This window comes from Vigna radiata, unplaced genomic scaffold (assembly GCF_000741045.1).
Source record: "Vigna radiata var. radiata cultivar VC1973A unplaced genomic scaffold, Vradiata_ver6 scaffold_154, whole genome shotgun sequence".
In the NCBI taxonomy this organism is placed as follows: domain Eukaryota; kingdom Viridiplantae; phylum Streptophyta; class Magnoliopsida; order Fabales; family Fabaceae; genus Vigna; species Vigna radiata.
The window spans coordinates 430,247-492,416 of NW_014542916.1; the positions used below are offsets into that span (position 1 = coordinate 430,247).

A 62,170-nucleotide genomic window follows, 5' to 3' on the forward strand; every position below is an offset into this window, starting at 1 on the left:
TCATATTTCCAAGAGACTCGTGTTGTTAAAAAACAATATGATTATTTACTAATTAAGGCTAAGAACTTTTAAATATTGAAAAATATTGATTTTTATGAAATAATTCTAAATTCTAGAAAGAAATTAAACTTACGAAATTAACTATATGTTAGAGACTTCATTGAAGTTAGTTTTCATGTATCAATTCAATGTGAAAACACTAAACAATTGACAAACCCTAAGTCACCTTAGGTTCATAAAAATAATGGTTTCCCCCTTCTATGTAGTATAAGGACAACCATGAACCAATAAAAAAACAAAGCAAGTGATTAAGTGGCTTAAGTATATGTGTTATAAATTGAGTGGGAAAACATTATTAATTTTAAGGTTAATTAAATATGCTTTTGGTCCCTTAACTTTCGGTGAAAATTAGAATTAATTTTTCTTCGAAACTTTGGTCCAATTTAGTTCCCTAACTTTAAAAATGTGTAGATTTAGTTCCTTTAACCAAATTTTGTTAAGTTTATTTAATGTTTCAAACATGTTTTTCAATTAACATTGAAGCCAAAATGTGTCAAATACTGTAAACAACTCAAATGCTATTATGAAATACATTTAAATCAAATAAATTTAACAAAATTTGATTAAAAAGACTGCATTGACACATTTCTATAAAGTTTGGAGACTAAACTGGACCAAGTTTCAAAAATAAACTAATTTCAATTTTCAATCAAAGTTAATTAAGGAAATAAAAACATATTTAACCTTAATTTCAATCTAAAAAATCTCTAAATGGTGCTATATTTTTTGAACTAAAAATTAATTTGGTCTAAAATTTATTAAACTACTATATGCTAATATACACAACAAAACACGTAAAAATCCAAATTACAAATTTAGTAGTGGTGGTCAACGAAAAATAGATTCAACGCAAACCAATCTTCAATCAAATTCAAATTAAATCTGATTCTTGCTTGTTCAAGAACAACTATGTCTATCTTGAACAAAAGTGTAGTAGCTATATATGTGCTCATTGAAACTTATTAATGACTATTTATTTACTAAGTTCTAGTATTTCATGAAAAAGTTGATCAATTCAAGAGTGCAAGAATGATAGACTTTACATTAACACAAAGGAAGTAACCTAACAACATGTTGAAACACAATGAAGTGACATTAATAAGTGAAAATGAACAAGAATACATCAACAATGGTTCATATCTCAAAAATTACAAAAAAGAAGGTTGAATCACACTTTTGAGACTAATTATGTAGTTCCAAACCATGAATCAACGAACTAAGTAAAGAAAATGTAAACCTGAAATAGAAACACATTTTAGCCAGCTATGTAGACTAGAATTTGCTCCAAGTTGAGTGAAGAAGATGAAATATGTGAAAATGTGATACCCTAGGTCTTCAAGCTCTATTCCAAAGAAAATCTATTGAACTCCAAATCAGCCTTTCACAAGTGTATTTGAGTGTCTGTATCTGTTAAATAAAAATAGTAAAAGTGAGTGATTCCACAAAGTAAAAAAGAGTTGAGTGGAAAAAAACAAATATGCCACGTAGACAATTAAAGAAGTACAGAAATGCAGTATGGTTGGGTAGTCATCCACGCTCTCCCACCCTCTCACCCTCTCTGCTACATGCACAAACACATTTCAAACACGCGTTTACATGTGCTTCCATAAACTATAATCTCCCAACATTATTAATGTGTTTGGTTTTATTTTTAAACATCTTAGCTCCTACTTCATCAATTAACTTACATTTAACTAATCCAAGTGACCAGGACAAAATAACAATATTTTAATTATCTTCAATTATATTAAAATGCACCATTACGTAAAGGATAATGACTGCTGCATATATATTCACAAGTCCAGATCATGATTTCATTGTCTCAGAAACTTGTTAACTGCTCCCAACAAATCATCATCATTCACCATGGTCGCATTGTTCTCTCCTATCTTCTCACCCAAAGCCTGGCTCTTAGAAGAGGAGCCATTCGGCTATAATAATACCCATAACCTCTTATACAAAGATGATGCGTCTTCTGAGTACTCCTTTCCCTATCAATTTTATTCACCACAGACACAGATTGAGCTTCAACCATCCTCTGACCCTGCCATGGTCAAGAAACTTAGCCACAATGCTAGCGAACGTGATCGTCGCAAGAAGGTCAACAACTTGGTTTCTTCACTTCGCTCACTTCTTCCAATGGCAGATCAAACGGTACTTTTTATACATATATATCTCTCACTTTACCACAATAATATAAACTCGCTACTGTTTGCTTTCAATCAAATTTAATTTGAACTTTCACTTTTGCTACTGCACCATAACATTTGAGTTTCTTTATATGGAATATGAGAGCAAAGTTTCAGTTCTGAGTAAATCGAAACCAAAATATCCATGCTACTGTATCTGTCTGTCCTCTGATCTTCTAATTAGCAGACATATGCTAATCTTGTAGGAAGTAATTTCATGAAATTAATATTACTGTTATCTTATCCATATATAGCTTTCATGAGGGTTCCTGAGATTTATTTGTCAACTGGGATGTGTTCCCTTAGATTCCCTTTATTTTATGGTTCACAGCATGTATTTTCTATCCATTTAGGCTTATTTTTTTATCATATTCAAATTAACTTTGCAGATAATTTTTTTTTTGAGTGATTTGTTCAGAGGAAAGATAATTAGGGGTTAGTTTATGTAAAGTCTCTTTTATTTGTTAATTTTCATCAAATAGGAACTTTTATGCAGTAAAACAAACGCAATAAAATGCAGAAATATTGCACAGTATGAAACTATGTGATTCCTATCAACATCTGCAAAAATTGATCGAATGGATGATGTAATAATTTCTAATAAAACAACTACTTCTAACAATGACGTGCTAGGCCTTACTCGGTTCACATTTAATTAATACAAATGCAAAAGTTTGAATTTTACCACGCAAGTCTATTCTTGATTGTTTGTGGAGAAAAACACGTAGTTAGAAAATACTAAGGTGGTCTTGTCTTATTTATCTTTTGATTTTATTTTAATTAATATGAATATAATGATAGTATAAAAATGTTACATTGATTGATATTACTTTATGATTTTACATATATTAACAAAAACAATCACCACTACACGTAAAAATACTAGAAACAAATATGTGAAACAAATTTGTAATAAATAGAGATCTCATGATTCCATATTAATGTATGGTTGCAGAAAAAAATGAGCATTCCTGCAACAGTTTCTAGAGTCTTGAAATACATACCTGAACTACAACAGCAAGTGAAAGCACTGACAAAAAGAAAAGAGGAGCTTCTGTGCAGAATTTCTCGGCAATTGGAAGGAGATGCAGTGAACAAAGAATCTCATAGGAAAATTTCCCACCACAACTCTTCTTTTGTTGTCTCAACAAGTAGGCTTAACGAATGTGAAGCTGTAGTTCACATTTCATGTCATGAGACCCACAAGGTTCCACTATCAGAGATCCTGCAGTGTTTAGAAAATGATGGTCTTTTTCTGCTAGATGCTTCTTCCTCAGAAACCTTTGGAGGAAGGTTCTTCTACAATTTGCATTTTCAGGTATCTTTCACAATATTCCAATTTATGATAACTTCATTGGTTCAAAGATAATATTAACTATCAGGTTTTTAATTATATCCTTTCTTTCATTCTTATCAAGAAACACAAAATGATGCATGAGTGAATATTAAAGTAGTAAGACAGAAAAAGGACATTTAACAAAACGACAATGCTAATGTTAGTGGTTAATGATTAAAAATGCACCAAATTAGGTTATAATACTCTATAATTTTGAGAACTGATTAATGAAGTAATGCTGGTGTTTCTGCAGGTGGAGAAAACTAATAGATTAGAGCCCGAGATATTAATTGAGAAGCTTTTACCAATATATGAGAAGCAAAGGATTTTCTAATGAAACAAAAGTTGGCTCCAGGATCATACAATTTTAAGTGCTCTGATGTTAAATTTGACACCTAAAATAGTCTGCACATATTTGGCATGTACTGGTTGCAAGTTCAGAAGGAAGAAATCATTTGTTGATTTTAGAATTTAATGAATATTGTATAAATATAAATGTTACAAAGCAAAGTGCTTTGTCTCTTTCCTTTTAGTACACAGTGTATATGGTCTTAGATTCAATTTTGAGGTTTTCATATTTAAGTTATATCATGGTAGTGGTAGATATATATATAGTCTTTAGTTATTATCTCATTTTCTCAATCGTGCGTATCATAAATGAAAATAATGGTTATGTATGGACACTTACTCTACATCTATTCCACATACTATTTACAAAATAGTCTTTTAACAACGATTAAATAAGACTTATCATGATGACTGTGTAATCGTCGTTAAGCTAGTCGTCGTAATAAATTAATGTTTTTAACAATGACGTTGACTATTCATGAGATGGTAGAATAATAACTGATTCTAGTAACTGCATGTATTAAATAAGTGTTCTATTTACCGGGATTTGTAAGGATAAACCAATATTTACGGTTGAATTGAATGTAAAAGTGGTGTTGATCATAAAAACAAAGTTGAACTAATATTTGAAAAATAAAATAATAAATGCTATGTTAAGGTTAAATTTTATGTGTTTTTCTTATATTGGACTACTACTTATCTTTTATATTTAACATGTTGGTTATTCAATGTACTCGGAGTAATCTAAAGTAGATCTAAGTCAATTCTTATAACATATAACATATAATCTAACAACTTTCAAATCAAGTGCGATTCCATCATTTGTAGATTAATTTTTTGTCTTAAGTGTAAGACTTTTTTCTAATCCACTTTATAGATCATGTGGAAGCTTCTAACAAGAATGAGATTATTTTATTAGAACATAGTTTGAGATCAGTCTTCTAACTTAATCCAAACTAGTGAAATAAGATGAATTGTCAATTCATCCAAATATTAAGTATAAACAAAATCACAAACTATTGAATAAATGAACATATATACATATTTAAAGAGGTAGTAGTACAAAGAATTAAATTCAATTACATCCAATCTCAATACAGGAGAGTTCAACTACTCATGTTTATAGAAAAGCTAAACTCTAGGAGTTGTTGTTCCTCTCCTATGCAACTCCTAATATAATATACTTTTAATATAGAGAGAGTGCTTAAAGAAGCTAAGAACTGGATGTCTAAAACTAGGAGCAAAACCTTATATTTATAGAAAATTGATAATGCTCAATAATAGAGGTTTACCCTCAAGGTGAGTTTTCTTCTCAGCTCAGCCCTTTGATATGATGATCAACACTCGAGTTTTCCTTCTTTGGAAGGTTTCTTCGACGGCTTAGCCCCTTTATTTAGTGCTTCATGTTTTTTCTTGCAAGGGATTTCCTTTTGTGAGGCTCAGCACCATTCGAGGTCGCTTAGTTTAAAATTATGATTTGATGCTCTATATTTTTTACTTCCAGGGTTCAACGCTAGCATTTGTCGCTCTGCTGCTTCTTTTCTATTTTCCTCCAAAATGGTTGCAAAACATCCAAATGTAATCATATTCATTAATTTATAATTCTCTAAATCTCATTATTTTACTTAAAACTAAAAAGGGTTGTTTCGCTTACAAATGTGGTCAATAAGTGTGTGATAAATGTCAAATAATGTGGAATTTCAGACATACAAACACTTATCAACTGTCATCATAGGGAAAGTAGAGGAAATGTTGTGCAAAGAGAAGGAAGAAAGTTGAAGTGCATGAAATACGATGACGACTCCCTTCCAACCCGTTGTTTCCTTTGATTTTTTTGGAGTTTTAACGACAATTTCTCGCTCAACAATTGTTGTTTCCTTTGATTCTTTGACCTTAGACAACGATTTCTTGTTCAACCATGTTTATTTCTTTTGATTTTTACTTTTAATGATGGTTCCATATCCAACAATCATTTCATTCAATCTTCTACTTTTAACGATGGTTCTTAGAAACTATCATATAAAGTTTTGCATAAATTTTCTTCTCATAGTTGATAAATTGGTGCGAATATGGATCATTTGCCATCATCAAAATAAAATACTGTAACTAAATACTTTTATAAATAAATAGCACCAAATTAAGTCATACATTTTAAAACTGTAAATAAACTCTTCTGGTTATAAAAATGATTTTATATTAATTAATTATTTACAAAAGGACCTTTTTCCAAATTATAGTGTTATGTTTTTCTCAAAATTGATAATTATTACCTATTTGGGTTCAATATTATTTATTTAAAAGAAAATAATACTTAATACCAAATTTTGAAAAGCTTTAACGATGATTATTATTATTATTATTATTATTATTATTATGATTATTATTATTATTATTATTAAAAATATTGTAATTTTGTAATTGTTTAATAACTATATTTTTGTATACATATTAATTTTATCTTTATCAATATATAAAAAAAATATTAATCATTATATTTTTTATATTTTATAACTGTTTTTTATAATTACTTTTAGAGTATATTATTTTATAAATTCAATAATTTTTTTATTTTAAAAATAGTTAAAACAATTCCTTAATATTTTTTCTATTAAGATAAAGCCGAAAACACGGGCGTTTTCATTAATTATAATAATAATAATAATAATTATTATTATTATTTAAATGTGTAAATGCAATTTTACTAGTTAATAAACTCGTACCAGATGGACCTTACCCAAAGACAATGGGTTGCTCCTCACTATTTTGTTTACATAAATTGGATTGGGCCTTACGACTGAATTGCAGGGCTTTCTATCTCCACTCGCATATTATCTTCATGCACCCAAATAAAAGTTGTAATTCCGAAATTACCTCTTATTAAAATTATAATAAAAATTTCTACACCTTTTTACTATTTATATTTTTTGGTTATTTCAAAATATATTTGAATTCAAAAAATTTCTTCCAAAATATTTAATTTAAAAAATATGAAAAAATATATTTCAAACTAAGTGTTTTGGAAAGGTTTAATCATTCATCAAGTCTCTATTTTCGCGTGGAATCTCAATTTAGTCCCTTGTTTTCTAAAAATCTCAATTGGATCCTAAATTTATCAAAATTGCAACAATTGGATCCTTTCTATTAAACCTTATGCTTCTGGTGTCAAGGCTGGTCAGGGAATTTCTTATTTTTTCTTTAACAATTAGAATTTCTATTTGGTTATCCATGATTTTTTGTTTTCTTGCAACTCAGAACAATTCCAATCCCTAATTCCATAAAATATGATTCCCAATAGGATTTTGTTTATAATTTTCATTTTCGTTTTATTTAATTTTGCTTTATAATTTATTAAAAAATTCAATTATCCATGTATGTTAATCTATCAAACCTCACTCAGCCACGTCAGTTGACAAACTGACTACAACGTGCCACGTAATATGACCATTAATGTCGTTACAGATAATTTAACAGAAAGGATCCAATTGTTGCAATTTTGATAAATTTGGGATACAATTGAGATTTTTAGAAAACAAGGGACTAAATTGAGATTCCACGCAAAAATAGAGACTCGGTGAATGATTAAACCTTTTAGAAAATATTTTTAGATCCAAAAATAATTAAACATTGAATCAGTAATATAAAATTATTTTTTGGATTATAGATTCTGAAAGGTTTTTCCAGAAATATTTTCCTTAATAATCAAACACCACCTGACGCCCCTAGGTATCTGGCCATTCCTACCACCATGCTTCTTCTTCTTCCCCCAACACGCAACAAAGTAAGATAAAGATAAGGATTATGAGCTCCATAGCGGCCATGTGCTAGGAAAATGGATGAAAGATGTGTAGAGAAAAGATGGATAAAAAATGAAGGAAGATGCTAAATTATTATAAATTTTATTCTTTCTTACAATTTATTTAGTGAATCTCTCTTCTTATTTTTAATAAATGATTTGTTACTAGAACTCCTCACAATCAGAAATGTTAAGAACAAAACACCCTCTTACTAAAATAAAAATTACTATACATGAAGAAGAGTGTATCTTTATTTTTTGTCTTGTTTAAAAAATGGTGACATGTATCTTAAAATCATAATCTTTACTGGTACTCTTTTTTATAAGTACTTTTTATAATAAGCTAAAATTCATCAAAATTCGCATTTTGTTGTTCATCACTTATTTATTTCCCCTCACGTTATTTTATATTTTACTGCATACATATTACTAACATTTTATAGGATTGAGCTTAAAAGTTACGTTAATAATAATAATAGTTTATGGTTGGTTAACGAGTTAAATTTTTATAGCAATATTGGTTAAAAACAATTTTGTAACTATTAAAAACTTTGCTATCAAGATTTAAAATAAAAGTACCATTTTGTTAAAAAAATTAATTAAAACCAGAAATATAAAGATTTAGAAAATAATTAAGAGTAATAATGGTATTAATAGTTGATATTAATTTTTTTTATTAATAAAAATCAAATCATAAATAGAATTTTCTATTAATCGAATTTTGTTTTACAAGAATTACTATCTTTATAAAACTTTATAAAATATTTTCTAAACTTTTTTATGCTTTCTCATTAGATCTCTGACTTTATTTGCTTGAAAATTAGAGTATATCATAAGATTTTTTATATTGAAGTCTACAATTCTATCTAATTAAAATCTTGAATAGAGTAGGCTCATCTTTTATCTTTCTTTTGGGTCTTTTAAGAAATATTATTGCATGGAGAGTATTTTGTGTTTGCACGTGAAATTTAAGGACTCAACATGAATCTTCATTAAGTTAGAAGTGTAAATGAGTATGTTGATAACGTTGATTAGAGTTATCTATGTGTAAGTTGAGCAACCTGTGTCAGGTAAATAAGGGAAGTTAATATTATTTTTATACAACTTAATTTATATTATCTAAATTAAATGTCTAATAATATATGATTGTATTTATTATTTTTGGTTGATGTGTGTTTTGATTTAGATAAATAATATGAGTTTGAATGGTCAAATTGATCTTTGAATTGTGAAATTTGTGTTGAATTTATGGAATAGTATCTTTAGTCCCTAATGAGTCCTTTTGACTAAATGGGTAGTGCCTCTGACTGGCATAGAGGAAGAAAACTCTCATTAGTGTTAAGGGTACCATCAGTTATGCATATTTATGTCTTGTTTATATATACTCACTGGTTTTGGCAAAGGGAGAGGAGGTTTGGTCGCTAAAAGAATCTACTCTCACTGGGTGTATTTATCTTTGTTTTTGTCCTAGTATTTAATTCGTTGAATGAGTCATTTAATCGGTAAGCGAATATGTTGAAATGTTATATTTAATATTAGTTTGAAATCTGGAAAATATGAGGAATTATTCTAGTATGGAATGATTATGGTTCAAGAGAATGAAAATAAACTAATATGATGAAATAATTTGGATGAAGATATTGTTTATATTGTATGATTATGGTGTTCTTGAATAGGAATGCCATAATAATTATTATAGTGTTATACATTAAATAAGAAATCTACATTTTGAATCTAATAGACTCATACAATCATATGAAGGCTGGAGTTTGAGTGGTGTGACTTGAGATATGTTCATATAGCAAATCTAAGCTCGGTGGCCATTTTTTTACTAGTGTTTGTATTCGTGGTGAACACTCTCTTACTTGTTATTGAAATATAACATATTATTAATATAAAATATAGTTGAAAGAGTTTATTATTTTTAAAAGTTAAAACAATATAAAAACAAAAATGTACTTATTTAATGTTATTGAAAACACAAGTGGAAACTATTTGAAAACTAGAGTAATTTTTTATTTGTAATTGAAATCCGTGAAAATTAAGTTTAGAGAAATGAAATTGGGTGGTAGTTGTTATTGACATTTGAGTGAAAATTGTACAATATTAATGATGAAAGTTATTTGTTCTACGTTCAGCTTCTGACCTTAGGCAGTGCCTAGAGTCAGATGTTCACGAAGATGCATTGCATGTTGCACACAAAATGTATACGTACATCATACCACTTGCTCTTTTTATACTATTCCCTTTTCCTTTTTCTTATAACTTTCTGTCCTTCCAACAGTCACCAAAACTTACACATTATTTTCTTTTTTTTTTCTACCATATATATGAATAGATCCAAAAATTAGTTAGACAGTATTTTATCACACGTCTTGGACTTTTGATAAAATGAATTGGTAGGATGGATTCATTGTTTCTTATTATTGACAGTGATTTTGGAAAATAAGAGCTAAAAATGTTTGGGACAAGAGAGAAGTGATAAAAGCTAAGAGAAGATTGATGTCGATGAGATTCATGTTAAAAGAAAGTGTGAGATTTTAAGGGTAAACAGAGTTTGTAAGAACAAATAAAAAATTAAATCCTTTTTGTTTTTCAGCATAAAAATATGCTATTGAAAAAATATGTATACTATTTATCCAATTTTTAATGATTTCTAAATTGTTAGACTTAATAATTAAGGAGGATAATTGGTATGATACTCTAATAGAAAAGTTCGAATCATGAATATCTATGTTATCAAAGGATATAAAGATAATATTGTTCTTTCTCTAGTTAGGGTGTTTAGGTACGGAAAAGATTTCCATAAAATATTGTCTAATATTCAATTTGAGTATGTTGGCTTGATATTGATGAATTTAACCATGAATGATTTAAAAATATTCTTAATATAGGAATCAAAGTAGATAGTAATTATAACATTGTTCAACAATGAAGGAAATAAAGTAAAACATAGGATTCACTCATATTTGCACAATAAGTAGAGTAAGCTTATTACCCGAAATATCTAAAGGGAGTAATTAATACAAAATCGAGTAGTATAATAATTAATAATACAATAAGTAAGGTTGAGCATGAAAATCAATCCCAATACAATGAGCTTTTGCACCTTCTAGTAGTGTTACATGTTGATTCAGATTTCATTCATGATGATGATGATGATAGGGGAGAAGAAATAGATAAACAATTACTAAATCAACCAAACATAGACGAAGAATGTGAGGTGGAATACAAAGTGAGGAGATAGTGATTTTGATGACACCAACACCTCTTTAGTAACTCATGTATTAAAATTGATTGTATTTCTTATGTTCACAACAATCACATTTTACTTCATTTTCAAAAAGAAATACAAGCAATATTGAGAAAAAGCCCAACACACATGTTTGAAGATTCAACTTCCCGAAACTCTCACATTGCCTCTATTGATGATAATGAAATATTGTTGGCGTTGAAAATATATGGACTTTGTGCATTGAGCAAAATGTTTATACCACTTTTATAGGTGCATATTATACTACTAATTAATCTTTAGTGATTCATCGTGTGAAAATATTTAGAAGTTAAATGCTAAACTTATGACAAAGGATACCAAGAAGAAAACACATAAAGAAAAGATAGAAAATTGATGAAAGATTATGAATAACAAAGTAAACTTATACACCGATAAGATGAGCAGAAGAAACTAACTATTTTATAGCATATCGTAACGAAGAATATTAATTGAGACCCTTTTGATCTCTTCATAATGAAGATGATATAATAGTATATCATACTACTTATGATATACTAGAGGATTACTAGTTGTATATTCAATTGTATGATGACTTTAAAGTTTGCATATTTATTTAGAACTATTTTTATTTTGGTTTTATGTTGGATCATGCAATATATATACTTTTAATTTTTATAATATATATATATATATATATATATATATATATATATATATATATATATATATATGAGTTGTCAATTATTTTTATAAGAGGTTAGAAAATTATTAAAAGCACGTAAAATATTTTAATTAGGTAGGTCAAAATTTTGAACATTAAATTAATCATCGATATTTTTATTATTAAAATATTCAAATTTTATATTTAGTATTTGAAATATATCAATCGTTAAAAGTTTTTATTTTTTTACCATCGATGTAGTCATTTTGAAACTATTTTTGTTAAATTGAAAACCTGTCAGCAATAAAAAAACTATGCATCACTAATTAGCAACCAAAATTGATGGAGATCCTTTTACAAAAAAATTGTTGATGAGACTCCTTAGTGGTGAGATGACATAGAGGAAGCATTGTGAAGAGATGTTGGATGGCTTGGTGTTTGCAAAATTGATGAGGAATCTTGAAGGAGGTTGGACCAACCTTAAGGAAAAGGAAGAAGAAGTCTAGAATAAGGGCTACACCAAGTGGGCTCCAACACAAAAATGAAAGTCCTCGATAACTCCTTAAATGACGCAAAAAGACAATGGGGACCTCTTCCACCTTACAACAGACCGTAGACAGAGGAGGAGGAAGCTACAATGAAGGTTTTGACGTTTGAGAAAGTGCAATGTGTTCCACTAGAGTCTTCGCAAAATGAAGGGCGTTTAGTGGTTATGGGGGGTGTGCAATGGGTTCAAATAAAGGAATGAAGGAGAAAATTACATAAATGAAATTGATGCCTTTGCAACTCTTAAAAAAATTAAATCTAGGCCGACCTTTAGACTTCAATTATTAGAAAAGTCAAAGCCTAAAAGTTAATATCCTTTGGTTATTTGTAAAACTGAAGTCTAAAGATTGTTACTAAAATAAAAAGTTATAAATTTAAGTAACAATTTTGAGATTTTCCTTAACATTTAGGCTTCGGTTTCTTAGAAAGTGAAGCTTATAAATATTATAGGTTTCAATTTTACTATAGCTAAAGCCTAAACTTCTTACTCAAAGAAAATAATTAAAAAAACAAGTGACAATTTTGAAACTTTTGTGAACTTTTAGGTTTCAGTTTCTTAAGAATCGAAGCATTATATACTTCAGTTACTGAGTAACAACACTTAAAAGTTTGCGAAAATTTCAAAATGTTAAGAAAAGATTGTCTAGGAATCCTTTATTTTTAAGTTTAACAAAAGCGTCTAACGAAGTAGTGTTTATCAAAATGATTGTCTAGGATAACGTGCTAAACGATACATATGTTCAAACAATATCCTAAATGCAAATGATAAAGACTACTCTAAACGATTTGATAAATAGACTAGCAATAAAAGCTATAGTACAAGGACTACTCTAAATGCTATTATAAACGTCTAACGTTTTAAATCCGAATGTACGGATAATACTTTTTTTTTTGTTATGTTGTTTCTCTAAATCTTTGCATATCCATAAAGAACAAAAAGCTTTATCAAAATGTTCTACGTTGATTCATAAGAACATTAAGAGGTGCAAAGACATTATAGAAATGTTTCTTCCATGCTTTAAGAACATTAAGAGGTGCAAAGACATTATAGAAATGTTTCTTCCATGCTTTATTTCTGCTCAATCTGTACAAGAAGAATAGTTGCCTCTGCAAAAGCAACAAAGCATTTGACCTAGTACAAAAGGCTACACACCTACATCAAAGTCAATGCTTTTGAGTAACAAATCTTTCTTAAAGTTGCCTATATAAAGAACAATAATTGCACATACTCTGTTACCAATATTTTTTTTCGTCGTCTTGCTCTTTTGAAAAAGAAAAAGTTTTCCATATATACTTTTGTATTGATCTAAATACTCTCCAAGAGAGTTTTTCAATTTGTACTTGTTACTTTGTTGTTTTTGGATGATTAAAAATAATTTAAAACACTTGATTGTTTAATCCAGAGGGATTTCAACGTTTTAGTCAGTTAGTCTTTCTCACACCAAGAATAGTTAAACTCGTTGTAAAATTAGGAGTGGTGAAATTCGTTGTAAGCTTTTAAAGTTAAAAAAAAAAACTTTTAAGAGTGCCGAAAGAAAAACTAAACACAACTCAATTGGAGAGAACCATTATAAAAATGAATTTTCTTCTTTGTTCTCTTTTGTTGTGTTTCTAAATACTTTTGAAAATCTTTTAAGTGTTTTAATCTTATTTGCAAACCATTTAACCCTAGCAAACAATGTTTAATAATAAATTAAAAAAGATTTTTAAACTCTATTCAACGTCTCTTTTCTAAAGTTTGCCCATTATTTATAAAACTGTTACTATATTTTTATATGTTTCGTTTTTTTTAAAACCAAGCAATTTTAAATGCAAAATTTAGTGATGAAATACTGTGCAATTTGAGAAAACTTAACGTTAAGAGACTTTTTCCAAAAATAAAATTAAATAAAATAACCGTTTAACAAGTTATTTCAATTGTGGCTTGCCAACAAACCTCAGATAAGCAAGTATATACATATATTTTGATAATAATTTTTTACAATATTTTAATATTATATTTTATGATAATTTATATTGATGTTTATAATTATTATTATTATCAATTATAAATTAATCATAAAATAACATGTAAATAATAGTAAAATATTGTTAAAAATTATTGTGAATACATCGTTATCCAGTTTATATATATTGTTGTTTCTGACATTTATTTACGTCGGGTTTTGTGAAATCTTCGCAATTCTATGTTTTGTTCAAACCTTAGACGAACATGCACGCATTGAACCCATCATCGTGAGGTTGGACGACATCATAACAAAATTTTAACCCCGACCTTTAGGTCAAAGATTACTTGTTTAGTTATAGAAGAAAAAAACTCCCTTTGTTTCTTTATATATATAATTATAGAAACATAATATTACTTTCTCCTTATTTAATAGTTTTAAATATTTATCTTAAAAAATAAAAATATAATTTTTCTATTTAATTGAAAAAAACATCAATCTTAATTATAAATTCCCACTAAATGTTCAACTTTAACTTGCAATACGAATTATTCTACACGGGTAAAGAAATATACTATTAAGTGGTGTATGACCTAGTGTACATCATACATACCCATGTTAAATTAAACCCTCTATTAATAAATTAGGTTTAAACTTTGATAAAAGATAGTTGAATAGTTGAGAAATGTTTTGGACCAAACAAAATGATGAATTTTCAGACGACCATGGTGGCTAAGCATCCTCGAAGCAACACTATCTTGTCACCTTCTTGGTCAACATCTTCGTCCTATTAAAAAGTGATTGTACATCTACTACTACCCTATTAAGTCACTGTAACCTAACACCACCCATCACACTCCATAACAACAAATTCAACCATTGGGTTCCTCTGCCCTAAACTATCATTACTCTTATCCTCCACAAAACTTCAATGCCCAATCTAAAACTGAAATCCATTCGCACCATACCATGTTTTTCACAGTCAATGGACTCCTAGGTCTCAAATTGGCATTGACTTTTACTCAATACAACGCGAACCAAGCTTAGTGACGAACTCCCAGGTCAATACAACGTGAACCACTGATTTACTTGAAGAAATTCTGCATTATCAAGTTTTGTGCGTATATGAGTAACATGATGGGATATAGTTGAATGTAAAATGTGTTTATGGGGAAGAATTATGGTCGGTGTATGTACCACCTTCTCTTGTTTTACTTTCTTTTTTCTTTTTCAAACATTTATATTTACATAAAATTCATAAGAGAAACAGCATTATGCATTTCTTTACCTTTCTTTTCACCTATACATTTCTAAGATTCCAAAAACAATTAGACTACTTATGATTTTCCATATTTTTATATTTTATTTCATATATTTTTTTTAAAAGAATAACCTTAACGTTAAGTGGTAATAGTATTTAATTAATCAAAATAAAATTCGTAACTTTAACGAAATTATGTAAGACTGTTTCTTTTTAAAATTAAAGAAACATCGTCCAATTTTAAATTTTGTTTAACCTAAACTCTTCAATTCTCTAAATAAAGAGGGACTTAACCACACACAGAGAAATGTTATGAGCTTTTTCTTTCTTTTTTTTTACAAATACTATCATTCTTGTACATAAATGAAAATTCTTATTAAGCCAGCTTTCAATTGATAATCATAAAACACGATTTAGGGTTTTGTTGTTAATTAAATTGGTTGATGAACATGAAGTAATGGAACTCAGCTCTTAAATTTTGGTTGCAGGGAACACTGGGAACCATAGCTAAAGCTTGACTTGTTGTAAAGTTGGAATTGAATACATTCATTTTTTTAACTTAAATCGTATTAATATAATGCTACTTGCATGTTGACATAGGGTTTATCCAGTTGAAGATACATTGAACAAGGAGAAAAATTTGAATGCTTTTTGATATTTTTCCCGTTTAACATCATCGATGCTTTTACTAGTTGTCAGGTAGCTATGATTCCGCAACCATTCGTCATATATCATGTTCTTATACAGGAGAAAAACTCACCAAAAGTTGTTGATACTCAGTGCTAAATTATATTCTTAATTTCTTCACTAAAGAAGCATAATTTTCCTTATATGGCTGCGCCCGCACAAACCTGTTCTTAGCTTATAGTTCATTTAAAAGAAAAATATGTAGAGTGGAACAATGACTGGTGTAGGAAAATGAAATGAAAGAAAATGTTTTTCTTCATCTGTAAGTTTTAATTTGATCTCAAGTATTTTGTTTTTCATCAGTGAGAAACTAAACTTTTAGAATATATTAGACAACCAATTATTATATCATAATCTTTTAAAAATATGATAAAACCTGATAATAAATTATTATATTATAAGATATTAAGTTTCTAAGAATATATATTTTATAATATCTTAGGATATGTATATACTATAGTAGTTTTCAAAAAGTATCAATCGCTTATCTCTCCCGGATATGGTTAGATATAAGTTTATTTCAAGTGATATTATTTTATTAATTTAAGTGCCTGAAATGCTTTTATAAAGTTACAATTTTATAAATAATAAATATTCTATTACATATTATGTATCAAAGTTAACCTATTAGATAAAATTGATATTTTAATTTAAGGATAAACGATTTAAAAACCATTTTGTCTAAAAGGTCAATTAATAAATATATGGATCTGTGTAATTACCCAATGACTTAACTCTAATTTATTTATGTATTATTTTAAAAGGATAATAATTTCCTTATATTTTCATGTTATTTTCTTCTCAAATATGTTTCTCTATGATTTACTTTCAACTTGAATATATTATACACATGAATTCTTAATTTTATTGCATTAATTATAAATAAATGTCTCATAAGCTTAGGAAAAAAATATAAGAAATATAAATAAAGAAAATAGCTTTTAGTTTGTGAAAAGAATCACAATCTGGCTCTCATGTGTTTTGTTATTATATTCTCTTATTTCATTTGGATTGGAAAGTATCACAAGAAAGGATGACAAGTTACACTTCCTCAATATTTTCTACTTTTCAAATAAAATAGAGCCAAGTTATTATGATGAGTTATATGATTTGTTACCATATTTCCTATTTGTTTATATAGGAATAATACCATTTTCATTTAACAAGAGTTCAATTGCTCTGTGATGGAGGTTATTAATTTAGCTATTTTTAGTGTGCTATCAGTAAAAATATAGAAATTGTGTGTCTAATAAAAAAGTATAGAAACTTATTTCTCATTTCTCAAATGGTCTTCAATCATATGGTATGTTTGTGTGCTTTTTGGAAAAGTGAATTTTACATATCCATATGGATTTGGTACCCTTAAGCTTTGTGCATGTTCTTACCTTCTTAGAACATAATTTTTCTGATGTGTGAAAGGGAAAATCTCTTATTATAAACACTATGAATATCTTGTGAATAACTCTCAAGTGTTGTTGAAGATCATATAGAGGTTCATTTTTATAACACTTTTAGATGTTTCAGTTAATAAAAGCTATATTTTGTGAAGAATATAATGAATAATCAATCTCTTATACAAGATTCATAATTTTATTTTACATTCACAATAATTAATCGATAGTTTATCATATCAATATAAAAGAAATACTAACAATTTGTCTTCTTGGACGTTCGATTTTATTTTCCGTCTTCTTCTTGTAAACTCTGTTCGGTCGAGTCCTCGATTTCTCCTCCGAAATACATTCAGCTGGGTACTTGTCAAAGATCCTCTGACGCTCAAGTCAGTGTACTGTTCACTCAGTAAATAGAGAACAACAGTAAATGTGCAGTGAATATGAACCAACTACCTTATACCTTTAACCTCTATTTATAGTTTTTTCCATGGGTCCGTGATTAGTAAAATCTTAATCACGACCCAGTACCATCGAACAATATAAAAGAACTTGAAGGTATGATTTGATTAACTTTTGTATTTGTTATAAATAAACCCAATCACATATGTTAACTTATATGTTCCATTACTTTTTCACTTTAGTCACTTAGATGCATGAATCCATATCCTCTTATAATTGTTTTTTCTATCCATTGAAACACATTCAAAACACCCTAATCGAAATGCCTCCAAACCTAACATTGCTTTCTTAAAAACAAGTTGTACCATTCATTAAATAACTGGACCCACTAATCGACATGTTAGTTTGATTATGAAATTCATTGTGTGAATCATGGAAGTTAGAATTCATAAATTTTAATTTGAAGACATAATCATCATTATTATTATCGTTATTAATTGATATTTTGATCCTAAGAAAAAGCCAATTACATAACATTCAAAGTTTGAATGGTTTGTCATGCTTTTATATGCTCCTAAATATATTATATGTTTGTTGATAGTTGCAGTGAAAAGTATATTTATCAAGAGAGGAAATTTTTTTTACTAAGATCATTTCAATAAAGAAACATATTGATTTTATTTTAAATTTTTGAAAACAATTAATTAAACTACAATTATTTTGAGCGGAAGTAATGTAGACTGAAAAGTTTAATCATGAATACGAAAGAATTAGATGCTATTGCCGATAAAAAATAAATAAATGTATCCTATACGGCATATTAAGTAATAATTCATGTAATTTTTTACTCAAAAATATGTCCCACAATATAAAAACCTTGTTACTAGGAGTTACATGATATGCATACAATGCATTTCATATACATAAGCCTTTATTTTTTGCAATTACTTCTTACATGTAACAAACGTAAAAAAATAAAAAATAAAATAACATTTATAATTTTGTTTTCGCTGCGAAATGTGATTTCACTATATTCCTTTTGCTCTGCATTCATCCTGTAAAACAAGTGAAGGGAGATAAGAGTTTCCCAATATAACCTCTAAAATATATATAAATATATAGATTTTATTTTATTGAAGAAGACAGTTCTTTAGCTTTTCAGTATTTTGAAATTAATTATTGGAATATTCAAAAGAAAAGACTCAATCATATTCTTTCACTTTTGTCAATTGATTCTAGGCGTAGGGACATGTATATGAATTATGCTGTCTGGAGCCAGTCAATAAGAAAAAAATTATGCTGTCTGTGGCTTCTTATTACATTGATCGATATTTACAGTATACAAATACAATCTTCTTACAAAATAGTTTTATAAGATTATATTGAATTTAAAATCTCTCTTTTCAAATAATATTATGATAATTAAAAATCTATCCTAATAACATTTATTATTATTTAAAGTTATCATGTCATCCACTGAGTCATTTTTTCTCATTATTTCTGGCTTTTGCCAGACATATTAATCTTGGATTGGAAAGGAGCAGCCGGCTACAAAATGATGAAAAGCAGAAGCACAATAAATTTGAAGTATGCATGAATCTTGGCAGACATGCATTTTCTTTTCACCAAATGTTTCAAACATATGCTTCTTTATCCACAATCAACTTAGATAACATCGTAACAAAATTCAAACCCAACTTACTTATCTACCCTTCCAATTTTGCTCCACTAAATTTTTTCTTCTTTTATTTATAAAATATCTTTGCTTTTAATATGAAAATGTAAAATAATAAACAACGCCTCACTTTTTTCTTTTTGGTTATTTACAGCATTTATAAAAATATAAAATAAATATAATATTGTCATCTAATTTAACCAAACATGCCCTTAACTTTCAGTCTAAAGGAAACGGCCTTTAACGTATAATGTGATTCAATCTACTGCATAAAATATAATATTCAAGTATATCCATTAGGATCACTCTAAGGTTTGAATAGTCTGCATATATAAATTCATGGATTCAAATATTATTCAATATTTAAGCATATATACACGATAATTTGATATCATTTCATTAAATATATATGATCTTCTTTAAAACAAAAGGAAAAACAGTTGTTTTTAAAATGTATATCTTCATTTGAATTTCTCCTCGTTATTCTTTGTTCAACGATAAAATAATATAAAATTCGTTGCTCAACGAAAGAGAAAAAGAGTTTATTTAATACTCTTATTTTAGGTATGACAAAACATATTAATGAACAATGTATAGGAATATCTTAACCCAATTACAACTATTGTTGCTACTAATATTATATACATAATCTTCACTACTAATCTCTCGCTTTCATTATTTAAATATTCTCATCTGCAAATCTAAACCCTTCTATTCATCCTTCCATGGCAAATATTAAATTTATAGTTCATAAATAATACACAAGCTATGATTTTGCTTTATGAAAAAAATTATTTTATTTTTCTCCGTAAGTTTAGATGGTGTGGAACCATATGTTGAGAGTAATTGTAAAGAATATTGAATTTGTGTATGAGTGAGCATATAAAACAAAAGTTAGGGTTTTGTAGGCGAATAAGCATACAGTGATATTAAATTGTGTGGTGAGGAGCAATATCTAAAGGGTAAGTAGTTGCATCTTGAAAAGATAGGAAGCCAATTACATATATGAATCATTAAACTAATGCTATAGTTGTTGACGTAAACTTTTTCCAGGTCACTGATACACTGAACAAGGCGAAAAATCTTGATGTTTTTGACACCCTTTTGCATTTAATAACGTTACAGTGTTTATAAATTGTCAACTATATATGATTCCACACGTATCGTCATATATATCGTTGAAGAGGAGAAAAATCCACAGAAATTGTGGGTGCTTGTTGCTGCCCTAAAACTAATTTCACTACCTTAATGGGTTGGCACACGGACACGATCGCCCTTTATTATAATTTGGATGTGGGAAACAAAGCAAGGGAGTTATCCAAATTTAAAAATTATATATATATATTTTTTTCATAATGTAATCCACTAAGGTTTGAATTCTTGCTATACTTAGAAAAGAGATATCTTTGGGAAACCATAAAATGTACGACAAAATTTTAGTTTTCAAAATATTCTCTTTTTTATGTTGTTTTTTTTCCTCCTATCCAAATGTATGGCAAATTGTTAAAAAGTCTTTGATCAAGATTTTTAGTGTCTAAAGGTTGTTAAAAAGTGTAATATGTGATTGTTATAATAGGTAGGTAGGAGTGATATCTATGTGAGCTATTAGGTGGACGTTTAATTGAGTCCGTGTGTATAAAATTTGGATGAAGAATAAGGAAAGGCGGAAAGTTAGTAATCCCAATACAAAATCTTGCATAGTTTTCACCATTTTAGGGAGTTAAAAATATTTTTATCTATGTACTAGATGCATTTTGATGTTGCAGAAGTAACTCTTCTTACAATCATAGCTTTGGAAAACTTGTGACATCATCCAAGACATTTTGAATCAGAAGAGTCTCACGTCAATTTCTACAATACAGAGAAATGGATCATCCTTACAAATCACATGGTTAAATTATTATACTCATTAGCGGGACTTTAGTATTGCTACGTTAGTTAACACTATGAACAAAATTCTTATTTCGAAAACATCGAGTATTTGAAGAAGGAATTTATTTTTAACAATTCTTTTTTGACAACCCATACATGGTAGTTTATGATTAGTTTGTTTCAAATATTTTTTTAAAAATAAATTCAAACAGACCAATAAAATAATGACATATATTCTGTTGTTAAAAAGTTGTTAAAGTATCGTGATCCTTTGAAAAACTTATGTAAAATGTTGTGTTTTTATTGGTTTTAGGTGTATGTATGTCTTAGGTCTAGCTCACATCGTTTCTCTTATAGTATAAAGGTTACATACTTTTTTTGTTTTGTATTTTTATTTTTATTTTTCTTTTTGTCTACATGTGTAAAAGGGATGAAACACCCTAAGTACTCTATAATTAATATATTTTATTACTAATAATAAAAATTGAAAGACATGTTAAATGACATGAATTTAAAAGTTTAAGGTTAAAGGTTATAATCTCAACAAATATGCTAATACTAAAATAAGAGGATTGTATATTAACAATTGGTTAGCATATACAACATGTGTATAAGAGGATTGATGATGAATTATATTTGAAACAGACTAGACACATATCGCATTCTTCCTTCAAGATGAAGAGGACCTCTTGTAATTATAAAATAAGAAATTGATTTTATATAATAAGAAATAATAATTGTAGAAATAACAAGTTGCTCATATATAATTAGGAATATTTATATTTTGAAGGCGTATTACTTAAAACTTTTTATTTCTTTCCATATCATAATTTTGTTATTAAAGGATATCACATCTTTATTTATTTTATTGATTATTTTTTCAATATGCATAAAGCACTTTAAATGTCTTATAACACAATTTCAAATTAATGTTTCTCTAGAGTTTAACAACCATTATTGGTTATGAACATCTTCAACATCTTGAAGTTAAGGCTAGTTTCGACTAGTTTGGTGTTAAACTTGGTCCAACCACTGATTTTGAGTTTCATTGAATCTAACACTGTTTGGTCATTCCAAAATCTTAGTTTAGTGGTTTGAATAATGTAATTTACTATGAATCATAGGTTTCTATGATTTTTCCCGAATTACACCTCAGTTTAGAATATAATTCTCAATTCTTCCGTTAAAATGAACTGTGGTACGAAAAGAGATACTCGAATACTTTCACTCGAGAGAGAGTGTACCAATGTAGAAGGAACTCACCCTTGAAGGGAAAAATTATTAAAATTTCAAGTATGAATCTAAGTTTCACATTTAGTAGAAATGAGAAAATAGAACATCATATAAGGTTGAAGATCCATTAATCCATTCCTTAAGATTTTGGGTAGATACTAGTATCAACAAGAATTATATAATTCTAAATTATTATGGAATTACATATAGCCATCTTAAATAATGTGAACATTGTTAATAATGTCCTCCTTTATTTATCATCCTATATTGATTTAAGAATTTCATATTTTCAATTAATATTACTTTCGAACAAGCTTTACTTCTAAGACTCAATTAAGTTCTTCTTACTTAAAGGACTAATATTTAATGTCATATCTTAATATTAGACTATAAAATATTTTCAGTTATAAATATTAAATTTCATGTTGATCACATGAGTTGATTGTGAAAAATGATAGAACAAACTCGTTGTAAAACCAACACAAATACAAAGTGATACATAAGCTATCAAAGGTAAAAAATAAAAATAAAAAACAAAAATGTAGACACAAAATAATCAAACATATATATATATATATATATATATATATATATATATATATATATATATATATTACATGATTCAATTAAAGTACTAGTATTCATATGACAAAACTCACTGTAAATTAGATATCAGTTGAAACAAATTATTAATTAAACTTAACAATTTATAATTATGTGAAATAAAATTGGTTGATGACGATTTAATAGATAAAGCCCCACATCTGAAGCTTTAGTAACTACATTACATAGCAATAATATTGAGGTGGTTGAAGAATAACTTTGAAAAAAAAAAAGAAAGAAAGAAGGTAACGAGAGAGGAAAGTTGTAATTGTTGGGTGGTTTGGCCTTGCTTATAAGAAATTGGCAAAAACGTAAAAGTTGCGGGATTCACAATGTTTCCTCACGTCATGAAAATGATACAAGGTGTTGACATCACTGTCACTAGCAAAATCATCAAGGCCCAAACACTTTGTTCCGATAAGTATTAACTGATTGATTCCATTGTAACGAGCAAAAAATGATCCAAAAGGCGAAATGGGTCCAAAATGCACAGATTTCTTAGTTTGTAAAGAAAGAAAAAAGGTGTGCAAGAAATTAATGACTCTGCACATTGAATCAACAAGAATTAGTAATTTTTTTATGCAACGTACATTTTAGTTGGTTGAACCGAGACATTGCTTGATCTTGGACAGTGACCCCTTTGGCATATACAATGACTACGACTTGACCCTCAATCCTTGTCCCTTTCTGTACCAATAAAACCCCTCTTTCATCTCCATCACTTCCTTCATTCTCTCTCTCTCTCTCTCTTTCTTTCTTTCTCTCGGATGCTATCTATAACTTGCATCATCTCCACTCTCTTCACCTCTCAATCAGCTTTCTTCAACAAGACATGATCAATAGGTGAAGATGATGATAGTGCATCCTCGTCATCAACGCAAGGATTTGGTGCCTGCAACTTCTTCTTCAAAAACAACAAACTGTGCATGCATGGTAAGTTACTCAGTGTTGATTCTCGGACTTCTCACTTTATCAATTTTGTTGCTGCCCTTGGTGTTGCCTCCTCTGCCACCACCGCCCTTATTGCTTCTCTTTGTTCCCGTTTTCATCCTCTTCGTTCTCTTTCTCTTAGCCTTCTCACCTTCCACTCTACCCAACATGCCTGTTCTTTCATCATGATCTGGGTTGTATTCTACCCTTGCAATCAAAACCTCTATTTGCCTTGTAAGTTCCAGAACAATAAGCAGCAGTGGAGTTAATATATATATCTTCTGTTTTTTCTATCAATCATGGATTATGTAATTTGTATCTAGTGTGTTATTGTTCATTTGCCTGGTTTCTGTGATGTATTGGCACCCAGAAAATGTTAATTTTTGAAGCAGAGTAATGATTAACTGACGGGAAGTTTGCAAAATCGGGTCTTGCAAATGGTTTTGATGATCTGTATTAATTGTTATATATATGCAGAAACATGGCTAGTTGCATACATATCACGCTGCAGAAATTAATGATGTCACGTGAAAGTACGGATGAACAAGAAAACTAATATATATAGATTTTTATTTTCTAGGAAGAAAAGTAATGTAGGATGTTATTAATGTTGTGTTTGGGGGGATGTATTTGACTATTTTGTTTCCTTTTAATAAGTCTTGTTAAATTGGTAGTTTTGTTGAGATAATATATAAAGCAATGTATATGAGAAGTTGATTGTGGAATTTTCTCGCCATTAGTCAATACCAACCATAATTAAGCCCAAATACCAGTCTTTTCCATGGCACTAACGTCATCTACGCTTTGAATTTATGAGAAAGAGTTGTTAAAGACTGCATTCAAAAAATGGAAGATAACATGTATATCAGTATCATCCACAAGGGATTTCAAAACCCCATTTTTGAAGGGGATTTCTCAGATCCATTTTTTTCTTACGTCTTGACTTGGTTCTTGCCGAAGAAGAAGACCTGTACACTTCTAAAACAAACTCAATTCTGAAAGTTAACCATGGACATTAACGTTTGACTTTTGTGAGTTATCTTTTTATTCCTTGAAAATGTACTTTCTTTTTACCACTCTTGTGACAATTCTCTTCATAAAATAATGCTTAAATGCTTCTTTCTCGGCCTGCAAATATGTTAATGTCTGCTTTTAGTTTCTCTAACATTTTTTATAATATCAATTTCTTCTTATTTTGTCTTTATCATAGGTTTCAATACATAAACACTCGTGTCATGCAACTCTGTATGATGATCAAAGAAATTATTTAATTTTAATATGACAAGGATCGCAATTTAGAGATGGATTCATAAAGTAAAATCAAACGTATTAGTGTGCTTACATAAGTTAATTTTAATTTTTGGTCCTAAGTTAAGTTATGATGTTCAGTTTAGTTCCCGCTTTTAAAAATGTTAATTTTTAATCCTTATGATATGAAAAATGTATCAAATCAGTCCTATTCGTTAACAAATCACAAGTTTTTCATTAAGTGATTTGTTGTTCATAACACCTTCGTTAACAAATCACAAAATATTAGATACATAGATATGAAAACTTGTGATTTATTGTTCATTAAGTGATATCATGAGGACTGATTTGATACATTTTTCATATCATAGGAACTAAAGATTGACATTTTTAAAAATGATGACTAAACTGAAAATCAGAACTTAACTTAGAGAAAAAAAAATGGTTTAAACCTAATTTTTATATAAAGTTTATAAATAAAAAAATAATTGACTAAAAAGAATAAAGCTCACTTATATTATTTTTAACAAACAATAATAATCAACAAAGCATAGAAACACATCACGCGCGCCACCAAAAATTTTTACAAGTAAAAAACAATATATTTAAACGTGAAACCTTAAGAATCCTCCATGGCGGTTCTTTGAATCAGTGGTTGAAATTGTTCCTAATTATTTAAAAAATAGTTTGGTATAATAAAGAGATATTTTATGAATAAAAAAAGATGATTTTAAAAATTGAAAGTGAAGCGTTGATGTGATGATAATCTGAATTGACGGTGTGTGCAGAAATAGGATGGAAGAAATGACAAAGTAAAGGATCCCTTGCAGGGTGCAGTTTAGGAAGAATAAAAAGGAAAACAATGATTGCATCTTCACCGGGTTCTCATTGTCTTGTCCTATATATCAAGTTAACTGAATTTGGCTAAAGAGATGAGAAAATACATTATATATATTTTTTGTAATTTATAATATGGTGCATTGCATGCATTTTCATAGTACCATGATGATTTCACAAAAAAACACCTCTTTAATCCATCAACCATGCGTTACATAAAGCAACCTTTATCATTCTTCAAACATCAGAATCATCTAAAACCTTAGGCTTTTATTCTTGGCTAACCAAAATCTTCGACCAATCCAATATGTTTCTAATATATATAATATATATTTATAAATCTCATATGTTCATTGAATCAAACTATTCATTTTTCACATGTAAAACCCTTTTTTAAGACTACCACCAGACAAGTCTAACAAATTACAATTAAATTGAGGTTTCTTTATCGTACACATGCAATTTTTTATTAAATTTATGGAAATTTATAAATTATAAGAAACTTATATAAATTGTTGTACATTCAAAATTCAATGTCTAATTATTTTATTACAAAATAATATATATAAATATAATAAGAAAATTAAATTGTGTGATGAAGAAAAAATATAGATCATGATTTCAAAGTATGATTTTGTTTTCATTAGATTAAATTCGTGTTTTGGAAATACAGCTTTTTTTTCATTTTAAAATAGTGATTTCAAAATGTGACCGGTAGTTTGTTAAAATTTACCTATATCAATCTACTTCAAAAGGCGTTAGCGTTATAAAAAACTTTCTATTTAAATATTTTTATTAGAATAAAGTTTTAATACTTATTTTGGTTCTTTTTTTTTTTTTGGTTCGTTCAGATTGGTTCTTTCTTTCTTAAAAAGTTCACTAAAGTTATATTTTTTGCAAAAATTAGGGAAGTTAGTTTTACAAAGGGTGTTAATTTTGCTCACAGCAGAGCTGCCCAACTCGTAAATATTTGATGACTTGTAACGTTCTTGTTGTGCTGGCATTGTGACTTCATTAGATGTGTAAAAAATAAATAAATAATTCTGACGTGGAACTTAGTGAAGTTAGGGTTGAAATAAAATCTGAATTTGGGGTAATTAATTTTGACTATCCCTTATTACTCCCAAATTGGGAATTTTCATTCTCAGAAAAGTTGGGGAGCAGAGACTCTGTGACGCATGCAGAGGTAGAGGCCTCTTTGTGGCGAGAGCGATGGTGTTGCGGAGACACTTCTTCCTTCCATTTTCGCGTGTTGGTTCGACCTGTAGGGAATCCTTCTTCTTTCTCTTGTTTATGTCGTTTTTTAATGCAAAGGGGATGTGAGACAGTGGCAACGAAGATGGCGATGGCATTAACACGGTGGTTGGCGAGGACAACGATTACTTCATGACTAGGATTTTGGAATTCTTTTTTTTTTTCCATTGTTTTTCGCAATTGTAGTTCTTGATGGTCACAAATTGGAAACTTAGGGGTTTGATTTTAGGGTTTTTGAAATTGGAAAATTTTCCATTGGGGTTTTTATTCTTGATTTTTCTGGTGTATCGATTGGAGGGGTTGGGATTTTCGTTTTTAGATTGGATTTTTGTGGTGGTTTCTACAGCAGCTGGTGGTGCCCATGAGGGTGGCGGCACAAGGAAGGAGAAATGTTTCTACATTTGATTTTTGAGAATGGAAATTTCTAATTTGAGAGTAATTAGGGATAGTCAGAATTAATTACCCCAAATTCAAATTTTATTTTAACTCTAACTTCACTAAATACCACGTCAGAATTTTATTTTTTTTTACACATCTAATGAAGTCACAGTGTCAAGCACAGCCAAAACGTTACAAGTCATCAAATATTTGCTAGCTAGACACTATTAGCAAAATTAGCAAAAAGGACTAACTTCTACAATTTTTACAAAAAGTAGGACTTTAATGAACTTTTTAAAAAAAAGAAAGAACACTTTGAATAAACCCCTCGAAAAAAGAGACCAAAATAGATATTAAATCTTTAATAAAAAAGATGAAAAAGGGTAATTTGTAGGTAGTGTGGGTGAAATACATTGGAATGAGACACGTTATGATTGATGGGGTGGATTTGTAAAACAGAAACAGAAGCACGCGGCCACCACACCCTTAACCACTAAACCTTTTCCCGGAACCATGCAGCATGAGGGACTCCAACCAACATCTTCATGCCTCCCATCCCTAACCCACATCACTCACTTTCCCTTTACTCAATAATTATAAACAGACACACACAAAGGATGCTCCTTTTTCATTCTTCTCCTATACACACTATTTCTTCAAATGTCCTATGATGCCTTTTCCACCTCACAAACATTTTTATTCTCTTACTCTCTCACAAATTATTTTTAATCAACCAGGTTGAGCTTCGTATATGCATAAATTAAGATTATAATTTATCTTATTGACTTTTCGGTTTCCAAGTATGGTGATGGAATTCAAATCACTCCTTTTTATATCAAATATTCAAATCACCTTCTGCAAGTGGTTTTGATTGACTATGTATATTATGCAAGAAAATTCCAACTCACAAATATTCCTCATTTAACAACATTGCCGCCTCTCACAAACAACAAGTGCTCATTATTTTCTTTTCTTTTTTCTCACACCTCCACCGCCAAAATTCTTCTTATTAGTCCTTAAGAAAAATAGAATACATAATATCATATATACAACAAATGCTATCAATTTAGATATAGAACAAATATTTTCTTTTATATATCACATTCACAATACAAAATCAAGAGATTCACTACTGATCAAGGCTGGTTTTACAGTGGAATAATTTTTTAAATGTAATTTAATCCTATCTCCTTTGCATGTAGTTACATTATTTATGGCAAAACCAATTAGAACAAGTAAAAAACAAAATGAAAAAAAAAATTAAAGTTACATTATTTGCAGGATAAATTAGTTTAGCCGACGAAATTGAACACTTACGCTATGCTTGAAATTTATGATTTAATTTATTTACCCCTTAAGTTTGAATCTCCATTCTGAATAAGAGTGTTCTTAGCTGGAATTTTAAATTAAAAATGATTGAGTGTTTTATAATTTATTACCACTATTATAGATTAATCATGTATCTTATGCAACATTTAATTTTATTGTTAATCCTATTTCTTTTAAGTATAAATTTCAATTTTTACTTAATTTAAAAAATATTATTTTTAATATTTATTCATATATACTATCAATTTTTCAACTGGTGTTATATCCTTTCTTATTTTTTACCTTTATTTTCCAAATCATTTTTCTATAATTAAAAATAGCTTGATCATGGCATAAATAGCGTGTTGTAAATAAAATAACTAGTGTCTAAAAACATTTATTTATTATGAACTTTCATTGTAATATATAATTTACATGTATATAGTTAATTACATTTATGCTCATATTTATTTTTAGAAAAATAAAGATTTATCCTATGCAAATGGAGTAAATATAAACTGAAAAAAAATATCATCAAATACTTTTGTCTCCCACTGTATAACAACTTTGTTTTATATAACATGTCACAGTCGCTTAAATAATATCTACTTTGCTTCTTTGGCCCGCAATTAATTGCTTTTAAATCTTGGTACTATTTGGTTTATAATTTTAACTTGTTAATGCAAACTTTTAATATGGAGGTTACAAGTGGCATAAGTATCTTCCATATGAATGAAGGTGCATGCATGTATTCCTTTACTGTTATACTATTAAGTACAATAATTATTCTGCAAGTGGTCCAATTTCATGTTTAAGTGCCATTTAAACAAGTTTCATTAGGATATCCAATCATCCAAAAGTTAAATAAAACTGTGTAAAATTAATTATTAGGGTTTATTTTTATGTCGTTTTCATCTTTCTCCAGCAGTGATCAACAGCTGCCTTGTGTTCTTAAATTTCTGACAGAGAAACAAGAAATAGTGTAAAAATCCCAAAATTCGAGACAAACATATGATAATGCTTATTAGGAGTAAACAAATTCACATTATAATTATTAATAATAGAAGTGAGTTCTGTTTGGAAAGTAAACTCTATGATATAGACTTTAACTATAACTCTTTCGAAATATATTTAAAATGAACTCATAACTATTTTAAAGTATAATTAAAGTCTTAATATAGTTTTCTAAAAAGATTAATTCAAGATCTAAGACATTCATGTACTAATTCTTTAATTTTCTGTTTTAGTTCAAGTGGCACTGTTGCTCTTAATTTCTATCTATGTTTAGTTCTATAAATATATTATCATCGAAAAAGATAGGAAAAAAACCATTTCCACAAAAATAAACTTCAATCTAAACATTATATATATATATATATATATATATATATATATATATATATATATATATATATATATATATTATAAAAGTTGCATAAATAAATTTTTAAAATATAAATATATTATAGAAGTGATAAAAAAATAATAAAATATATTATAACAGATTTATTTTGGAAAATCTATGACTATGTAAGATTATGCACTTTTCGTCCCATCCATTTTTTCATCCAGCTTTTTGGAACATGATATATTTCATATAGTACTAATATGGTTAAGTTTATTAGCTTTCTAAATATGATCATTTTTCATATCATATCGTGTGTGTCTCTTAACTCTTATCATCTACTTATCTTTCTTTATATGTTAGATACTAGTATAGTCAGGATTGTCCCACATCTCAAGTCTTCTTCAATACACTTAGACTAATTAACATTTTTTCTTAAAAATGACTTATTTAACAATCCTAAAATTAGAACTTCACATATACACATGCATTTTTATATATGTGATAAAAAAATTATAAAAAGTATTATACATGTAAAATCATTTAGCAAGATATAAATCATTCTTAGTTTGAAAATAAATATCACATAAGTATCATCCAACGTAAAGATCTATTTTTGAACACAAACAAATCAATTTTTCTAAAAATTAATGTTTTCTCATTATTTTATATTTTTCTCATTTTTATCTAGAATTTACAAGATTTGGACATAAAACATTCTATTAAACAACCAAATATATCACATTTATTAATATAACCTCAAGTTCGATTCTTCCTTTTATATTCTTTTAATCTCAAGAATTAACATCACAGTTATATTTTCCAATAACTTCTCATACTAACATACTTTCAAATAATATTTTTAACAAAATTCACACATTACACTAATACTAAGAAACTCTCAAATTTAATAGTAGTAAAACTCAATTAACTTTACATTTGTAATCCAATTTAATTAATTTTTTTACAATGTCTTAACTTTCCCGTATTTAAATCAACATGCAACTATACTATAGCATCTACACCATAACAATTTAAATTTAACAATATTAAATTAAAATGCAAAGAACAAATAATCTCTCTTACTCAATGAGGGTATTAAGTGGATTTTGTTTTTAGCACGGCTAATTTTTTCCAAAATTTGTCCTATATACATAATTAAACTTTAAAATAATCAATTTTGTGATTTTATGGCCAATATAACATCTTAAAGTCTATTTTATTATTATATAGCCTTATATGAGTGTTAAAATAATAACATCTTAAAGTCTATTTTATTATTATATAGCCTTATATGAGTGTTAAAATAGGAAAGAAAAAAGAAAAGAAAAATATATTTTATTATCATAAACTAACATATATAAGGATCGTTCTAACTCCATTAACTGTTTTGTTTATGCAATTGTGTTTAATTTTCAATGAAAGACTTATAAAGATTATAATAACCGTGTCATTGTCATATATACCTAAAATATAACTTTAATACTTTTTATAATTAAGAAAAAAATCATTTATTTATCGTAAAAGTAGTACTGGGAGTTGGTGTTTTTATTGTTTGGTTTTAGATTCATTGTAAAAAAACGACATCTTAGATGCAGTTTGGCAGTGTTTTCGAGTTCATCGTATGAAACTGCGTCTAATGAAAATCTTCCTTAGATCCAGACCATTTAAATTAATAAGGATTAACATCTGTAGAATATGTGTCGTTTAGTTTAGAGAATCTAACAGGTAATTCCTTTATAATTTATTATAATCTTAATCAAATGTAGATGATTCAAGTGTTTGACTATGCATAGATTCCCTCAACCTTTCCGTACTATATTAGTTCTAGTTGAAGTTTCAAATTTTTTATTATTTCTTTTTCATTCCAGTAGGTGACTCACACATATTTATACGCACTTTATTTTGTACTTACAACTTTAATTACAATAGTATATATAAGCTAAATGAACAAGATACACCTTTTTATACCTAATTATTATCTAATTTTTTTTTTCATTTTTGTATATTAATAAAAGAATAATTTGACAGCGAGACCCAGGCAAAGAAACACTCACTAATCGAAATAGTAGCAGCCAGCTAGTTGAAGTTAAAGAAAGAAAAACCAACAAGTTTCGCAATTTTTAATGTAGTGTCAGATTCACATGGTCTTGGTTTTCTTCTAACACCAGACTGCATGTGTCAGGTGGTGATTTCAAGTCCATTGTACGATGCCTATAAAAGGAAAAATGTACAGTTGGTACACCACAATTTTCAGATAAAGTGCTACGGAAAAACAAGAAAAAGTAAAATAAAAATTTAATGAAAAAGGTTGAAAATGTAATAATTTATTTTACAATCGAGTTTTGTGAGTCAGATATAAACTTTTTTTTAATATAATATAAAAGTCATGATTGAAATTTATTCTAACAAAATTTATATAAATATTTTATTTATCGAATTGTTCATTAATTTATAATATATAAATAAAATTAACAAGTTTTTCGAGAATGAATAGAAACACGAAAATGTAAAATATTGAAATTTTGAAACAAAAATAATAAAAAGTGAAGTTATTAATCTTTATTAAAAATGGCCAAAGAAAGGAACTGGTCCTTTAGCTTTACTTTGTTGACAATATAGAAGAAATAGCGACTTAAAGCGAGACAAGAAATTTCAAAGTAAAGAAATAAAGTTGGTTTGGGATTTTAAGGTAGGTTCATGAACTTAACAAATGAATCTGAGTGAGGTCAAATTACGCTTTTAATTAAAGAAATTATTTCAAATTTCAAAAAGTAAAGATTTATCACTTCGTTAGTTAAACATACATCCTTTAATATTATATTTAGAAATAATATATAAAATTTTAAGAAACTTGAAAGAAATTGTTTCCCATATTTCATTATTATGCGTGGTTTGTTTGGATCTATGCATGAGTTTTACTGGATAATACCATAATGAATTATCTATTTTCTCTTTCTTTATTAGAGATTAAAAAGTATATTAAACCTTTGCATGAAATAAATTTAATTTATATACTTTTTTTATAGAATTTTTTTATTTATCTTCTTTTTAAAAATTATGAAACTAAAGTTTATTTAATGACTTATAAAGTGACTTTTAGAAAGGATAATAAGAAAGATTGTGGGTTCTTTCACTAATATTTGAGATTCTTAAGTTATAAAGTTAATTCGATGGGTTTAAAAAAATGTGAGAAAAATTATGAGTTCAATTCTCTTTATTAATAAAATACTAATAACTAATATTTATCAATAAAAATATATATTAAATTTTATTGGGGCGTAAAAGAGTATTTTATACCATTTTTTTTTCTTTATAGTAAGTTAATTTACACTGCATACATAAATATTAATAGGTTTTCATATAATTTCTTCAATAATGACAGTAAATTATTGATTCCAACATTATTACAAACAATAATTTTGATACCTCTAGTTGTTAGCAATTATAATATGATGTTGGGAGAAAATGGAGACGAGCCAAATCTTGTGTTTTAAGACTCAAATTAATAAAAAAAAACAAAAAGAAGTCAAATGAGTTGGAATTTGTTTTATTGGTGTGAATCCAATAACAACCGAGTTTGATCTTCAGCTAAATATTTGAAAAACATAAAACCCAAAAAAATAAAAGAGACATAGAGGAAACTAAAAACTAAAAATAAAGAAAAAATATATATATCGTCTCAAAAGTTAGATCTAAAAGATAAATACACAAAATTACAGATTACGAATAATTAATTAGTTTTATGTAAAAAAAATGAATAGGCGAAATTTCACAGTCAAATGTTTTCAATTGATTGAAGCTGTTAATCCAACTAAGTCCATTTCTTTTGGTGAAGTTTAGTTTGGCCACCAAACAATTGGAGAAGGGAAAACAATGTGCCAAGACAAAGATTCAAGGTTGAATTTTTTTTTTATTTTTGGAGGATTATAGTTTTAATTATGTGAATTAGCTCAAACCATAAAGCAGATTATAGTTTTTGGAATCAATTTCATCTAAGATTTTTATCAATGTTATTAAAACTATTTTTCAGCCTATCTAAACCAAAGTTTTCAATAAAACTTTATAAAGATAATTTTTTAGTTGTTATGGTTTGGGTTACTTTTTTCATCCATATTGGATATGATTATTGTTTGTGGATCTTAATTGTGTCCCCAAAATTTGATTAAAGTTGACAAAAAGATAAAATTATATTTTTTATTTATTACATATTTTTATTTTATAATTATTGAAATACTTATCCACCTCAATTTTATAATCCATGGAAAATTTTCATTTTAAATTGTTTAAAATCATTTAAAGTTTCTCAATAATAAATGACATTACTATTCGATGTGAATTACTCTACACGTAAAACCCAATAAAATAATACCAAACTGTGAAACTGAGTTAACCTCTTTTACGAAAGCATATGTAAACAAGTGAAGAATAAAATATACAAAGGTTGAAATTGAAAGCAGAAAAGTGGGTAGCATAAAACATATTAAAATGCATAAAAATATATAGAAGTTGGCATGGAAGGAGTAGCAAAGTTTTCAAGTTGCAATAAAATCTAGCATGAAAGAAAACCAGCTTGATCCCATAACGGCGATTAATTAATGAACTCACTTAGTTTATGGATATAAGTGCACACATTGAGAGAAAGATGCAATGAATGTTGACAATAAAACACCAGTCGACGACTATAGCAGCATATCAAATCCATTGACATTTACGTGAGAAATTGTTAAAACGATACCAACCACAAGGACATTGTTGTTGTTGTTGTTTAAGAATACTGTGTTGTTTATTTTATATGTTGTTGGATTAGGGCATTTTAAAATCTAAAAGTGTATAACCAAAAGGGGAGATTCTGATTTGTGATTATGCGCAACTTGGCAATGCTTAATTCAACACAATGCTTTGCTTTAATGTATAGACAAAAGCCAGCATCTATAACGACAACATGTGTTGGAGAATGACTTATAGATCATGCGGCTTCCTATGCTATAAACAAGAACTGATGTTAATTATAGTATACTATTATAAATTATTAAAATAATTTAACTTTTAAAATTTATTCTAAACACTCTTTCAATCTTTTTAAAGAGAAAAAGTTCTGGAAATGAAACTAATGTAATCCCGATCGATATATAGGACCTCCATATCACATTTTCTGCTTCATTTTTACGTGTTATTTTGTGTTCCGTTGTTATGTTATGGATATAAAACTCATTTAGGTAAAAAAGAAAAATGCTTTTAATCTAGTAAGATATTTATTTTTTTAATTTAATGGGGGCACCAAAACCTTTATTTACACATTTGTGCGAACAGCATCACTACAAAAGTTTCTTCAAATTAAGATTTAGTACTATATATATCAAAAGTTTAATAACACACTATAGGTTGTTAATTATAGGCTATAGCCAGCTAGCTAACCTAATTTATATATAAGATATTTTAGTTTAGCCAGAAACATGTTTCCAAATGCTACCGTAAAAAAACCGCAAAGTTGTAATAAACAAAGGGTTTCTTCTTGACAGTTTTAACAAGTTGCTGAAAATAACGTTGCCACCCTATCAATAGGTTTCGGAATCAAAAACCTATGACACAATTTGTGTGATATTTTGCACTTTTTATGGCACAAAATTAATTCAAATTCACTAGCTGTAAAGGAGTTGGTTTATTTCATAAGTCTGCTGGTGAATAAGTGAATCCCTGGCATTAATAGCGATGAGTTATTGTATTATAGTGGGAAAAGAAGTTCAACTTTCAGACTATGTTAGATGCACTGCATTTATTAATCTTTGCCAATTTAAAATAACTTATTTAATAATTTATGTAAATTAAAGCGTGCCATTTTACAAAATTTTACATTTAATATCCAATAATCAATAAAATAAATTGTCATTTTATCAATTGAAATGATAACTCGTAAAATGTATTTTCATTTCACGATGATGTATTAGGTTGACTATAATCTATCTCTCATAATAAGTGAGATGATGATATAATTGTAAATATGATAAGATTTTCTATGTCGATTATCATTAGTTCTGACATAGAAAGTTAGTATGGTAATAGTTTCATAATAAAGTAGAAGACTTTCTATGGTGATTGTTACTAAAACAGACATAGAAAGTTCGTAAGGTGACAATTTCGTAATAAAGTAGAATATTTCTTTTTAAATTATACCTATAATCGACATATATGGAAAGTGAAGCGATAACAATTTTGTAATAAAATATAAAACTTTTTAAGTCAGTTATAATATCTTAAATCTTGTTCTTTTATTTTTCTCAATTTGCTCCTCCTTTTCACTTCTTCTCTCCTTTTCGCCACATTGTCGCTCTCCTCACTGAAGTCTCCTCATTGCATTGTCGAAGTCTCCCTCGTATTCGCTCCTCCCTCTCATGATCTTTAACCGTTTTCGTTCCTCATTGTCACAACTTTCATTCTCCTCACCACTACATTCGTTTGCACCATTCTTGCTCTCGTTGTTGCTCTCGCTTTGCAAGGTTCTCTCATTTTCACTTTGGTCAACCTTGAACCCTAATCTATTATTGTGTTTATTGGGTCAATTATTGGTGTTTATTTTGTTTATTGTGTTAGTCATGACAATGTTGGAGTCTCATGCCTTCTTGACAAAGAAGTACGCGACAAAAGTGGTATTAACTTGACCGAATTCAACCAAATTATGATTGTGACTGACTCAGTTGAATTTGACCAATTTCGATAAAGACAACATGGGTCAAATTTAGATGAATTTCAATCAAACTAATTTGGTCAAATTTGGACTAGGATGACTCAACCAAAATTTTACAAATTTTGATCGTGGTTGAATTCAGCCAAATTTCGACCCTGGCCTGACATAATTCATCTTAACCTCTGGACTAGTCTGAACCTTTGACTCATGTCAACCTATTACTACTTTTGACCTAGTGTGACCTAACTTAGCATTCAATCTCTGTACTTATGTACTACTATATGTTTCATCAACGAATTAATTTTAAGTTATTAAGTAGTAAACTAAATTATAACTTAAAAGGTTCAGTTTTTCAAAAATAACTATAAAATGATTCAGTTCAAGTTTTATTATAAACAATACAATACTTTTAGTATAATATGGTACAACTATTTGACAATTTAATTCAGTTTGATTAATTTTGATGACGAGTATGTTTAAGGATTATTTACAAATATTCTATGTAATATGTAAAATACGTTACATATGTAGATGTTAAATTCAACATTAAACAGAAATTAGTGAAAATTACGTATATAACCTATTGCAAATCAAACATCTTAGGACATGATTAATGTGATATCATTTATGGAGTTTCCTCGTAATTGATATGCCTATTAAGTTTGATTTTTACGCGTGTTCAGAACACAGTGAGCAATGATGTAATTTTGAGCTGATTGATTTTGGATAATGATCTCTCTAAGATCAAAAGAGATGGTTATCCGTTTTTTTTTATCTAATAAGTCAAAGATTGTAGCAAATACCAACTCATGAATTATAGATATGCACCACCTAGATTGAAGTCTTCTAGATAGATAGAAGAAAAGCATTTGAAAGCAAGCAATTCTTCCTTCTAAACATGTTTTTTACTTTGTCTTGTCTTGTATACAAAGTTGATTCATGAATGATAATAATAATATGATTCAACCCCTTCTGTCCAACTAGTTGTATCTTCTTGGACCAAACACCTTCACACACGAAATAGCGCCACTTTTTTCGTCCAAAAAACACACGGAACTAACTTTTTTTTTATTATTTCTTCATGGGTTCTATACCACTGAATAATGAATCAAATTTATAAATTTTAATAAATATATTTTAAATTTAACTTAATTTTATAAAATTAAATTATTATTATTATAAAACTAACGTAAACACAAACAAAAACTTGTATATATTGTTTTTAAAGATTTATTCATTGTGCAAAATATAGATTTTTTCCAAATTTTTAAAAATCTCATAATTAACAAAAAAAATTAACAGCGTAAATATAATAGAAAAAGATGAATAACTGATAGAGAATAAGGTGAGAATGAGAGTGAGAGATGTTTGAATTTGTGTCTTTTTTTGAGAGATGAAGTGAATCTATTAATAAGGGAGGAGGTGGATTCAGATATCCCAACCTCCCACGGCTAAAGTTTTCAGAAAAAACAGAAATAGGCCAACGTTCTTCGTGACTTACGGAAATGCCAAGACTTTGTGGGGGAAAAATAACAGCTTCGATGCATGGAGAAATGTTCCCAAATGCGTCTCCATGACTTGTGGCAACGCTTCAAAGGAGGAGTAACCACCATAGGCATGAGCCAACGGTTAGGATAAACCTAAATGTGATAGATTAAATTGAATATTTTATTTGTTTAAGAATTTGGTTAGCTTCATAGTATAATGGTCCGTAGATTAATATAGTGGTTATTAGACAACGATAAAGAATAAATAATGTCTTAATGGTAGAATTTACGGTTTTGTAAATGAAAAGACAACATGCAAGTATAAATTTTAAATGTCTAATTGACACATCGTGTGGAAAAACATCATAAGCATATTCAGAAATATCAAAGTGAGTGTCATTTTCTAGCAAATTGACATCAAAGTTGAGAGAGCCTGAATGTTCGATTGAGAAAGAGACAATGAGAAAGAGATGACTAACCTTGCAAACAGTGTGTCTCTGTCCTAATTGACAAAGAAAGTCAATTTTAACAATCGGGATGTACAAATGATAGCTCGTCTAGAATCCTAAGACATGTGGAATGTTGTTGTGAATGGCTACGAAGAGCCTGTGGAAGATGTAGAGTAATCAATGGCCAAAGTTTATGCATTAAGAGAATCAAGGGTGACAGGTCAATCAGTCATATACATATTGTACTGAGTTGTTATTCAATCTAGCTTTGAGAAGATAGTGAATGATAAATCTTCAAAAGAAGCATGACAAATTCTTGAGAAAGTCTACAAAGACGATAACCATGTAAAACAAATTAAACTTCAAACTCTTATGTGTGACTTTAAGAGTATGAGAATGGAGAATAGACGACGAGTGATCGAGTATATATCTACAGTGGAGGCGATACACTAGTGCAAAACGTTGTTTAACGTCGGTTAATTTGAGCTTTTAACGTCACTTTAACATCCGACGTCTAAACGGGTGACGTCTAAGGGATGTCGGAATTCCTCAGAACCGACGTCCATATAAACGTCGGTTAAAGATATCCACCGACGTCTCTATAGACGTCTGCTAAAACTCACATCGACGTCTAATTACTCTGTATAGACGTCCACCTATAATTAAACCGACGTCAACATGAATATATAAAGAGGTTTAAAATGACACTAACCGACGTCTATGTTGTTATAGACGTCGGACATGGCTTTAACCAACGTCTAACAACAATTTTGTGTTTTAGTGCAGTTTTGATCCAGCCTTTCGGTAGCATTGTGTAACATNCTNCTCTCGCTAGTTTCCTCACAAAAAAAGCTTGCGTCTTTTGAATCCTCTAGTCCTTTCAACCCAAAACCGAATCTGGGTCCATGGCTACTTCCCATTAATCAACCGCAACAAAAAAAAATTACGGTGTCAAGAAGTAAACAAGGACCCAGGTTCCATTTTGGGTCAGAAGAACTAGAGAACTCAAAAGATCGCCACTCTTCTTGTGAGGAAACCAGCAAAGGGAGAATGTTGCACTATGTTACCCAAAGACAGGATCAAAACTGCACTAAAACACAACACAAAGAAAGCAAATTTTCATCAGTTCAACGACAATATAATCGATAAAAAACTAAAGAAAGTTTAAACGGGAAGCATAAAAAAAAACCACGCACCTGGGATGCAAGAGAGAAAAAGGAGAGGAAGAAGACAATGACGTTATGAGAAACGACAATGCAATGCAGCAAGAGATAAAAAGTAGAGGTGCGCAAGCGAGTAAAAGAAGAGGAGAAGCAGAGAAAAAGGAGAAGAGATGAAGATGCGATCAGAAACTGAATGTTGAGAAGAGTCTGCGGTCTGTTTAAAATGAAATGGGGCGTCGGTTGCTCCAGAAACCGACGTCTAGGAAGCTGAAAAGATTGACGTTTTGGTTTCCTATCAGGGAAGTTCACGTCGATGCCCCTAGCAGTCGACGTCTACAACCCTCGAATTTGGTGAAAATACAGGAAAGTAGACGTCGGTGACCCTCAAAAACGACGTCTACATTGAAGAATTTTTGTCTTCCCGCCTTCCAGACAGGCCTTAGACGTCGTCGTTTGACTACGTGACGTCTAATTGCCTGGGGTATTAGGTGAACAACATTAATTGTAGCCCAATCGACGTTGCTTTTTCACGGGATTCGACGTCTATTCGACGTCTAAAGCTGAACCGGTTGACGTTTGATTTCCTGTCAGTGACGTAGACGTCGGTGCCCTTTCTAGCCGATGTCTAAGCTCCTGGGATTTGATGTTTAGCATTAATTGCAACCTAGTAGACGTCGGTCCCCCTGAAACACCGACGTCAATAGACTGTCTTATCACATACCTCAGGCAATTGGACGTCAGTTTGCGGCATGTGCAACGTCTATGATGTCATAGATGTTGCCTGACATCGAAATTGACGTCTAGTTTTCCAATTTATTTACAATAATGCCACCGTTTTGTAGTGGACGTCGGATTTTCACGAAATGGACGTCTAAGGGGTGACATTAAACATCGTTTTTGCACTAGTGATAGTAAATCAACTCGAAAGAAATGTAGAGGAGTTGAATGCCACCTGTATTGTGGAGAAGATCCTAAAGTCACTAACTAAGGACTGCGAGAATATTGTGTGTGCAATTAAGTAGTCCAATGACTTGACCATGATCTTGGTTGAAGAACTTGGTCGGTCTTTGAAGGCACACGACAATGGAGGAGAATGTTGTTTGAGCCACTTTACTTTGGGCAAAACTTGACCTAAAGGAACGTGCTCGAAACATTTGAGGCCAAGGTGGTCCTAAGCGAAGAGGTCGTGGATGAGGAGATCGTGGCCAAAATGATGACGAAAGTGATTATGAAGACGATCAGGAGCAAATTGGTCAATAGAACTAGTGTGACCATGGACAAAAGGGAGACCGAGGAGGTCAGTTAAGTAAGTCTGATATGTTGAATGCTATAAATGTGGCAAGCATGACCACTATGCAAATGATTATAGATCAATCAAATGTTAATATTGTAGTAAGACCAGTCATATAGCAAAATATTGTCGAGATGAGAGAAAGGAGGAGACAAATCTCCTTACTAAGGAAGCCAGTGAAGAAATTTGAATTGGCAAGAAGCTTAGATGCGGAGTTGCCAAGCACGAGCTGCAAGCCCTGGTTATCGAGCTAGAGTGCCAAGCTACCGAGCTGGATGTCGAGCTATCGAGTAAGAGCCTAAAAGTTAATGACAAAAGCACGAAAGAGCATCTACATAGCTCAGTGGAGAGCTTGGAGGAGTTGATGGAGAACCCAATCAACATCATGGAGATCTCAGATAGACATAACGTAAATGTTGGTTCAACAAATGAAGATGTAAATGGAGCAATGATAAGTATATCAATGAATAAAGATGAATGAATGATGAAACTAAGATCATAGATGGCGAAAAAAATGTTGTTGATGCTTTGTACAATTTTCCTCTTAGGAACCCTAACTTTCACCCAAACGAAGAAATTAAAGGAGGAATTGAAAGAAGTAACGAACTTTGATGCTGAGATTGATGAAAAATTTGTCATGACGTTAAGGGCATAACCAAAAGGCCAATAACCAGTATCTGCTTCCTTTTGTTATTATTGATGAGAATGGAACATTTTGGTCCAATAGTCAATGGTGATGCTGTTAGTACATTCAATTTCTAAACGAAATGTATGGTTATTATTGCAAAGTCTAAGGATGCAAATAAAGGAATTTGTTGAGAAATTGGAGAAACTAGCACAAGAGTTGCTAGATATGCTTTGTGAAAATATTGGATTAGAGAAGGGGTACATGAAGAGGGCATTTTATGGATCAAGAGAGGTCCTCAGTTTGGGACAAAGGTGGCAAATTACCCTACGTTTCCAAAGCTAGAATTTGTGAAGGGTTCTTGTACCCACAAAATTGCGAGTGGGATAATACTTCTCTTGCAAGATGATAAGGTGAATGACCTTCAACTTCTTAAAGATGGGCAATGTGTGGATGTGCCTCTTATGCGCCATTCCATTGTTGTTAACCTTGGTGACCAAATTGAGGGAATAAGCAATGGGAAATATAAGAGTATGGAACATCGTGTGATTGCTCATAGTGATGGAATGAGAATGTCGGTGGCCTCATTTTACAACCCTGTAGTGATTTGTTATCTACCTTACACCATCATTGTTGGAGAGAGAGGCATAAAGGAAGGGTTGTTATTCTGGATATAGTAAGCATAAGGATTTATAGTATTTTTCGTTGGAGAAAACATCTTTGTTATAAAGAAAGGTGTTTCAAAAGATGAAAATGAAGATGAGAGGAATCCAATCACCAAGAATGAATTGGTCAAAGCAATAAAGAAGTCAATCAAGGTGAAACCGAAGAAGTCGACATTTAATGGAAAGAGCAAGTTTAATATGGATTGATGCACTTCGAAAAGTCTAGATGAAAGACAAAATAAACATTTAAGTTTAAGGGAGAATTTTGTTAGAGTAAACTTAAATGTGATACATTTAATTGGGTTGTTTATTTGTTTAAGAATTTTGTTAGTTTTAGAGTGTAAGGATAAGTAGATTAATGTAGTGGTTATTAGATAATAATATAGAGAATAAATGGTGTCTTATTGGTAGAGTTTATGATTTTGTAGATAAAAAACAATATGTAAAACTATAAATTGTAGAGTTTAATAGTTTATGGTCTTAATGATTGACACATAATATGAAAAAATACTATAATCATATTTAAAAATATGAAAGTGAGTGTCATTCTTTAACACCAGAAATACCAAAGTGAGTATCATTTTCTAACACCAACAATCATGGGTTTTATTCACAATAGATGAAAAGTTACATTCAATCAAAACTAATATATTTTTTTTTTACATTTATAAAATAAGATTTACATTCATTTATATATAAATGTATTTTTTTTATTTTTAGTTAATATAAAACATTCAATACATCCTTTTCATGCAAGACAAATACATATGGATGTATGACTAAACATTAATAATAATTTAATAATGAATAATATAATAAATAATAAATATTAGTTATAAATTTCGAATAACTGTAATAATATATTAAGACACATTAAATATAATAATTAATAAATATTAAAATTGTTAGAATAAGTTTTGATTATCTGTAATACCGACATAATCTTTAAACTTAATTTCATATTATAAAACTGGAATATTTAAATTATTTATATATTATCTATGCAACTTAGCGTGAATGTTAAACCGTGTGCTATGCGTCAAACAAGATGTTGGGTGATGATGTTAGTGGACAAAATTGGACTCCAAGGTTCGTGAAAGAATAAATTAGTAGAAAGTAATAGCAACAGTATAAGATGCAAGAAAGTGACAGCATTTGGAGACTTTGATGGTTATGATTGACATCTGTGAGTGCAGGAAATTGTTAAAAAGATGTCTCCATGTCGGAATCTTAGAGGGTTCAGACGACAATAAGATATATAAAATCGACAACTCGGTTGAAAAGATTGTGCCAATTTTGTGATATAACAAAGTGCCAACAAGGCCACATTCTAATACTAAGACATCACAACCCAAACGTGTCAAAAATGTGTTTGACATTCTAATACTAAACCAGATTTTCTTCCTATCTAAGTGCTTCACAATTATCCAACCCCCAAAAAATACTTAATATCAATTATTTTATTTTATAATTTTTTAATACGTATGTTAAAAAGAAAAAACAAACAGGTAAACAAACTTGACATTGGATGATTTTATGCATACCAAAAACATGTTATTTTAGAATGCTTTTGGCAAAATCTAATCCAAATCTAATGTTTTTTCTTCTTCTACGTTAATTCAGGAAGCCGAAAGGCAATTTAGGAACATGTTAAGGGGAATGTAACAAAATTGGTCAGACCAAAGTTTTACGACAAGTATTCAAGTAGTGTACAATTCAAACTTCTAATCTTAGGGTTGGACATGTGTTCAAATTAGTAAAATATTTTTCGTTTCGAGCTAAATCTTTATAAATTTGTTTTTGGTATTACTTTAAAATGCTTTTTATTAATAAAAATATTTATATATATATAAATTTATATTTGTTTTTTTTATTTTAAGTGAAACTTTATTTGTACACCAACATTATATAGGTTTTGTTCAGTTTCAAAGTTCTTTGTTTCAACGGTTCTTGAATTCTTGAGGTAATTAAGAGAGAAATTTCGAAAACATTTCAGCTATATTCATCTGACTATCAACCATACATATAACAATTTAAAAGAAAAAAACAAAAACATGGCATATATGATTTTACACGTACTCTTTGATATATGTGCCTCATTTTTGTACGATATGTTATTGGATCGAAGTTGTGTAGTGTAGGCCTGGTAACTATGGCGAATTGGTGTTGGGCGGCTTCCTCCTGCACTCCAGTTTTTCTTCCTGCACCACATAAAAATGAAAAACCCCAAATTAACCCGCTTATAAAACAAAACTTGTCACAAACTATTTGTTGAGTATTGTTTCTTTGTACACCTCAAAAACTCCAACGACCACCTTTTTCTTCGTTAAGGGTGTGTTTAGTTGGGGGTAATTGGGGGAGAGTGATTGAGGGAGAGTGATGGAGTGGATTTGAGAGGATTTGAGGGTGATTTTTTTGTGTGTTTATTTGAGTGGATTTGGAGGTAATTGAGAGTGAATTTATGGGTGAAGTTTGTGAGAATTAGTGTAAGATTTGATTGATTTGACAGTTTAAAAAAAATTGTTTAATTGGTAGAAATTAAAGATTACCAAAATGTCCCTAGGTATTAAAATAATATAAAATGATATTTGTTAATGTTAGATGTAATTGTAAAAATGATTATTAAGAGTTAAAAAAAAAATGGAATAATAATTAAAAATAATTTAAATAATTTTATTAAATTATACTTTAGTGAATTGCACAGTGTGAAACTGAAACTATGCACTGCATGCTTCTTATATTTTATATCATTAATTAATGGCATGGCTTAATTTTACAAAATGAAAAGGGGCATTATGGACAATTCCTCCTTCATCCCTCCAGATCTTCGCATAATAGGGAGTGATGCTACAGTGCAAGAATCCCTCTATTACCTTCAATTGATCGCCTACAATCACTCTGAAGTGAACATATTTATTTTCTAATTACTCGCTCTTCATTGCTCGTGAACAGCTGATCTGAACACGGCCTTAGGGAAAGAGTTTTATTAAGCGTGCGGAGAAAACAATAGAAGAATAAAGTCCTCACAATTGACATAAGATGCATAACTTTTATTTCTGTTTAAAAAAGTCAGAAGTCCTACTTAATCCTTTAAAATTAGTTAACAAACATAAATTTGCACTTATTTCGAACATCTTCTGTGTAAAATATATTATTTATAAGATCTTATATCGTAGGTAATGAATCTTTTTTTTTAAATATCAAAATCTTCAAATTTTGATAAAAAATATTATATTTTCAAATTTATTCTATTAAAAGGAAATATTGTGGATCCTAGAAAAACATATTAATTTATGAAACTGGCATAACATGGAATGATATATAAAAAAAGTAGTGTAAGATTTTAAAATAAGAAATTATTAAAGATAATACACACTATAATTTTATACTCTATATAAAACAGAGAAAAAATTTTGAAAGAAAAAATTACAGCACACAATTAATTATTTCCTATTATATAATTTATTATATAATGTGTTTTTCAGTATAAATAATCTTATATAATGGATTATGTAACCATAAGTTCTGAGAAGTTTGAATGTTTAAATTTATATTTTAATAATATTAACAAATAAAATGATATTATTATAAAATTATGTCATGTTTATTTTTTACTTATTTTTCTTTTTCTTTTTTATATATTTCTTTCTCCGTTATCATGAAAGGAAGTGTAGGTTTTACATTTAGGTTTAGGTTTGAAAAGCCTAGACGCTACACTTATATTTCATAAAAAGCTTTTAAATATAAGAAATAGGTGTTGACTAATTTTTTTCTGCCTACAAATGGTCGGTTCCTTTATTAGGCACCATTATGTTTGCACCGCCTTTTTTCCTATCTTCATCCCTAAGTTTCTTTTTTTTTCGCTTTTTCTTCTGATTTAGTGAAAACTGATAAATATTTTATAGAAAAATAATAATTTTAATCTTTTCACGGTGTTAAGTATTATATTATTCAATAATTTAAATAATGAATTTTAAGCTTTTCACAAAATATCTAACAAAACGGGCCATAAGTTTGTCTTCTCAAATTTGGGCCTCATTATGGCACTCATTTATATTGGCCCATTTGCTAATCAAATTTGAAAAAAAAAAACATATATTAATTCTTCAGTCCAATAATAACTTCTATTTAACGTTGTTCAAATAAATTAAGAAATTAAGTACTTTGAGATTAATAGTATTTATTAGATAACAGTCTACTAAACTGTCATATTTTTGTCTCATGCCTTGTTCACTTGAGTAGATTTGAAGGAGAGTAATTGAGTGGATTTGAGAGGATTCAAAATTAATTTTTTTTTTATTTATTTGAGTAAATTTAGAAGTAATCGAGAATGAATTTGAAAATAAATTTTTTTAATCTGTCACATAAATTAAATCCTACACTAATTCTTACAAATTTTATTAGATAACATTATTTATTAGAAAATAATATGCCTGAATATATTTTTAAAAATTGAAAAAATTATGGAATAAACATTCTTCTACTCAGATTATATTATCTAATTATACTTCTTTACGTCCTTAATATAAGACAGAATTTAGAAGAAATTCATGTTTTTATTTACAAGACATTTCATAGTTTCTATTAAATATTAAATTTTATTTTCCTTGTTAGCGTCCACTAAATATTATAAATATGTGTTTTTTATCAATAAATAATGAGAAATTTTTTACATTGGTAATATTAATAACGAGGATAAATAGTACATTGGTAATATTAATTTGAAAATTCAATAAATAAATTAAATTTATTTTGTTGCTGGTTAGTGTGATTATGTTAACCTAACCACATATTCAGGATTAGAGGCAGTAATTACAACATTACTATCTTTTTTTAGGAATAATGCTTAATTATTTTCTCCTCTCTTCATAACTATGTCATAATTTAACAATTATAAAAGATATTTTTATAATTTTCATATAATTGTATAATTTTTTATTTATCCTTACTAGATATATGAGTTTATATGTTTATGTATTAATGAACGCTGAGAAGAGAATTTAAAATTTATTAATAATGATGGGTAATTTGTATATTGATAATATTTGTTTTCAAATTCAACTAATTTGATAATTTTTATTTATCTGTGTGATTATATTATAAGTGTGTTGTATTATGGATTAGAAGAGTAATGTCGAGAGTTTAATTAATGTATGTGATGTATTTTCTAATTTCAGTATACTAATTTAAAAATAAATACTAAATTAAACAATAAAAAGTTAATAATTTTTTATAAAAATAATGTTGAAAAGTTTTCCTTTTTAATATTACTCCTGAAAACAAAAACATTAAATACCATTTTCCTTGAAATCATAACTTTATTATATATTATTATTAATGTCATATCCTATTTTAACTGCTTATAAGTGTAAAATAAAATATTATATGATCGATAAAGGAAATTGTTTCAAATTATATATGTTTAATATTAATATAGTTATTTTTAAAATATAAATAATTTTAATTATATATATATTACAAAGCAACTAATGATATAGAGTTTTTGAAAACTCTCATAAAAGATAATTATTAAAAGTTAAAGAAGAATATTTTATCTTATTATTGTCTTTCACTAAAGATATATTATCATTTAACTCCTCATCTGCTCACATGTGAAGTGATCATTGTAAAATATAAACAAAACATAAAAACAAAAAAGAAATAATAGAATAAGCTAGTGTACAAAAGAATAATTCCAACACATTAAAATAAAATCAAACATAAGTTAAGCATGAATTAAATACAATAAATTATATAGATACACACAAACAATTGACACTAGACTCAATTATTCTAATACATGCCCTCAATATTGGAATTTTGTTCACTGTAATAGTATTTATGCTATATAAAGCCATAGACAAAAGGGGTGTCACCTGCTACTCAATTTTAATCCTCTTCGTGCCCAGGACTAAAAAAAGTCCATTGCCCAGGATATCCTCCTACTTTTCACGACATAACACATTTTACTATATTTGAGTGTGAATGGTTATTAGAGTGTCAAAATACCCCCTTACTAAATATCATATGTCAATGCATACACTAAATATCATCACCAAAATAAATTCTCCTTGAAATTCCTCTAATACCATCATCATACATGTCCACAACTATTTTATCGCCTCAATTAATAATAAACAACATTATAAACGTACATCAATTGCATCACAAATCTCTCAAACAACCAAAGAAGAAAACAAATGTAATCATACAAGCTCGTGCTTAGATGTGGTTCCCAACGCCAAACATTTCGCAAAGAGTGGGACTCAACGACAGTATTGATGCTCGACGCCAATCTTCTCACAAAAGTTTGTGTTCAACAGTTCTTTATGTCACTCAGCATCTTGAAGCTTAAAAACTTTAGACCTGCGGTATAAAAGTGGCACTCAGCGGTGTCCTACTACCGCTCAAAGCCAAAGCATTCACAAAATATGACACTCAATGGTACAAACTAATGCTTAGTGGTCAGTCTGTCACTACTCAATGTTATACCAGATATCAACAATTGCATTATGTGTTTTTGAGGGAACTTGATCTTATTCATTTGATCAAATTGGTACTCCTTTCTCGGTGCATTGGTACAAAATAGTTTTAAACATGGTAACTCGTACCAATTTGTCCAGTTGCTCAAATTGTAAACTCTCTCAGTCACATAAAACTAAGAAAAAAAAATCAAGCAAAAAAAAAATCATACAAACCATACAAATCAAATTAGTCATACATACTAGTAAAATTCAACATAACAGCCTAATTCCATTCTCAAAATAAAATCAATCATCTTTATGTAAAACATCAAATTTATCAAACTCACTCACACCAAAACAATTAATTTCTCTTACTTGACTCAACAGCTCACAAAACCCTAACTAGTGAAACTCTTCCAAACTTGCGATATTCTATCTACACGTAGAAACATCACAGGAATATTAGGACATATAATTATGATAATTTATCAACAGAAGAAGATCATATACAACATATAATAGAGTTATACTAGGAAAATGAAACTAAAACACAACTTATGCGAATGAAAAAACTGATTAATCTATATTAAAGAGCTTGTCATAAAGATAAATCTTACATTCTTAGTTCTTTAGTTAGACGAACAAACATGTAAAAATCTTAAATAAAAATTTAAAAACTCTAAAAAATGATTTATAAAAAGATGAAGTGTTTTAAAATGATAAAATTAATTCATAATAAAACTATTTATATTAAAATATTTTAATATTAAAATAATTGAGCGTTACAATTTTAAATAACTATTATTTCAAAAATTTCATTTTTTAACTCTTTACATTTAATCAAGTAAACTATTTTAACAGACACACTTCCCTCCACTTTTTATTAAAGTTATAACGATTAAGGAATGTAATTAATTATAAGCTTAATACCAATTTCGTTTCTTATAAATTATAATAATTATTCAATATTTTTTATTTATTGATTATTTATTTATTTATTTAATGTAGTCTTATATTAAAAAAATAATAATGTAATTTCTTTTGTTTAGAAATGGAGGATGATCGAAGAATTTCAACTCCCCTTTCAGAAATTTTGTTGGTCCCCACCCATGCCGGTTCTACTAGAATGTGTGTAAGCCACAAGCCTAAAGATAGAAGTCGACAACGAGAGCAAGAACAACATGTTAGAAAATATGAAAACTACATTAAATTAAAAACAAATTAAGAATAAATAAATACTATAAACATAAAAACCAAAAGTTGTATTAAATTTTAACTGTTTTGTTATCTACATTAAAAAAATAAGTGAAACTTGGTAATAGCAGTATTTATTTATTTTTCATATAGAAATGATTTTTTTTTATTCTAAAAGAAAACCCATGATAATTATTTGTTTTGTTTCATGTGCATTGCACCAAACAAAACCTTATCATTAATTCTTCTGAAAATGTGGTACATTGTTTAAAGTGGAATTAAATTGGTAGCGTGAACCTCGAGTTCCAAGAAGTTTCGCCGAAACTTCCAGTTAATACAAGGAAACCAAAAGTAGGACACACCTACACCTAACAATAACTTCAAAACAAAATCAAATTTATTTTTTATATTTTTTTATTACTAAATCATTAAATACTTTTATTAAATAATTTTCTTTCTCTTTATCAAGTGGAACATCAATGAGTGAGTGAAGTTCAACAACACTCCAGGTACAAGCAAAATAATTACATGTATGAAAAAAAAATTATAAATTCTTAGAGAAAAGATAAGAAAAAAATAAATTTTATACAATAAATTAATTTATATGGAAATAAAAATTAAAAAATAAAATATAAATTAATTTTTGTTTATTATGATAAATTATTATTTTTCTTCTATAACAGAGTTAACATGAAGTTCATGAAAAAGAGTGTCTTCTTTCTCTTAGTCAAAACCGACAACAGACGTATATTCCAACGCCAATCCTAAACCCAACATAACCCACTTATCACTAATGTCGTTATCTTACCAGGTGTCGTCATTGATGCCACGTGTCCATTTCCCATTTGATTCATGGTACTTTACAATAATAAAAAAAGATATTATTTTACTAAATTTAAATCTAAAACGGTTCGTGATCGAAAAACGAGACTTCTAATAGTTTTTGTTTTTATTTAATCATATTGTAGTAATGTAACATGGGAAGAAGACTGGAAATTAACAACGTTAGCGAATCAAGACTAAAATAATGGTATAATAAATTTATGAGTTTTTTTATATTAGATATTTAAAAGTCAATTATGTACTACTTCTAGATTTTAACATAAACAAAGTTTTCTAACTTCATCATATTCATTAATAATTTGGTTAAATTATTTGATGATTTTACGTTCACAAAAAAATAAAAAAAAAATAATTTATTTACATCGTCCTTTATCTAGTATAAGGACAAAAATATTAGAAAGAAACTATTTGAAATTTATTTTTGTTTAAATTATTTCTTCACTGTTTGAATCTATGACCAATTTCTTTAAGATGGTTCGTTAAAAAAGTATTTAATTAAAACAACTTCAATGAAAATATATCTCTAATTTTTCCACTATTTTCTGTATTTTTCTAATATATATTTACTTTTAATTATTACCTTTTCTGTATAGTTTGATTTTTTTCCTTAAAAAAGAAGTGTAATATATTTTCTTAATTTACATAAGACTTTTATACTGAACAAGTGTGAAAACGGAAATTATTTATGCAATTGGTATTCCAATAAAACAAATTTCCAAATTGGTAAAATGAATATTTTTTTGATTGATATAAAGTGTATTATTTACATGCGAATGAGCTTTAAAAAAAGTCAATCTTCAAGTTGTGAATCTATGAGCCATAGAGTGGATTTTGTGTTGAACCTCAAGTTCAGTGTTTTGTAGAAAACCTTCATAATGATTAATTGTGTACTTTAATATTTAATTATATACCTTCAATTATAACTTAAACAAAAACACAGTATAGGCCATATAGTATGATCCATAATCAAATATTTTTGTATCATAGTTGATTATTTCCATTGTTTCGGTACAACGAAGGGAGACTACCTATTGATTTGCAAGTTTAAAGTTACAAATATAACACAAAAAGTAACATAAATATTCTAAAGATAATTATCACACTAGTGAAAATTATCACAAAGTAAAAGTAATATCTATTATTATTGAAGATACAGGGTTGCACGTGTTATCCATGGTTTGTGATAATATTATTGTAAAGTAAAAATAAGATCTAATTTTATTGAAGATATAAAGTTGCACATAGGTTATCTTTCTCTAATTTAATTATTGCGTTCAATATACTATGGAATTGTCAAATAATCATTTATACCCATTGATGAAAAAGAATGGAAAAATTTGACCCTTTAGATTATGTTCAATTATATACAAAAGTTTTGTTATTTGTATAAACTAATAAATACATGTGGTGTCATGTGAATAATGTAATAACATGGCTTGAGGTATGACATTATGTACTTAAAAAAGGATAAAGATACTTAGACAACATTTTATTGACAACATTTGAACATCATTATAGGTGTTATTGTGTTATTGGTTTATGGTGATATCATTGTGTCATTTGGACCAATCATACAATGACACATATGATGATGTTCAAATGTTGTCAAAAAAATGTTATCTATGTATGGCTTGAGGTATGACATTATGTACTTAAAAAAACAAATAATGCAATCAATAAATTATACATAATAAATTACGTAATGTATTTTAAAAAAAAATTGATTATACTCATGGAAATTATGGATTCCACTTCATTATGATACCAATGCAGTTATCAAACAAGAATACAAGAACACCTTCTGAATCGAAACAAATACTTCCAATATTGTTGAAAAAAGAAGCAAGATTTTTGGAGGAAGGAAAGGAACTCACGAACCTAGAAGCACGTAAATTAAAGAAGCTAACTTAAAGGAAATGTGAAAGAAAAAACAATAGTTTTCGGAACATTGAAACAGAAGAGTAAAAAATAAAGGTAAAATCATAAAACCAAAAGGTCCAACTTATAAAAATTGTTCATACTATTCATAGGAAAAGAATTAGACTTGGAGGGAGCTTCATATAAGAAAAAATAAATCACCTTAAACATGATTTTCCTTTTCAGTGTAAGATAAACTATTTCATTGTAGTGGTTTCCACGGTTCAATGAATTTGGAAAATCCAAGAAAGAAAAAATCGTCACAAACACTACTAAAAGCATTTTATATATAAAAACAAAAGCGTTTTAAAAGTTCAACATAACAGTCAGAATAGTTTGCCATTCCCTAACATATAAAAATTACAGTTTATTCTTTAATTAAATTGTAGATGTAGCTTAACCCAAGTACAAATAATATAGTATAATTAAAATATACAATTCTAATCTGACTATCTTTCATAATCAAATTTGATGATCTTGTAAAAGAAAGAAACATTATTCCATTCTGCACTGGTTAGGATATATGTTGCAAGCATCCAATCAATGTGCCATTTATTAATCCACAAGTTAACCAGCTTAAGCCACGTATAATATAGTGGATCGCACTTTGCCTTCGAAAAAAATTATTAATTATACACCCAAATAATAAAAATAATAAAAACAACAAACACAAGAATAACGGATTTAAGAGAAAAAAAATGAAGAAGTTGCCTTCCTTCTTATATATATTTTCAATTTTTTTATAACATGATCATGATCATCATCTCACATGTCCCATCATCACAATCACAACCATCACCGATGCAGTTCCATCATACGAGAGAAGTCCTCGAAGCACACGAATCCGTCCCCTTTCTTGTCCACACCCTCTATCATGCGCCGGCACTCCTCTAACGTGCACAGCTCGTCGCCGATAGCTCTGAACACCCGAAGCAACTCCTCCGCCGAGATCCTACCGTCACGATCCGTGTCGAACACTGCAAAGGCCTCCTTAAGTTCCTCCGGATCCGACCCGGACTCTGGACCCGACCCGATGTGGTTCATGAGGGCCTCCACTGTGATGCAGCCTCCGGCGCCTCCGTCGACCTCACTGAGCATGAGCGCGACGTCGGACGCGCCCAGGCGCGTGAGGATTGCCTCGAGGTCCTGGCGCGAAACGACGCCATCGTTGTCTCGGTCAATTAGGCGGAAGGCCTGGGCGAGGTCCCACCGAACGTCGACAGTGACATCGGACCAGTCGCCGGAGGCGCTGGGGAGGACGCTAGTGGGAGTGAGAGAGCCAGCGGCGCTGGGTGCGGCGGGTTTGTGGACGGAGTCATCGGAGGAGGAGGATCCGAAAGAGGGTGGGTCGGATCGGGATAAAGATCGGTCCTTTTTGGAGCGGAAGAGGTGTTTGGGGCTGAGTTTGAGGTTTTTGGGGTTGATGCTAATGAGCTTCATTATTGGTGATTGAAGAGAATGGAGAAGAAGGAGAAGTGAAGAAGAGAATGAAGAATGGGGAAGAAGAAGAAGAGAAAAGTAAAAGGTGGGGGTTGAGAGGAAAGAGTTGGGAAGGTGGTGGGATTAAATGGAGGCGCCATGAGAGGGCCATTTCTCACTCTTGGGTAGCTTCCACGAAGTTTCCTATAAATCATGCTGTCATTTTAAAACAACATGCCTATTTATATTTCTTATTTTCCTTAACTATTTCTTTTAATCATAATATCTTACTTTCCTATGCTAACCACTCCCATCTTCATAAATATATTTTATCAAAATTATTCATTCAAATTTCAAATGTTTACCATCAATCACAAATACTTACAAAAACAAAAAATCAAATTTATATAGATTTATTCAACAGTGTAGAATAATCATATGTCGGTATTTAAGATAAAAGCATTGTGTATCGATAATTTAATTCTGCAATCCTCTAAATCAATTATTGAAGGTACTGAGGACCTTAAAGAACGACTTATATACAGCTAGTTTAATTGTTTTTGTTGTTATTGGTAAAGAATAAATCGTTGTTTTTCTCCTCGTGGTATATAATAAGATAGTATAAGATTTTCTTCTTAAGTAAAATGAAATGGTTAGTGTTTTAATGTTTAATTTAAAATTTTGTTATGTTTGTGATGTGTAATCTATAGTTGAATGTTGAATGGTTGATAATGTTATTTTTGTTATTATTTTTATATGGCTATTAATTCAGTGATAAAGTCTTTCTAATGTCTTTTTGCATATTTCAATTTACACCAATGCTATTTTATAGTTGCATAAGTTTACATTAACTCACAGTTAATTTGTATTTGTTCATAGATTGCTTAAAAAATAATTATAAAATGAGTTTTACTGTTTTAATGCTATCTGATAGTTGAGTAATAGAAACTTTACATGCATTTGTTTATAAAATGGTTTAACAAATTTAATTATGGTAATTGTTTTTTCTCCAAAAATAAACAAATTACTCATTGTCTTCCTTTTTAAAGTTTTAAATTTATATAGTGTTGTTTATTTAATTAAAGTGGTAAGAATTTTGTTATGTTTTGTAATGTGATAATTGTGATTTATAAAAATAAATTTTATTTAAGTGTATATATCGGTTGGAATCGTCAAGAGATTTAATGTTGACCACTACGACAAACCGATAGAGCGACATTCACGGGTGATAACGTAAAAAGCATTAAAAGTTAATCAATACTTTTAATTAATCATATCAAACATAAAATATATGGCATTAATGAGCTATTAATAAGTTTTACTACATAAATATATTTTGTCTTAATGAATGATTAATGGACTTGATTACTACAAGCCTATATATACACGATTAATGTCCAGATAAACACACTTTTCGATAATCATATTGACCTTCTAGAGACATATCTGACTTGAGCATCAGAGTGTTTTCTGCAAGTCACTCAACTATCAGTACCAAATAATTTGAAGGAGAAGTCATTTGGTAGGCCGAACAAGACAGAGAGGAGAACGTTCGGAGTGAAGTGCAACGTAGGCTAACGAATCAAAAGAGAGGACGATCGACCTCGGACCCATCCAATTGAAACATTATCTTTTCTTAAATAAGTGAGAGGTGGTAAATTTATATTAGAAAAATTATGATAAAGAGTAAAAGAATTAATTCTTTTTTCAAGAGGAAGGCTTGTGATGAAGATGAAAAAAAAGTATTTACATCTTGAGAAATTTCATGAGAATCCAATAATCGAAGAAAATGAAAAATAACTCCTTAAAACTCCTAGAGTTACACATAATGAATTTGAAAATTCTTTAAAATGTGATATGAGGAGTCGTCTTCAAATTTGGTAATACCCACCAAACCAAATTGATGAGGTACAAATGGCTTATCTAAAATGAGGTCCATATCAAATGCATTTAGAAAACTATCCATGGTTTGGTGAAGATGATCTTCAAGAAGATTTCAATACACTTGGTTTAGCTTATTTCCTTCATATTAGAGTATTCAACATTAAAAGATGTTGCATATTGTTTACCTTGTTATCTTTGTACTTTAAAAGAATATTTTAATTAGGATTTGTTATAATTGGGTTCATTAAGCATGAGATACAAAAACATATTAAAAATAACTTTTTAATTTCATAAATTTTCTTTTGAAGTATGCATGTGCAGTTGTAGCTAAGTTGAACTCATGGAGGTATGAAAATAAATTGGTTAAAGTTTTAAGACATCTTAAAGATAAATCAAAGAATAGAAAATAATCAAAATCACATAAAGTTAAGTCAAACATTGCATGAAGAAGACAAAAGAAATATGAAAAAGTGAATAAATTTGGTTATACTAAGAAGAGGGAATGGACAACAAAAATTGAACCTTACAGTCTTCTCTATTTTTTTTTTTTAAAAAAAGGCTTCAATAATTGATAAATATTTGTGATAACAGATAATTCAAGAAAAATATATCTTTAGATATTTTTAAATAATTATCATACTTGACTATATAAATATATATCAAAAGATAATATTTGTCAAATCTTTTTGAATCTTGCAAATATCTTCTTAGATATTTTTAAATCTCCACAACAATTAAATATATCCTAAAGATATTGAATTATTTAGAAGATGATTGAAAAAGATTACATTATTAAAAAAAATATTACAACAACAGGAAAACTCAAAACAAAGCCTAGTTAAATTTCTATATAAAGATACTCAGGGAATCATATTATGAGAACTTTGAAACCCTTTAGGGGACCTAGTTTTTTCCTATCCACCATCTTTCACATTTTTCACCATCTCTTATTTTATTTTTATATTATTTCTACATTCCATGGAGTATTAATGGATTTTGAGGTTAGATGAATAGATTGGTTTGTTCTTTTTTTATGTTGTGATTTATATTTTTCTATGTCTTTTGTCTCCTAATCAAGTAAAAGTAATGATTTTTACATTCTAGCAAATTAGCATAATGTTAATCTACATAACTTATCAATCATATCAGTCCAGAGCTTTTAATATTAATTGAGAATTTACTTTGATTAAAGTTAGAAACTTTCATATGATTGAATGAGTTTTTGTCAATAATTGAGAATCTATTTTGTAAAAGGTGAAAACTTTAACAAGAATTAATCAAGAATGTATGGTTAATTAGTTTTTTTACTTGATATAAGAGGTAAAGAATAGATATGATTACACATAATAATATTTAATTGAGAATTTACTTTGGTTAAATCTAGTATGATTAATCTACAAAGTTCTTTTTTTTTTTAATTCATAAAATACTTTGATTAATAGTGAAAACACTAATAAATTAATTGAGAATTTACATTGATTAAGACATTGATTAATTTGAAAATCTAAGACAATAATGAATTGAAAATCTAATACAATGATGAATTCTATTTTGAAAAGACATTGAAATCAACCTATTTTCATTATTATTGTTTTTATCTATTTTTATCTTTTCAATTCTATTTCTTTTTGCTATTATTATTTTGTTATTTAATCTTTTATTTATCTTTATTTTTTTTATTATCTTTATTTTGTTTGATTAATAATTTTATAATAACTAATTTGTTAAGAATCAATTTTATGTTTATTGGGAGAAGACTTAGGGTTGACTTTACCCTTTGTATCTTGTTGACTATTATCACACTAATACTGGAGTTGCTAGTATTAATTTGATCGCGTCAACAACAATATTATAATAAGTTACTAAAAAAATATGACTTCTTTTTATAAAAAAAAACATAACATTGAAGTGTCTCAATTTGAGACTTCTTATGTAGCAAGGTAAGGACACTCTTATTATAAAAAAGAACCTAAAGAACCTATAAATACTAATAACTATAAATTGAATCAATAAAATTTGTAATTATACTAAATCCTGAAGAACTTGATTGTCCAACTCACTTTGTAGTCAAGACAATAACCTTACACTTTAACATAATTACTCTAAGAAAGCAAAAAAAAAACTGAAGAACAAAGTTACTCACCTCACTTTGTAGTCAATTAGCTTGAGAACTGTATTTACTCTTTCCTCTTCTCTACTTCTCCTTCAACTGCTTCGTTTAGTCAAGAATTTTTTTTTTAATAATAAAATATTAATAAAAGAAACCGTTCACATAAAAAATTAATAATGATTTTTTTAAGACAAATTTTTTTTATCACAATATTTTATATTTTTGTTATCAATAAAAATATATTACTTTTTAAATAATATTATTTTAAGTAATAAAATTAAAATATATTTTTTTAAATTTAATTTTATTAAATGATTAAGTAATAGAAATCATAAAAAAAAAGACTATAGAAAAATAATAATACTTTAAATATACTATATTCTTTAAATATTATTAAATATGTAAAAATATGTTAAATTTTTTTTTTAATGATATTAAAATATGTGTAAGCACACATTGAAATAACTATTTATTTTCAAAATCAACTTACTTTAAAACAAATATTAATATTATCATTTTTAGAAGATAATGTTTTACAGACTAAAACTAATTTCCATATACATATAATAATAAAAGAAATATAAATAATATAGAAAATAATAATATCAAATAATTAAAAAATTAATTTGTAAGACACTTATGAATAACATAAAATAAATATTAAAATAAATTTCAATTAAAAGAAACATGCATTGTTATACTTTTCATTTTCAATTAAAAAGTTATTTTAATAATTTATTTAATATAATTAGCGCGTTGTTTTAGGATATTAGACGGTTACCATTTAAAAATTTTAAATAATTAATCCCTTTGTAATAAACTTTTATAATTACAATTGTATGTGTTTGTGGCAGTTTCAGGCGGAAAAGTTTGAAGAAAAATGTTTAATAAAAACTATGACAATGTTAAAATTAGTATAATTCAGTTTAAAATTAGTATAGTTAGTAGTACAGTTCCGTTTATATTGTAGTTTAGTACAATTTAGTATAATTCAGTTCAGTCCAATTTGATAAAACAAAAAACAACAGTTCAGTTCAGTTTAAACAAATTAGTTTTTAGTTCAGTACAAATTTTAGTAGTACAATGCAGTTCAGTTCTATTTGACCACCCCTACTAAGAAAGCTATAAAACTATGTATATTGAAAGTTTAGAATTTAAAATCTTTCTAATTTTCTAACTTAAATCTTTTTATAGTCTAACCTAAGAAGGAAATTAAGTCGAAAAATTATTTACAATAGGTCACATTAACTTCCAAGTACAATTCATATTTATGTGCAAATTGTTCTAGCTAGTGTAAACTCATTCATAACTTCTCCAAGTGGCAGGTAATCCAAGTTAACTCAAATTCCCTTTATAGGTTAGTGCAAGTTAGCTTAAGCTTGACAATTTATCTAATGGAGTTCTTCAGAGCTTATAAGAGGTTGCAACTTGAGTTCCAACCAAGTTGAGGTAGCGTTGGCAAGCTTCTATTTCTAGTCATGTGGAAGTTCAACTTTAGGTTAATTCAAGTTAAATGTAGTTCATATGTTTGGCAGCTTCCTTTGCAATATCTTTGTAAAATTCAGTTTTAATTAAAAAATTATAGCTAAATGTTATGATGCAGAAAAATAAGTAGCACGATAAATATATGGCTAGGGTTTGTATGAAAATGAAATGGTGCATATGTGGGTGTGGTTGGGTTTGTTCTACCTTGGGGTGATCAAAAGTTACAAGAATTTAGGGAAAGTTGCTTTCTTATTGTAAAAAGGACACTTTCTCCCATGAATCTTCTACTTTTCAAACGTGCTTTTCATCAACTTTATTTATGACTTCTAAAATTTAATTTTATTTATGATTTCTAAAATTTAATTTAAGAACACAATTATCACTTTTCATCAACTTTAAAACTTGTACTTTAATATTCATAGAATAAGATAAAGTTTTTTATGAGTATTTCTACTTTTCAGATTCGATTAATTAAGTAATAAATAAAATTTATTAAAGTTCAGAACAAAATATATTATAAATCAAAGTACATATATAATAATTTTATTGTTGTGAAAAATACTTTTAATTTCTTAATAAATATCTAAAGACACTACTTAAACGCTCTTTTTTTTAACTTTTTCCCTGTGTCAGCTTTTTACTTTTTACTTTCTCTTTTTCTTTCTTCGAAAACTTTTTTTTTAATATTTTTATAATATTAATTTGTTATAAATTATAAATTTTATAAATGTAAAACACTAAATAAATATTACGTAAAACATGCTGACATGTTTTTATTTCATTTTATTAGTTATAATAAAAATTATAACGAAATAAACAAAAATAATAATATTTAACAATTTACATATAAGATAATTCATTGTTTTTTATATTTAAAATTTGGAATTATTACATTGTTAATATATATATATTTAACTTTTTGTTATATGTATATGGACATAATTATTATGATCTAAAGTAAAATTTTTATGTATGAATTGATTGAACATTCAACTTTTTTAAAATACAATTGATCCTAAAAAAAATACATACAAACACATATATATATATATATATATATATATATATATATATTAATAAATGTAATCTTTTACGAAAATTTACTTAATTAATTGACTAATTATTTGTAATTCATGGTAAGATTTATTGACAATTAATGATCATATCAAGTCAAATGATAATTGTATGATTTTATTCTCTAAAAAAAAAACGAAACTTGACTTGAAATTCATTATACAAATGTAGGTGTTGCTTTTTTTTATATATAACTTATATAATTATATTAATATTAACTTATGTTTCAAATAGTTTAAATTTAATGAGAGTTGTGAATAAGTTCAGAGCACAACAAATTCAAGTACTATATCCACATATTCGAACTCATTGATTATTAAGTTATTAATTTTCGCGTGTCATTTTATGATTTTGATATGTGATTATTATTTTTTTCATGTTTAGTGTAACAAGCAACCAAACTCATAGACATATGACTATTATATTATGTCTCGGATCATAACTATCATTAAAACATGAATTAGAGATGATTGCACTAAGGTAAATAATATATATCTTTCACATATTATAAATCACATTAAACTTTAAATATTGGTATGCATATGTAATGAAATTCTGTTATTTTTGCAATACTTCAAGAATTCATCACCTATAACGGATAACACAATGAAAAAGATATGACAAGAATGAGCAGTGTATCTTCTTGAGCCATGGAATTATGTCAGACAATAACAACTTTATTTTGCTTCAAGACTTTTGATTAGTTTATTTTTAATAGTTTTAGTTTTGATAACTTTCATTTTAGTCACACCTTTAATTACCTTTAATTAGTGTATTGTTTTAGTTTTGAATTTGTACTTAAAATATTTAAATTTGTGCTTCAATATGGACCACTTTTGTTTTTCGAGTTTGGAAAAATTATAAGACAAATATATAT

The 62,170-nt window shown here is 28.3% G+C and overlaps 2 protein-coding genes, 1 long non-coding RNA gene and 1 pseudogene across 3 annotated transcripts; 3 read left to right on the plus strand and 1 right to left on the minus strand.

The window, feature by feature from the left end:
- Positions 1 to 1,894: 1,894 nt before the first annotated feature.
- Positions 1,895 to 4,180, plus strand: LOC106752555 (transcription factor ORG2). Its single transcript, XM_014634255.2, has 3 exons — positions 1,895 to 2,214; positions 3,205 to 3,567; positions 3,839 to 4,180. The coding sequence occupies exons 1-3, from the start codon at positions 1,927 to 1,929 to the stop codon at positions 3,917 to 3,919; spliced, it is 732 nt and encodes a 243-aa protein (XP_014489741.1). The 5' UTR covers positions 1,895 to 1,926; the 3' UTR covers positions 3,920 to 4,180.
- Positions 4,181 to 23,416: 19,236 nt separating this feature from the next.
- Positions 23,417 to 25,244, plus strand: LOC106752549. The gene is made up of 2 exons (XR_001375154.2): positions 23,417 to 24,171; positions 24,646 to 25,244. It is a non-coding gene; the product is annotated as an uncharacterized LOC106752549 (long non-coding RNA).
- Positions 25,245 to 42,409: 17,165 nt separating this feature from the next.
- LOC106752526 lies at positions 42,410 to 42,889 on the plus strand (annotated as a pseudogene).
- Positions 42,890 to 53,843: 10,954 nt separating this feature from the next.
- Positions 53,844 to 54,946, minus strand: LOC106752538 (probable calcium-binding protein CML35). Its single transcript, XM_014634234.2, has one exon. The coding sequence runs from the start codon at positions 54,759 to 54,761 to the stop codon at positions 54,117 to 54,119; it is 645 nt and encodes a 214-aa protein (XP_014489720.1). The 5' UTR covers positions 54,762 to 54,946; the 3' UTR covers positions 53,844 to 54,116.
- Positions 54,947 to 62,170: the final 7,224 nt, after the last annotated feature.

Coding starts and splice junctions, on each gene's coding strand:
- LOC106752555 (XM_014634255.2), top strand. CDS start 1,927: ATGGTCGCATTGTTCTCTCCTATCTTCTCACCCAAAGCCTGGCTCTTA. Junction 2,215..3,204: donor TTCCAATGGCAGATCAAACG/GTACTTTTTATA, acceptor GTATGGTTGCAG/AAAAAAATGAGCATTCCTGC. Junction 3,568..3,838: donor TCTACAATTTGCATTTTCAG/GTATCTTTCACA, acceptor GTGTTTCTGCAG/GTGGAGAAAACTAATAGATT.
- LOC106752538 (XM_014634234.2), bottom strand. CDS start 54,761: ATGAAGCTCATTAGCATCAACCCCAAAAACCTCAAACTCAGCCCCAAA.